The sequence below is a fragment of the Trichosurus vulpecula genome, unplaced genomic scaffold (assembly GCF_011100635.1).
Source record: "Trichosurus vulpecula isolate mTriVul1 unplaced genomic scaffold, mTriVul1.pri scaffold_67_arrow_ctg1, whole genome shotgun sequence".
Taxonomy (NCBI): Eukaryota; Metazoa; Chordata; class Mammalia; order Diprotodontia; family Phalangeridae; genus Trichosurus; species Trichosurus vulpecula.
This window is the reverse complement of record NW_023494550.1, coordinates 1-62,594: the sequence shown is the minus strand read 5'-3', so window position 1 is coordinate 62,594 and position 62,594 is coordinate 1. Positions and strand designations below refer to the sequence as shown.

The following is a 62,594-nucleotide window of genomic DNA, read 5'->3' as shown; positions in this document are numbered from 1 at the left end:
CCTTGGAGGGGGGTAGGCAAGGTAATTGGGGTTAAGTGACTGGCCCAAAGTCACACAGTTAGAAAATACATCAAGTGTCTGAGGCCGAATTTGAACTCGGGTCCTTCTGACGCTCTACTCACTATGCCACCTAGGTGCCCCTAGGTGCCCCTATAGTAGATTAACTCCATTCTTGTTTGTTTGTTTGTTTTTTGGAGGGGGAAGGCAGGGCAACTGGGGCTAAGTGAGTGTGTCAAGTGTCTGAGCCTGGATTTGAACTCAGGTCCTTCTGACTCCAGGGTGGGTGCTCTACTCACTACGCCCCCTAGTTGCCCCTAGTTTGTTTCACCTTTTTGACACCTGTCCAATATGCTCCCTTTTCTCTTCTGACGCTAGCACCCTACTGGACCTGGCCCCTGGGGAGGGGGGAGAGGGGTCTGCCTGCCTGCCTCAGTCTCTCTCCGCTGCAGCCACCAAAGTGATCTTCCTAAGGCACATGGCTGATCAGTTCACACACACACATCCCCACACTCAATAAATTCCAGAAGCCTCCTATTGTCCCTAGGATCAAATATGAACTTCTCTGTTTGGCATCAAAGCCTCCCTCCTTTCCATCCTTCTTATACCTTAATCTCCATCACATACTGGCCCCTGGCTGTGCCACGGACAGGACCCTCTGACTCTGCTCTGGGCAGTTTGCTATCTCTCCCTCCTGTCGTCTTGGCTTTCCTGGATTCCTTTATGTCCAATGAAAATCCCACCTTCTAACTTGAAGTCTGAGCTCTCCCCAGTGCCTCTTCATTCCAGGGCCTTCCTTTTCTTCTTCATTTCCTATGTATCCAGTATAGGGCTTCTTTGTACATATCTGTTTGCCTGTTTTCTCCCTCATTACACTGTGAACTCCACGCAGGCAAGGACTGTCTTTTGCTTCCTTTTGTATCCCCAACATTTAGCACTGTGTCTGGCACATAGTAGGCCTTTAATAAAAATTTATTATCTTACTGATTCAACCTCCAGTAACCCTGGTGAGGTTGGTGCCAGTTATTATCCCCATTTCCCAGATGATGAAACTGAGGCTCAAAGTAATTTTTAAGAGGCTTTCCTAGGGTCACACAGCTAGGTGTCAGAGGGAGAGCTCTGAACCAAGGTTTTCTTGATTCTGAGTTCAAGGCTCTCTATCCACCATGCCACACAGCATGATGAAAAAAAGCTTAATTTATATTTTGAGATACTAAGACCAGGGTTGTGGAAATTAACAAGCAATCTTTGTGAAGAATAATTCACTAGATACATGTCAAACTAGCACTTAAGACGCTGAGACAGAGAAAACACACCAGAGGCCATCTAATAACCTAATTTTACAAATAAGGAAACATTCCCAGACAGATCAAGTGACTTGTGCCAGGTTATGAAGGTTCCTGGAGAGAGAGAGAATAGGGATCAACTCAAGTCAAGAAGCATTTATTACATACGTACTATGTGCCAGGCACTGAATTAAGCCCTAGGGACACAAAGAAAGGCAAAACCATCTCCTGCCCTCAAAGAACTTAAAATCAAATGGGGAGAAAACAGACGAACAAGTAGATAAAAAGAAGATAGAGACAAACTGTATTGGAGATCATCTCAGAAGGAGGGCAGCAGCATTGAGAGGGACTGGGAAGGCCTTCTTGTAGAAGGTGGGAATTTGGCTGGGACATGAAGGAAGCCAGGGAAGGCTGGCAGAGATGAGGAGGGACAGCGGTCCAGGCCTGGGAACAAACAGTGAGAAGGCACACGGCTGGAGATGGAGTTTCTTGTATGTAGAACACTTAGGAGCCCAATGTAGCTGATCATCGATTGTGTTTGGGCAGGGGGGAGGGGAGAGTAAAGTGTATGAAGACAGAAAAGGTAGAAAAGGGCCCTATTAGAAAGGGATTCGATCTTTGAACAGAGGATTTTCCATTTGATCCTAGAGGTGATAGGGAGCCACTGCAGATTAATCAGTAGTGGAGTGACATGGTCAGACTTGTTCTTTAGCAGGTGAGTGAAGAATGTCCAGGAATGGAGAAGTGGGGCCAGAAACTTGAAGCAGGGAAACCAACCAGCAGAGTATTGCAACAGTCTGAGCATGACGGTATCTAATGGTCCAAGGTACGTAGTCCAGAATTTTCCATATTGTAATAAGCCAGCAGACTTCCAATCCAGCCATTTCCTACTCCTTTCCTCCTATTTTCCACTAGTCTGGTAAGCAGTACTCCCAGTTCCTATCCTCAAGCCCCCTACAATGTCCTGAGGGCACTGACCTCTCTACCCCACAAGCCATGGCTCACTCTCACTTGGATCTCTCATCTTTACAGTATTATTACAGTATCACCAGAGCCCCTCCTTCCTTGAAAACCTCAGGGACTAAAGTTACAAGATGGAAAAAACACAAGAGATATCAGAGTCTCTTGGAGGGTCTTGCCCTGAAATAATCAACAAATCCCTCTAGGCATCACAAAGGCCAATTGGGACAGAATTTGGGCAGCACATTCTATCCATCCTCATGGCCTCCCCACCTCTCATACAGACCCTGACTGAAGAGGTTATTGTAAATGATGATTGTTGGGGAACCACAGGTTTATAGTGGTGCTTGAGACCCCAAAATACCTACACGCAGCGTCCTGCCAAAAGAATTCGACTCAAGCCTTCTCAGCCAAGGGAAAAGAGAAAGTTTATTAGGGATTCACCATAATGGGCTGTCTTAAGAAATCCCCCCCTTGAAGATGGCGGCTGGAAAGCAGGGACTAGCATGACCTCCCTGCCGAGTCCCTCCAAAAACCTATAAAAAATGGCTCTGAACCAATTCTAGAACGGCAGAACCCACACAACAGCAGAGCGAAGCAGGGCTCCAGCCCAGGACAGCCTTGATGGTCTCCGGGTGAGGTCTATCCCACACAGAGCTGGGAGCACAGGGGAGCCGTGGGGAGCCGAGCCCAGCTGAGCCCAGCCTGAGCATCTCGGACCAACCAGACCAGGAGCCGGGGAGAATCAGTGAGCTGCGGCAGTTACGAGACTTCTCAACCCACAAACACCAAAGACTGTGGAGAAGGTTAGTGGGAAAAGCTGCGGGAGTGGAAGGAGTTCGCGGTTAGGCTTCCAGCCCCGGGGGCAGCGGAGGTGGGGCAGCTACAGCTGTTGTTACTTCCAGCTCCAGGCCCACCTGGTGGGAGGAATTAGAGCAGGAGTGCACAGCCTGCTGAAGATCTAAGCCCAGTCTGGGTTGGGGGTTCTTGGGGAAGGAGCAGTGCTGGTGTGGCAGAGCTGGCACCTCCCCCCCAAACGTGGAACATAGAACTCTTTAGTCTACAAGCAGTCATACCTCGCTGAAAAACTCAAGGGTCAAGTTAGTTGGTTGGGAATATGGCCAGGCAGCGAAAACGTGCCCAGATTCAGTCTCAGACTTTGGATTCTTTCTTTGGTGACAAAGAAGGCCAAAACATACAACCAAAAGAAGTCAACAAAGTCAAAGAGCCTACAACAAAAGCCTCCAAGAAAAACATGAACTGGTCCCAGGCCATGGAAGAGCTCAAAAAGGATTTGGAAAAGCAAGTTAGAGAAGTAGAGGAAAAATTGGGAAGAGAATTGAGAAGGATGCGAGAAAACCATGAAAAACAAGTCAATGACTTGCTAAAGGAGACCCAAAAAAATACTGAAAAATACACTGAAGAAAACAGCACCTTAAAAATAGACTAACTCAAATGGCAAAAGAGCTCCAAAAAGCCAACGAGGAGAAGAATGCCTTGAAAGGCAGAATTAGCCAAATGGAAAAGGAGGTCCAAAACACCACTGAAGAAAATACTACTTTAAAAATTAGATTGGAGCAAGTGGAAGCTAGTGACTTCATGAGAAATCAAGATATTATAAAACAGAACCAAAGGAATGAAAAAATGGAAGATAATGTGAAATATCTCCTTGGAAAAACCACTGACCTGGAGAATAGATCCAGGAGAGAGAATTTAAAAATTATTGGACTACATGAAAGCCATGATCAAAAAAAGAGTCTAGATATCATCTTTCAAGAAATTATCAAGGAGAACTGCCCTGATATTCTAGAGCCACAGGGCAAAATAGAAATTGAAAGAATCCATCGATCGCCTCCTCAAATAGATCCCAAAAAGAAATCTCCTAGGAATATTGTTGCCAAATTCCAGAGCTCCCAGATCAAGGAGAAAATATTGCAAGCAGCCAGAAAGAAACAATTTGAGTATTGTGGAAATCCAATCAGAATAACCCAAGATCTGGCAGCTGCTACATTAAGAGATCAAAGGGCTTGGAATACGATATTCCGGAGGTCAATGGAGCTAGGATTAAAACCTAGAATCACCTACCCAGCAAAACTGAGTATCATGTTCCAAGGCAAAATATGGATTTTTAATAAAATAGAGGACTTTCAAGCTTTCTCAGTGAAAAGATCAGAGCTGAATAGAAAATTTGACTTTGCAACACAAGAATCAAGAGAAGCATGAAAAGGTAATCAAGAAAAAGAACAAGAAAAAGAAATTGCAAGGGACTTACTAAAGTTGAGCTGTTTTGTTTACATTCCTACATGGAAAGATGATGTGTATGATTCATGAGACCTCAGTGTTAGGGTAGCTGAAGGGAATTTGCATGTATGTATGTATGTACATATATATGTATATGTGAGTGTGTATGTATGTATGTGTGTATGTATATATATGTATATATATATATATATATATATATACAGAGAGAGAGAGAGAGAGAGAGAGAGAGAGAGAGAGCGAGCACAGGGTGAGTTGACAATGAAGGGAAGATATCTAAAAGAAATAAAATCAAATTAAGGGATGAGAGAGGAACATATTGAGAGAGGGAGATAGGGAGAGATAGAATGGGGTGGATTATCTCGCATAAAGGTGGCAAGAGGAAGCAGTTCTGTGGGAGGACGGGAGAGGGCAGGTGAGGGGGGAATGAGCGAACCTTGCTCTCATCAGATTGGGCCTGAGGAGGGAATACCATACATACCCAATTGGGTATCTTACCCCACAGGAAAGAAGAGGGAAGAAGATTAAAAAAAGGGGGGGATGATGGAGGGGAGGGCAGATGGGGGTGGAGGTAATCAAAAACAAACACTTTCAAAAGGGGACAGGGTCAAGGGAGAAAATTCAATAAAGGGGGATGGGTTGGGAAGCAGCAAAATATAGTTAGTCTTTCACAACATGAGTATTGTAGAAGGGTTATACATAATGATGCACATGTGGCCTATGTTGAATTGCTTGACTTCTTGGGGAGGGTGGGTGGGAAGAGAGGAGGAGGGAGAATTTGGAACTTAAAGTTTTTAAAAACAGACGTTCAAAAACAAAAAAAAAAGTTTTTGCATGCAACTAGAAAATAAGATACACAGGCAATGGGGAGTAGAAATTTAGCTTGCTCTACAAGAGGGGAAGGGAAAAGGGGATGGGAGGGGAGTGGGGTGACAGAAGGGAGAGCTGACTGGGGAACAGGGCAACCAGAATATACACCATCTCGGAGTGGGGGGGGAGGGTAGAAATGGGGAGAAAATTTGTAATTCAAACTCTTGTGAAAACCAATGCTGAAAACTAAATATGTTAAATAAATAAATTAAATTAATTAAAAAAAATTAAAAAAAAAAAAGAAATCCCCCGCTTTGTGACGCCTGTTTTCACAAGCGGGGGCCAGATTCAACCTACTGAATTAGATTGAATCTGATCACCTTCATGGAGGCAAGATGGAGATTATATACACAAAGATTGTAGGAGGGATTGAGGGGTGGTCTGGGGTGACTAGAGGAGGGGTTTAGGGTGGGTCTTGAGGGGAAGTCTAAGCAGGATAAGGTGGGGTCAGAGTCTAGGAACCTAGAGAATGGAATTAAGGATGGGAAGTAGCTGAAGGCATGGATACTGATATATCAAGGGTGGGGAAGTAGCTGGACAATAAGGGGTGAGGCTAGGTAGAGATTTGGGCCTAATGATAATGTGAGGCTTGTGGCCTTAGGGGAAGGCCAGATCCAGTTGGAAGATTCAAGGACAGTTCAAGGGGGCTCCCAAAGACTGTATTCCAGATTCAAGGGGGTTCCCAGGGACTGTGCCCTCATCATGACCATCTGTCATCTGGGCCATCCCAGACTTGGCCTCCTGACTTGGTCTCCCACTACAGGGCCTGCCCTCTCCAACTCAGCCTTGCCCAACAGTCACCAAGATAATAATGCTCCTTCCTCACCTCTGTGACCAGTCCTCTCTCCTGCTCAAATACCTTCAGTCTATTTCATCCTGATGGGCTGGCGAGCCAGCCTCCTGAGCCTGGCATTGAAGGCTCTCCACCAACTGCACCCAAGCTGTCCTGCTATAGCCTGAGGCCTTGTCCTCCCTGTGTTTCCAGGTGCTCCTCTTCAACCAAACCACCATAAGAGACTCCAGGTATAAGGAATGTCATTTGTGTACAAATAAATCCACAAATTTAAAACAGTCTACGATTTTCTTTAAACATATTTCATTACGAAAAGGCTCTCAAATCATGAAATGCGTTTTTGGCTCCAAGAAAATCTGCTCACCAGCCTCGTCCTCTTCGTCCAGGAGCAAAGGGGATTTCTATGGAGCCTCTTTTAAGAGCTAAATGGAACCCAGAGCAGCAGCTTAGCTTTAGGAGAACACTGGCTCATCACTGACATTATCAGCATCAGCACCCAATTTCTTGGGCATCTAATGTGTGCCTGCTACTGTCACAGGCTCCCCAGAAACATATAGCCCCCATTACTGAGCATCCTTCCTGCAGTGCTTAACTCTACAGTCTGCAAAGGGCATATGATGCTCACAATGACCCCATGAGGTCCTGGGGGCACTTAAGCCATTGGAGTAAGTACCCAAAAAGCAGCACAGCTGGCCCTAGAACGCAGGTGGTTCTGATGCCCCAACATCTGTCCTTTCTACTAGCTCTATGTTGAGATTGCAATTACTGAGGTCAGTCTCTCGTAACAAGCTGTGGCCGTCACCGACATCTCTTTCAAAAGTCGGGACAGGTTTCCAGGTGAACAAGAGGTTAGCTGAGCAGGGCAGCCAGTATCATTGGAATGGAAGGTCATTCTTCATCATGTCCTCAACACTGATTACTAGCAGATCTCAGCCCTCAACATGATCTGACAGAAAAGAAACAATGTGGGAGGCAGCAGCCATTATAACAATGTGCTTGTTGTGCCCCCAATGGACTTCTCCTCCCATATAACCTTCCCCTGGTGAACCTAAAATCAAATGGAATTCCTGATTAAAGAATATTGGCTTACCCATAATCTGTCTCTGTCTCTGTGTCTCTCTCTGTCTCTGTCTCTCTGTCTCTCTCTCTCTCTCTCTCACACACACACACACACACACACACACACACACACACACACCCTCTCTAGTTTTCTTGCCTCTATCATTCAATTTTAAGATCAAAGTGTCTAGAGGAAGTTGGAATGGGATTGTGGCTTTAAAGTACTGGTGACCTCAAGCAGCCATATCCCTGGGTCTTTCCAAAAGACCTTTTGTACGGCCCCCTGATTTCTGGCAGTGTAGCCATGGGGCTTCTCTTTCTATGGCTTCCATGTCTGGGCCCTGTATCCTCCTGTGGCAGCAAGGCACAGGGATAGTTGTAGCTTCTTTACCTGGGATTCTGGCTCCTGTTTCCTAGCAAAATCCATCCCTTGTTTATGGAACCTCCTTGTACACAGAAGCCCAAGCTGTGTCCCTGCACTGTCCCCTGTAACCATAGAAACGAGCCCTCTGGCTTTGGGGTGGGGGAGAGGTTCCACAAGCTGAATGAAATCTAACAATTTAAAAACCTTATTTGGAGAAAGAATCCATAGGCTTCTCCACCAGGCTGCCCAAGGGGTCTGCATTTCCAAAGAGATATGGAAGCCCTCCTGAGAATTACTGACTGTCAGAATTGGAAGGACCTCAGGGGCCATCCTGCACAACCTGTAGCCTCTCCTTCTGCCCCTAAACCACAAAGCAAGATAAGTTAAAACAGAAAAATTTATAAAAGTGTGAAAAAGGACCCAAAAGAATGACATGGGGGTGCCTGGACCCTGCACAAAACTAGCTCCAACAGGACTTTAGGCGTGCTGATTTTTTCAGTAAAACTCAGCTGAGTGGGGGGCGGGGGACTCAGGGAGCCATGGGAGGTTTGAGGACAGATGAAAAGGTTTCCAAGAGCTGCTGCGGTGTCACACTCCTTCCAAACTGCCCCAGAGCCCCTCGAGGCCAGGGACTCTCCTTTTGAAGCTTTGCCTCCCAATGCCTACTGTGGCATAGCGCATACTATGGCATGGCAGGTGCTCAGGAGCCATGATACCACAGCCAAGAAGAGACCACTAGGCCTGGGGCACTGCTGGGCTGGAAGGTAACCCCAAAAGCATCCCAGTAAGCCATACATATTTGCGTTTCTTTGCCACAAATACTTTATCTTGTCCAAAGTAGGATATGCATAACCAAAGTCTCAAAGCCCATTGCTATTGGACTCTCATCATTGGTGGAGATTGAAGCCTTGCACCTGCATTAGGGGTGGGAAGGAGTGGGAGAGATTGGGGGAGAGGAGAGCTTCAATTGTCCCTTTGGGCACTGCTGTGCATGGCACTTTGGGCTCGCACACTTGAGAGAAGATGTGACGATACTGACCAGGTCAGGTCACTGGAGAAAATCCTCTGGGAAGAAGCTGTCGTGAGAGCAGCTGGCAGTCTCCATCATGTCCCTAACCCCAGCTTGCTAAACCAGAGACTTTGGGGGACTTTCCCCTGAGGCGAGATCTAGGATCTCCCCCCCCACCCTCTCTCTCTCTTTCTCTCTCTTTCCTCTCTGTCTCTCTCTTCTCCCTCCCTCCCTCTCTCTTTCTCTCTTCTCCCTCTGTGTCTTTCTCTCTCTTTCTAGCTCTCTGTCTTCTCCCTCTCTCTCCCTCCCCCCTTTCGTTTCACTCTCTCTCCCCCACTTCTCTCTCTTTGTCTCTCTCTTCTGCCCCCCCCCTCCCTCCCTCCCTCTCTCTCCCTCTCCCTCTCTCTCTCTTGAGCTGAGTTACTTCACTCCCAATAGGAGAGCTCTTCCTCTGTATTGTCTGGTATATATTCTCCTAAGCATACTTTCTCTGATTTCTCTTTTGCTACACTTGGACAAGTGCAATTCTTTGCTACCTGATATGTGTATTCATTGTCCAGCTGGTGTTTAATGGGAAGGGAGTCAAGCCTTGGATGTAAAGCTTGGGTTTCTGTCCTGCTTGCCCTAATAAAGAGAAAGCAAGCAGAAGTTAGCTTAAACCTGAAAATCACATCCCCGAGACAAACGATATTTAGGGGAGCAGATAGATGTAATTCAAGCCTGGTGCTTGACTCCAACATCCCACTTTCCTTCCTACCAGAAAATAAAGTTTCCCTTGGAGAAGAGGGGGGACACAGGAGCCTTAAATGTGTGTTTTGCCTCCCTTAGAGCTATACCCCAACATCCCCTGCTCCATGTGGGGAGATGCCCTCTCTCTGCATATAGATCAGACTGCTACCATTTGGCCATGTAGTTGGTAACAGTAGAATTCCCCAAGAATAAAAGAAGGACAAAGACTGAAAATCCATGGGTTTTTGCCAACAGCAAATGGACAGCAAAGAAATAATAATGAAGAGATACATACTTCCCAGGTGCAGGAACGGAGAATCCTTAAAGAGCAACATTTTATGTCAAGGCTGAGAGCGACGAGGGATTTTGAAATGCTTTGTGGTATCTTGCTGATAAAAGAGCACAGTTTCATCCTTGAAATTCCCAGTGAGAAACAGAATTCTACAAAGTAAAAGCTTTGGCCAGTGTGATTACTCTAACTAAGTGACTCAACTGTGGGCAAGTCCCCAGCCTTGGGTTATCTGAACCTCTCATTTTATACCAAGCCCTTCCCAAGGTTCTACTGGGTAAGCAGAGGACCTGTAAATAGTGAACTGCCTAGATGTGTGGGTGTCTGTGTGTGTACTATGTGTGTGCAGGTGTTTGCATGGAGGATTGGAGGAGAACTGGGTAAAGATGCAAGGAGATGAGCACCATTTATCTCAAAGCCAGCATATACAATGACAACAGTGCATTCTGCAAACCCCAAACCAAACCAGAATTACCACAGTAATCCCGGCATTTCCAATACAATCACACGAGGACATTTAGAGTATGAGAAGGCTATGCTTTGGTCCATCCACTCTCTCCAAGCCCTTGAAATGTTTCCTGGCATCGGGGATATTGATCAGGGTGGCGAAGACATGATGGGGGAAAGAAAACAGATGTGAACAGCAAGAAGAAAAAAACTGGCTGACCAGTATTTTCAGTGTTTATTGGAGAGTTTATTGACTGACTGACTAAGCAGCAGCTGTTTGGGAGGTACACTGAACTTTAAAGACAAGGGCGCTGCTAATGACAAAGATGGCTCTGTCCCCAACCAGCCAAGGAAGCTCCAGATATAGGAACCCAGATACAACTAAAAGTATTATACAGGAGAATTATATTACATTATGCAGTAGAATGTTAAATAGAGTATACTGTATATATATACATATATATATAATATAGACAAAACATTATAAATATTACAGATTATATGTATAGTATACTACATTCTACTATTTTCTTTCTAGGGGTAGAGAACACTATTCCAACATGGCCCGGAGTCAGGAAGACTCATCTTCCTAATTTCAGACCTGGCCTCAGACATTTACTAGCTGTGTGGGCAAGTCACTTCACCTTGTTTACCTCAGTTTCCTCATCTGTGAGATGAACTGGAGAAGGACATGGCAAACCACTCCAGTAGCTTTGCCAAGAACAACTCCAAATGGGTCATGAGGAGTCAGACACAACCAAAACGAGTGAACAGCGACTTTCTTCTTTGCCAATATTTCATTCCAAAAAGGCTTTCAAATCACGAAACATGTTTTTGTCTCAAAGCAATACTGTTCAACAGGCTTATCCTCTTGGTCTAGAACAAAGAGGATTTCTATGGAGGCCTCTTTAAAGAGCTAAATATAATAAGCCAGAGCAGCATTTCAGCTTTAGAACACTGTCATCATCACTATCGCTATCGATATCATCATTCAATTTCTTGGGCATCCAATGTGTCCTAGGCTCCCTAGAAACGTATGCCCCCCGTTGATGAGGATGGTGATGATATTGGCTGGCTTTTGTGCAGTGCTTAACTCTACAAAGAGCCTTTCCCCTCTCTTATCCCATTTGATGTTCACAATGACCCCATGAGGTCCAGAGGACACTTGGGCCCATAGGAGTATGGGCCCCCCCCCAAAATGACACAGCTGGGACTAGAACCCAGGTGTTCTGATGCCCCACCACCTGTCCTTTCTCCTAGCTCTGTCTTCAGATTGCAATGACTGAGGCCAGAGTCTCAGGACACTCACCTTTAATAAGGAAGCCGTGGTCATGACTGACATCTCTTCCTAAAGTTGAGGTCAGCTCAGCAGGGCAGACAGTGTCATTGGAATGGAGGGTCCTTCTTCATCATGTCTTCAACACTGATTAGTAGTAGGGGATCTTAGATCTCCAAATGATCTGCAAGGAAAGAAAATATGGATGTGGGCTGAAACAATGGAGAGGCAGTAGGCATAATAATAACACCTTGTTCCCTGAATAGATTTCTTCTCCTATACAATTTTCCTGCCCTCCTGACCCTAAAAATCAAATGGGACTTTTGAGGAAGGGATGCTGAATTGTCCACAATGTCACTCACACACACACACACACACACACACAGAGAGAGAGAGAGAGAGAGAGAGAGAGAGAGAGAGAGAGACTGCTAGCTTTGCTACATCAATTATTTGATTTTTAAAATACATTTTAGTTTTTTCTCCAATTACATGTTAAAAAAAATTTAACATTCTTTTTTTTTTAAGTTTTGAGCTCCAAATTCTATTCCTTTCTCCCTCCACTTGTCCATCCCTGAGACAGCAAGCAATCTGATATAGGTTATAAATGAGCAATCAAATCATTTGATTTTAAGATCAAAGTTGCTAGAGGAAGATGAAAACTAGTTGTCAGCAATAACCACAAGCAGCCATATCACTGCATCTTTCCAAGTCTTTTCCCTTGGGATTCCTCATTCCTGGCACTTTGGCCAGGAGGCTTCTCTTTCCATGGCTGACACTTTTGGGCCTTATATCCGCCTGTGGCAGCAGGACGCAGGGACAGTTGTGGCTTCTGGACCTAGGATCCTGGCTCTCACTTCTCAGCAAAAGCCATCCCTTGTTCATGGAATTTCTTGGCACGCAGAAACACGAACTGTATGGATGCCCTATCTCTTAAAACTATGGAAACATGCTGTCTTGCTTCTGGGGGGAAAGGTTCCATTGGCTGAATGAAACCTAAGCTAGCCTTATTCTGAGAAGGGGCCCATAGGCTCCCCCACCAGGTTGGCTGGGGGCCCATGACGCAAAAGAGATGCAGAACCTCTGCCTTTGAATCACTGACTGTTAGAGCTGGAGGAACCTGAAGAGTTATGTTATGTGCCCTGTTGCTCTCCCTTCTCCCAAACCATGAAGGAAGAAGGGTTAACACAGATAGGCAAAGTGTGAAAGAAGACCTAGAAGAATGACATGGGGATGTGTGGGCCCTGCACAGGATGAGTCCCAAGGGGGGTTTAGGTATGAGGATATTTTTTTTTCAATAAAATATGAGCCAAGGTTCTTAGCTGAGTGGGGGGGCGGGGGACTCAGGGAGCCATGGGAGGTTTGAGGACAGATGAAAAGGTTTCCAAGAGCTGCTGCGGTGTCACACTCCTTCCAAACTGCCCCAGAGCCCCTCGAGGCCAGGGACTCTCCTTTTGAAGCTTTGCCTCCCAATGCCTACTGTGGCATAGCGCATACTATGGCATGGCAGGTGCTCAGGAGCCATGATACCACAGCCAAGAAGAGACCACTAGGCCTGGGGGCACTGCTGGGCTGGAAGGTAACCCCAAAAGCATCCCAGTAAGCCATACACATTTGTGTTTCTTTGCCACAAATACTTTATCTTGTCCAAAGTAGGATATACATAACCAAAGTCTCAAAGCCCATTGCTATTGGACTCTCATCATTGGTGGAGATTGAAGCCTTGCACCTGCATTAGAGGTGGGAAGGAGTGGGAGAGATTGGGGGAGAGGAGAGCTTCAATTGTCCCTTTGGGCACTGCTGTGCATGGCACTTTGGGCTCGCACACTTGAGAGAAGATGTGGACGATACTGCCCAGGTCAGGTCACTGGAGAAAATCCTCTGGGAAGAAGCTGTCGTGAGAGCAGCTGGCAGTCTCCATCATGTCCCTAACCCCAGCTTGCTACACCAGAGACTTTGGGGAACTTCACTTGGGGTGAGATCTAGGACTCTCTTTCTCTCCCCCTCTCTTTCTCTCTCTGTGTTTCTCTCTGTCTCTATCTTCTCCTTCTCCGTGTGTGTGTGTGTCTCTCTCTGTGTCTCTTTCTCTCTCTATGTCCCTCTCTTTGTCTCTCTGTCTCTGTCTCTCTTCTCCCTCTCTCTCTCTCTTCTCGCTCTATCTCTTTCTCTTTCTAGCTCTTTCCCTCCCTCATCTCTGTCTCTCTTTTCTCTGTTTCTCTCTCTTCTCCCTCTCTGTGTCTCTTTCTCTCTCTTTCTAGCTCTGTCTCTCTTCTCTCTCTTCCTCCCTCCCTCTCTCTCTCTCTTCTCGCTCTATCTCTTTCTCTTTCTAGCTCTTTCCCTCCCTCATCTCTGTCTCTCTTTTCTCTGTTTCTCTCTCTTCTCCCTCTCTGTGTCTCTTTCTTTCTAGCTCTGTCTCTCTTCTCTCTCTTCCTCCCTCTCTCTCTCCCTCCCTCCTTCTCTTTCTCTCTTCCTCCCTCCTTCCCTTCCTCTCTTTCTCCCTCTCCCTCTCCCTCTCTCTCTCTTGAGCTGAGTTACCTCACTCCCAACAGGAGGGCTCTTCCTCTGTATTGTCTGGTATATTCTCCTAAGCATACTTTCTCTGATTTCTCTTTTGCTACACTTGGACAAATGCAATTCTTTGCTACCTGATATGTGTATTCATTGTCCAACTGGTGTTTAATGGGGAGTCAAGCCTTGGATGTAAAGCCTGGGTTTCTGTCCTGCTTGCCCTAATAAAGAGAAAGCAAGCAAAAGTTAGCTTAAACCTGAAAATCGCATCCCCGAGACAAATGACATTTAGGGGAGCAGACAGATGTAATCCCAGTGAAGGTCAAACCCTGAGAGATGGACAAGAAACAGATAACAAAGAAACAAATAGTAACCACCTGCAGGGGTGCAGTCAGCCTGACAAGTGACATGTCATTCCAGGGCTGAGAACAAGGAGGGATTTAGAAAGGCTTTGTAGCATTTTGCTGATAAAAAAAAGCTGAATTTCATCCTTGAAATTACAGTGAGAAACAATACTCCAAGTAAAGGCTTTGGCCAGCGTGACTGCTGCAACTAAGTTATTCCATTATGTACAGGTGCCTTAGGGCAGCTGAATGGCACTGCAGTGCCCAGAGTGCCAGGTCTAGAGTCAGGAAGACTCATCTTCCTGTGTTCAAATCTGGCCTCAGACACTTCCTAGCTGTATGACCCTGGGCAAGTCACTTCACCCTGCTTGCCTCAGTTTCTTCATCTGTAAAGTGAGATGGAGAAGGAAATGGCAAACCAATACAGTATCTTTGCCAAGAAAGCCTCAAATGCAGTCACAAAGGGTCCGACACAACTGAAAAAATGACTCAACAAGTCCCCTGGCCTTGTGTTCTATGAACCCCTCATTTTATGCAAAGCCCTTATCAATTTTCTACCAGAGGACCTGTAAATAGTATCCTGCATAGATGTATGTGTGTCTATGGGGGACTTTATTATGTATGGAGCTAAATGTCTGTCAACATTTGGGTGTGCAGGTACAAACGTATGTAGGGGGGAAGAATACAAGGGGGCCGTTATAGAGAGGATGGGAAGACCACAGGGCAAAAACCTAGAGGTCATGAGCAGCATTTATCTCAAAGCCGAATATACAAGATCACATTCTCAAAATCCCAAACCAAACCAGGTCACACGAGGACATTTAGAGCGTGAGAAGGCTATGCTTTGGTCCATCCACTCTCTCCAAGCCCTTGAAATGTTTCCTGGCATCGGGGATATTGATCAGGGTGGCGAAGACGTGATGGGGGAAAGAAAACAGATGTGAACAGTAATGATAAAAAAACCTGGTCAGAAAGCTGACTGATATTTTCTGTTTATTGGAGATGCTTACTGACTGACCAACTGCCCACCAGCAGCTGTCTTCTGAAGATACGCTGAACTTTAAAGACAAGGGCATGGCTAGTGACAAAGAGCATGCTCTGTCCCCAACCAGCTAAACAGGCTCCAGACTTGGGAAACATTATCGGGCCAAATCCAGCCACGGATTACACACCAATTCCAATTTTGACAAATATTTCATTGAGAAAAAATAGCAAATGATGAAACATGTTTTTGCCTCCAAGCAGACTCGTTCTCTTGGTCCAGGGACAAAGGGCATTTCCATGGAGCCTCTTTAAAGAGCTAAGTAGAAGCCAGAAAAGCAGTTTACCTTTAGGAGAACACTGGCTCATTGCTGCCACTATCAACATCATCAGCCAGTTTCTGGGGCATCTAACGTGTGCCTGTTACTGTCACAGGCTCCCCAGAAACTCATGGCCTCATTAATGAGGACAGTGATGATACCACCTGGCCCTCCTGCAGTGCTTAACTCCACAAAGAGCTTTCCCATCTTTTATCCCATTTGGTGCTCACGATGACCCCACGAGGTCCAGAGCACACTTGGGCCCACTGGAGTATGTACCCAAAGAGTGGCACAGCTGGGACTAGAACCCAGGTGCTCTGATGCTCCATCATCCATCCTTTCTACTAGCTCTGTCTTCAGATTGCAATGCCTGAGGCTAACCTGAGAGTCTCAGGGCAAGCTCAGGGAGCTGTGGTCATCACTGACTTCTCTTCCAAACCAGGTGAAAATTAGACCAGATCAACATGGTAGACAGTATCACTGGAATGTAGGGCCATTCTTCATCATGTTCTCATCACTGATTACTAGCAGGAGATCTCAGCCCTCAAAATGATCCAAAAGAAAAGAAAATATGGATCTGGTGTGAAACAATGGGGTGGGCGGGGTTGGGGGGAGGCAGCAGCCATGATAATAATGGCCATGTTGTTCCCTGGACAGATTTCTACTCCCGAACAACTTTCCTCCTTCTGAACCTAAAAATTAAATGGAACTCCCAATGAAGAGACACTGGATTGTCCATGTTAGTGTCACACACACACACACACACACACACACACTCCTTCTGGCTTTGTCCAATCAATCATTCAATTTTGAGATCAAATTATCTAGAGGAAAATGGAAAGGGATCATTAGTCTAAAGTTGTGAAAGCCTCACACAGCCATATCCCTACATCTTTCCAGAAGACCTTCCCCATGGGACCCTCATTCTCTGCAGTTTGGTCAGGGGGCTTTTCCCTCCATGGCTCACATTTCTGGACCTCATACCCATGAGGAGGAGGAAGGGCTAGCTGGAGCTTCTCTACCTGGGATTCTGGCTCCTGCTTCCCAGCCAAATCCATTCCTTGTTTATAGAACTTCTTTGTAGACGCAAGCCCAAGCTCTGTGGCTCTCTTGTCTCCTGTAACCATGGAAACAAGCTCTCATGCTTCCCTGGAAAGTGGTTCGATAAGCTGAATGACATCAAATAATTGAAAAGCCTTATTCTGAGGTGCTCATAGACGTCTCCAACAGGCCACCCAAGGGGCCCAGGACACAAAAGACGTGTAGAAACCGAGACTCAGAATTCATGTTCGTCAAAGATAGAGAGATCTTAAGGGCTATCTTACACAAACTACTGCCTCCCCTTCTCCCCCCAAACCACTAATGAAGATAGTATAGAACAGACAAATATGCAAAGGGAGACAGGAAACCCAAATGAATGACATGGACACCTTGGGCTGTGCTGAAGACCAGCTCCAACAGGGCTTTAGATGTGGTCATTGAGGAATATTGCCCAGGGGGTCCACATACTAAACAGGCCAGAAGTGGGAGGCAGAGGGGCATGCTGGCTGTCCTTCCAAACAGTCAGCTCAGGCAGCCATATACACATTTCAAGGCTTGCTCTTGCTCAGAGGTCCTAACTCCTGTTTGGGAACTGCCTTCAGAGCCCATTTACATCCTCACCAGAAACCTCTTGGGATTCCTTTGTTCACCCAGCCTGTTTAGAGCCCAAAGTAGTACCAGTCAAGCATTCAACAATCAACTTAGGTGGCAGCTACATCGTTTGGGACTTGAGTATTTCTCGGCTATTTCCAAAAATCAAATCCTTCGTCAAAGGACAGTGGGGATGTCCCATTGTGTGGCCAAGGTTGTAATGGCACTCCCCAGGAAGCAGGAGGCTTCCCAGGATGACGAACATGGCGGCTAGAGCAGTTCCATGTGGCAGTTCTGGTCTCAGTGTTGCTTTGGTTTTTACGTCACATTAGAATCTCATCCTCATACTGATTTCTGTCCCCTCTCCACCAGACTTGGTGCCTCAAAGGCCAAGTACCATCTTCTTCGGGAAGAATGCCTGCTCTCTCAAAAAGGCAATTTGGAAGCCTTTCCCAGCCATGTTAAGTGTTTGAAATGAACATAAAAAAGAGGGAATTTGATGAGAAAGAATAAAATTAATTTACCAATACTAGCTGATGTATGTGTGTGTGTGTATGTGTGTGCATGTGTGTATGTGCATGTGTGTGCGTGTGCATGTGTATGTGTGTGTATGTGCGTGTGCGTGTGTAAAGTGATTTTAGGTTTGCAGAGTGCCTTCCATACACTATCTTATGCTCCTCACAGTGGTCTGGTGTGGTAAATGCTACCATTATCCCCATTTTCCAGCCGAAGAGACTGAGGTTCAGAGAGTTTCAGAGATATTCCCAGGGCCATACACCTAGAAAGGGTCAAACACAGGGCTCCAAAGCAAGGTTTTCAGGATACCAAGTTCTGGGCTCTCTAACCATTGTGCCATTTAGTATAATGAAAGAAAGCTTAATTTCCATACTGAGAATGGCTTGTGGCGATTACAAACTGTGGGGGAAGAAAACATACAACAACTATGAACAAAGAAGATCTTGGCAGGCCAAAGTGGAGAACATCACAGGAGGAAGGCAGTAGCATTGAGGGGGCCTGGGAAGGGCTTCTTTCAGAAGGTGGGATTTTAGCAGGGACTGGAAGGAAGCCAGAGAAGCAGGAGGCAGTGGGGAGGAGGCAGAGCATCCCAGGCATGCGGGTGAGCCTGGGAAAATGTCCAGAGGCGGGAGATGGAGTTTCTTGCACAAGGAACACACTGGGGGCGAGTGTAGCTAGATCCTGGATTACATGGAGTGGAAGAAAGGGATAGGGAAGGGAGGAAGGAGCCAAGTTAGGAAGGGCTTTGAATGTTGAACCTGGAGGGGATATGGAGCCCCCGGATATTCTCCATTAGGGAAGTGACAAGGTGAGACCTGACCTAGGAGAAGAGAACTTTGGGAGGTGAGTAGATGATGAATGGGAGTGAGGGGAAAGTCTTGAGACAAGTATACCAAGCAGCAGGCCTTTGCAATAATCTGAACATGATGGCATTCAGTGGTACCAGGTACATGGTCCTGGGTTTTCTACATTGTAACCAGACCCCACACTATCAAGACAGCCATTTCCCACACCTTTGCCACTCTCCCTATTTCCTACTGGTCTGGTAAGCAGTGCCCCCAGTCCCTATCTATCCCCAAGCCCCCTACAATGTCCTAAGGGCACCGACCTCTCCACCCCACAAGCCATGGCTCACTTTCCCCTAGGTCTCCAATCTTTACAGTATTATTACAGTATCACCAGAGACCCTCCTTCCTTGGAAACCTCACAGATGCAGGGCAGAAAAAAAGGCAGGAGAGGAGGCATGGGAGTCTGTTGGAGGGTCTTGGCCTGAAATGATCAACAAATTCCTTTCAACAAATACCAACAGACAAGGAGCAATTTGGAGAGGATGTGGGCAGCACATTCTACCCATCCTCATGGCCTCCCCACCTCTCATACAGACCCTGATCACCTGTCATCTGGGCCATCCCAGACTTGGCCTCCTGACTTGGTCTCCCAGACTACAGGGCCTGCCCTCTCCAACTCAGCCTTGCCCAACAGTCACCAAGATAATAACGCTCCTTCCTCATCTCTGTGACCAGTCCTCTCTCCTGCTCAAATACCTTCAGTCTATTTCATCCTGATGGGCTGGCGAGTCAGTCTCCTGTGCCTGGCATTGAAGGCTCTCCACCAACTGCACCCAAGCTGTCCTGCTACAGCCTGAGGCCTTGTCCTCTCTGTGTTTCCAGGTGCTCCTCTTCACCCTCCTCTGGTCTCTCTCCTCCTCTGTGCCTTTGTGTATACTCTCTATCTCCCAGGATGGGAATACACGTCTGCCTCGCCACAACCTGCTCAAACCTCCCTTCTCCTAGGCCCAAGTCAGGCATCACCTCCAAGAAGTTTTCCCCGATTTCCTCTAATCTGAACCTCCTCAAATCTTCCCCGAGCACTTTGGATCTCTCCTTGACCTTACCATATTCTTTCTTGTAACCTCCTTATTTGTGTATGTGCCTTATCCCCCCTCCCAAGGGGTCTGAGAGCCTACAACAAGTCAAGGGCTCAGTCACTTTTAGCTCAATGGATGGTCCTAAAAGGCCATAATGCCACAGTTAAGACCACATCACTAGGTCTGGGGCAAATCTGGGTTTACCTCCATGCCTTTCATTGGCACCCAACTTCAAATTACCCCACAAAGGAATATCAGAAGGCCAGGGACATTTGTATTTCTTGGCAATCAGTACTTTCTTTTTTCCAGGGCTGAATATGGATCATAGAAGATTGTTACCCATTGGCCATGGGATGGGTAATAGGGGAATTACCTAGGAATGAAACAGGGACAGATTGGGAAAGATCATCGGTTATCACCAGTGACAGAAGGGTAAGAGAAAATGAAGAGAGAAGCACTTGCAAGCCGGAGAAACTGGGGATCCCTAACAGGCACCATTTTATCCAAGACTGAGAACAAGGAGGGATTTCGAAATGCTTTGTACCATCTTGCTGATAAGAGAGCAGAATTCCATCCTTGAAATTCCCAACAAGAGAAGAACCCAAAGTCAAGGCCTTGGCCTGCATCACTAAGTCATTATATTATGTATAAATGCCCTGCCCTTGGCTGCTATGAGCCCCAATTTGGCCCCAAGCCCTTCTTAATGTTCTAATCCATATCCCAATGCCATGTGAATAAACAGTGTCCTGCATATGAGCATGTTGGGAGGAGGAGGGGACACTATGATATGTGCTGGTGTCTGCAGGTCCAAGTGTGTGCCTGGTACACGTGTGCCTGTGGGTCATCTGCATGTCTTAGAGGATGGGTGGGTAGCATAGGATGAGAATATAGAGGTGTACCTAAGGCATGAGCTGTGTCCATGTCCACTTGTCTGTAACCAAGGAAACGAGCTGTGCTGCTTCCCAGGGAAAAGGTTTCATGATTTAAATGAAATCTTATAATTGAAAAGCCTTATTTTGAGAAGGGGCCCATAGGCTTATCCAGCAGGCTGCTCAAAAGGCTCCTGGCACAAAAGAGCCATGGAATGCCTGCCTTGGAATCCCTGTGGGTCTGAGCCGGAGGGGCCTTAGGGATCATCATACACAACCTCTTGTCTGAGAGGGTGGGGCCTCAGGGAACACTTTACACAACATTGTGCCTTTGTTCATCGCAGCCCCCAAATCGCTAAGGAAAATGGAGCGACACTGACAAATAAGCAAAAGTCGGGAAAACAACCTGAATGAGTGAAATAGAGACGCACAGGCCTTGCTAATGATTACCTCCAAGGGGTCTTTAGACTTGACTGTTCAGGAATATTGGCCTTGATGGCCATGTCCCAAATAGGTGAAAAGTGGGACACAGAAGGGGACACACTTTCTGTCCTTCAAACTCAGCTTCAGGCAGCCATATGCATATTTCAAGGCTTGTTCTTCCTCAGATGAGTCCTAGACTCTGGAATTGCCTTTAGAGCCCATGTACATCTACCTCAGAAACTTCCTTTGGATCACTTTATTCTCTCAGACTCTTTGGGCCCCTAAGGAGTATCTATCAACCCGATGACAATCAACTTAGGGGCCACGTATGTTGTTCGGGGCTTGAGTGACTTTCAGCCATTTCCAAAAATAAAATCCTTCCTCATAGGACAGTGGGGATATCCCATTGTGCACCCAAGGATCCGAAGACAATCCCTGAGGAAGCAGGAGGCTTCCCAAGGTGAATGACATGGTGGCTAGAACACTTCCATGTGGCAGTTCTGGTCTCAATGTCTCTTTGGTTTTTATGTCACATTATAATCATATACACAGGCAGCTAAGTGGCGCTGCAGTGGATAGAGTGTCAGGCCTGGCATCAGGAAGACCTGAGCTCAAATCTGCCCAGAGATACTTACAAGCTATGTGACCCTGGGCAAGTCATTTAACCCCGTCTGACTCAGTTTCCCCATCTATAAAAGGAGCTAGAGAAGGAAATGGCAAGCCAAAAGATGCCCAAATAAAGCCACGAGGAGTCAGAGACGATTGAAACAACTAAAAAACAACAACAACAATCCTATCTTCATACTGGCCTGGCGCTTCTCTGCCAGACTCGGTGCCTCCTCTCTCCAACAAGAACAAAGGAAGCCATCCCCAATCACATCAAGTGTGGGACATGGACATTAAACATATCTATTCGGATCAGAGGGAATTCGTTTAATAATAACCTGATTGCCTTTGGTGATTTCAGGTTTGCCAAGTGCCTTACACACTTTGCCTCATGCCACTCACAGAAGGACTGGGAAGTACGTGCCAGTATTATCCCCACTTTCCAGAAGAGGAAGCTGAGGTTCCGATAGGTTGTGAGACATTCCCAGGCTCACCACACTAGGACATGTCAAATGTAGGTCTTTGGACCAAGGTCATCATGATTTCAAGTTCTGTGCTCTCTGTCCATGGTGCCGCACACATTAATGAAAGAAAATCCAACGTACACATTGAGAACCTGAGACTTGTGGAAATGCATAAACCATCTTGCTAACTCATGGTTACATGCCAAAGTGGCACTGAAGAGGCCAAAGGTGAGAACACACACCAGGACCATCTAATCACCTCCTTTCATAGACAAGGAAACTGAGACCCAGAGAGATAAAGTGACTTGGCAAATGTCATGAAGCTTTCTCACAGGGAGACTGTCTTGACTCCAAGCTACTTCCATCACAGCTAAATGAGGGTCAAGTCAATCCAAAGCATCATTCATTAAACACCTACTGTGTGCCAGGCACTGTGCTAAGCCCTGAGGACACAAAGAAAGGCTTCAAAAGGACCTGTTCTCAAGGAGCTTACAATCTTCCAGGGAAGAAAAGATGCGGACAACTCTGTTAAAACAGAATGTGGTGGAGAGGATTCTGGGATGGTGGAGTAGGTCAGAAAATTCCAAGCTTTCCAGATTTCCCCCACAAACAAGACAAAATAGCCCCTGCAGGCAAATGTAGAGAGGTAAAAATAAACAAGAGTTGAGGCAGAACAGTGGTTCTTTGGGGACAACCAGAGACCAATGGAAGAAAAGTCACAAGACTGACACAAGACTGACATTTGCCCCCTGTGAAGACCCTCCAGGTCTATTCTACTGAAACAGCAATTGGTGAGCCCTGGGGTTAACTGGGTTGGGAGATAGCCTTGGCCCCAGCATCTGAGTGGGGAAAGATTGAGGGAACCTCTGCTGAAAAGGGATGCCAGAACCAGCTGTGCTGCCCAGATGTGGCCCTGGATGAGAAGGAACCAGCACATGCCTGGTGAGTGCAGAAGCAGTCAAGTAGGGATGTCTCTGGCTGACTCCACTTATAGGAGGGTGGAGTTCTAGGTTTTGGTTCCAGGCCAGAGAGGAAAACTAAAGGAAGACCTGAGACCAGAGGCACCAGACTCCATATCCCAGGACTACAGGTGATTACAATAAATTGCTATAATTTTTTTAAATGAGCAGGCAAAGGAGAAAAAGCCCAACCACAGAAAGTTACTATGGGAATAGAGAAGACCAGAGTTCATCTTCAGAGGAGGATACTGAAGCAAAAAAACCCTCTCCTACCCCAAGAAGTAATGTCGAATGGTCACCTGCCCAAAAAGAATTCCTAGAAGAACTGAAAAAAAGACTTTAAAAATCAAATCAGAGAGACTGAAGAAATTTTTATTTTACAAAAGAATAATCCAAGAAAAACAAGAAGATTATGAAAAGAAAGTTAACCAACTGGAAAAAGTGATCCAGAAAAGTGTTTTTTGGAGATTTAGATTCTTAAGGAAGAAAATGATTCCCTGAAAATTAGAATTGGGCAAGGGGAATCCAGTGAAGTTACATGAGACCAAGAAATAACAAACAAAATATAAAGAATGAAAAAAGAGAAGAGAATGTGAAACATCTCATAAGAAAAACAAATGATCTGGAGAACAGATCAAGAAGAGAAAACATTAAAATAATTGGACTATCTGAAAACTACAATTAAAAAACTTGAACAATAATACAAGAAATTATTTTTAAAAATTGTCTTGAAGTTTTAGAATAAGAGGGGAAAGTAGAAATAGAAAAAAATACACCTATTACCACCTGAAAGAGATCCTATGAGGAGAATCTATAGGAATATCATGGCTGAATTACAAAACCCCTAGCTCAAGGAAAAAAATTTTTAAAAATTCAAAAAATTAAAAATTAAAAAAATTCAAATATAGCAGAGCCACAATTAGAATCACACAAGACCTGGCAGTGGCTACACTAAAAGATCACAGGTCTTGGAACACAATACATAGAACAGCAAAAGAACTGGGGTTGTGGCCGAAAATATGCCCAGCAAAGTTAAACATAATCTTGAATGAAAACAATGGACATCCAATGAATTGCCAGACTTTCAGGATTTTATTGCAAAAAGGCCTGAACTTAATAGAAAATTTGCCACACAAGATTCAAGAGATATATAAGGTAAACCTCAAAGACTAATTACAAGGGACTCAATAAGGGCAGACTGTTTACTTTTTACATGAGAAAATGTTAACTGTATGTCTGAGATTGTAACTAGTAATTGGGGAGTTCGAAAGAAGGATTGGGGTAGAGCTGAGTATGATGTGATTCTAAAAAGTAATATCATCTAGGAAAAGCAGAAAAGGGTAATTATCTTATACAAATGAGGTGCGACAGGAAGAACTGACACAGGAATTAGATGGGGGAGGAGGGCTGGTAGTGCTGGCAGCCTACTCTGATCCGGGATGGGCTAAAGAGGGAACAATACATCTATATCTAGAAGGGCATAAAAGTCGTCTAAATTCACAATGAAATAAAAGGTTAAGGGGATAGGGAGAGGGGATGGATTTTTAGAGGGAACCCTACTCACATTAGATCTGGGTTAAAGAGAGAACGATATATACATTTTAGAAGCAAATAAAAGTCTTCTAAATTTACAAAGAAATAAAAGGGTGAGGCAATATGACGGGGGGAATAGAAGGGTGTCTAGATTAATGGGAATGAGATAAAAAGGGAATAACATATATATTTGGAAGGCTATAAAAGTCTTCTAAATTCAGATAGAAATAAGAGGGTAAGGGGAAAGGGGAGGGAGAGGATAAGGGAGGGATCCTTGGTGGGGCACATTAAGTAATAGGAGGGCAAGGCAGTGGGTAGAAATAAAGTAGAGGAGTCAGGAGGGATAGGAAGTAAGAGAGTCACAAACAATATAAAGGTCAGGAGTAGAATTTATTAGGGAAAAACCAGGGGTAGCAATCATGATCTCAGACAAAGTTAAAGCTAAAATAGACTCGATCAAAAGAGAAAAATAGGGAAACTATACTACATGTCAGCCATATTAACCAATATTGCTTTAGACTATTTAAAATAACTAGACAGTATAAAGTTGGAGTATTGCTGTGGTGTAGGAAATGACGAGTCAGTGGACTTAGAAAAATAGGGAAAGACTTGGATTTATCAAGGAAGACATTATCCATCCTCAGAGAAACAGAAGACAAGTATAGCACAGTCTTACCTGGATGCATATGAATGTACATATGTATATTATTACAGATATCTATGTATTTGTATGCATATGTAAGTGTATATATGTATGTCTATACATGGATATGTGTATATGTGTATGGATATGAGTGTGTGTGTATGTGTGTGTCTGAGCTTAACTGCATGGAGTCTTCTTGGGGGAGGGAGGGGAAGAAGGGGGAAAAAAGAACAAAGTAAAGAGCGTACAACAAAGAACAAAACCAAACCTACAAGGAAGTAAAGAAGAGGTGGACAGCTCTCAATACAATGTGTAGTACTTATTATACAGGCTTTCTGCAAATGGAAATTTAATGCTTTATATTTTGAATTCTCTCTTATGTTCTGCTCTGTACATGGCAATATTTTTTTCCTTTTCTTATTTCATATGTAAGTTTTAGTATTTAAGTTTGTTTCTTTTTTCCTTATTTTTATTTAAGTTTAAAATAAAAATTCTGGCAAAAAAGCAAAAACAAAGAACAGAGAGAAATTGGAGAAAATCTCAGAAGGGAGGCGGTAGCTTTAAGGGGGCCTGGTAAGGCTTCTCTCAGAAGGTGGCGTTATGGTTGGGACTGCAAGGAAGCCAGGGAAGCAGGAGGAAGAGCATTCTGAGCAGGCGACGCAGCCAGTGAAAGTGTCCAGAGCTGGGAGAGGAAAAATCTTGTGGTTTTTGCAATAGTCCAGTGGGGAGGGGATCCAGTGGCCCAGGGTGCGTGGTCCAGGGTTGTCAGCTTTATGATCACTCTTCCAGTCCAGGCATTTCCTACTCCTCCTATTTCCCACTGCTCTGGTAAGCAGACAATTCTGTCCCTGTGAGCCTCTTCCTTCAGTGTCCTGAGGGCACTGACCTCTCTACTCCACAAGCCATGGCTCACTCTCCCCTGGGTCTCCAATCTTTGCAGTATCATTCCACTGTCACCAGAACCCCTCCTTCCTTGACTGCTTCAGGGACTAAAGTTACAAGATAGAAAAAACACAAGAGATATCAGAGTCTCTTGGAGGGTCTTGCCCTGAAATGATCAACAAATCCCTCTAGGCATCACAAAGGCCAATTGGGACAGAATTTGGGCAGCATATTCTATCTGAAGAGGTGAAAGGTGGAAAGGTGCTCGACACCCCAAAATATTGATGCACCGGGTCCTGCCGAAAGAATTCGACTCAAGCCTTCTTAGCCAAAGAAAAAGACAAAGTTTATTAGGGACCAGCTACACTGGCCAGATCCTCCAGCAGCCCTACCATACGCTAGACTCCTAAAGAATCTGAGCACCTTGTGAAGGCCGGATGGGCTTTAAATACATAAAAGATTGTGGGAAGAATGAGAGGTTGTCTGGGGTGACTGGTGGGGGGCTTTTGGGATGGTCCTGAGGGGAAGTCTAAGGAAGATAAGGTGGACCCAGAGTCCAGGATCCAAGATAGTGAGATATCAAGGTTGGGAAGTAACTGAAGGCATGCATATCTAAAGTAACAATAGAGGGAGAGATCTAGGCCTAATAAGAATCAAGCAGGGAAGAGTCAAGGAGAATTCCTAAAGAAAAATGGGCTTTTTTTAGGGGTTAGGAAGAAAAGGTCTCTGGGCCTGTACCCCATCATTTCCATCCTCATGCCCTCCCCCCATATAGACCCTGACCACCTGTCATCTGGGCCATCCCAGACTTGGCCTCCTGACTTGGTCTCCCAGACTACAGGGCCTGCCCTCTCCAACTCAGCCTTGCCCAACAGTCACCAAGATAATAACGCTCCTTCCTCACTTCTGTGACCAGTCCTCTCTCCTGCTCAAATACCTTCAGTCTATTTCATCCTGATGGGATGGCGAGTCAGTCTCCTGAGCCTGGCATTGAAGGCTCTCCACCAGCTGCACCCAAGCTGTCCTGCTACAGCCTGATTCCCTGCTCTTCTCTTTCCTGTGCCCCTAGGCGTTCCTCCTCAACTCTCCCTCTGTGCATTTGTGTAATCTCTTTGTTCCCCAGAATGGGAATACATAACTACCTCATTACCACTTGCTAAATCTCCCTTCTGTTAAAAGGTACTGTAGATAATGAAGTAATATCAATACTAAACCTATATGTAACAAATGCTATAGCATCCAAATTTTTAAAGGAAAAGCTAACTAAATTACAGATAGAAATAGATAGCAAAAACTATAATAGCGGGAAACTTCAACCTTCCCCTCTCAGAACCAGATAAATCTAATGAAAAAATAAATAAGAAAGAAGTCAAGGAGATGAATAGAATCTTGGATAAACTATCTATGATAGACTGAGAGAACTGAATGGGAATAAAAAGGAATATACCTTTTTCTCAGCTATACATAGTACCTTTATAAAAACTGACCATATATTAGGGCAGGGCTTTCCAAAATGTGGCCTGTGATTTATGCAGCCCACTTACAAGCACAGAAATTTACATAAATGCTTTAGTAAATGAAGCTGAGCTACAGGCACAGCTCTCACTAAAATGGTAAATCAAAATATATTGTCTATTGTTTCAATAAAAACCTAAGGTTGGACAGCCCTGTATTAGGGTATTAAAACTTATTCTCTTAAATGCAGAATAGCACAAATATTAAATGTATTCTTTTTTTTTTTACCATAATGGAATGAAAATTATATTAAATAAGGAACCATGGAAATACAGATTAAAAATTAGTTGGAAACCAAATAATCTAATCTTAAAGAATGAGTAGGTTTAAGGAATTAGTCATATAAACAATAAATAATTTTATTAAAGACAATGAAAATAATGAGCCAACATACCAAAACCTAAGGGATACAGCAAAAACATTACTCAGAGAAAAATTTATATCTCTAAATGCTTATATCAGTAAAATAGAAAAAGAGAAGATCAATGAATTGGGTATAAAATTTTAAAAAAAACTAGAAAAAGTACAAATTAAAAATTCCCAATTAAGCACCAAATTAGAAATCCTAAAAATTAAAGGTGAGATTAATGAAACTGAATGTAAGAAAACCACTGAATTAATAAATAAAACTAGCAGTTGGTTTTAAAAAAAAACCTAATAAAATAGATAAATCATTGGTTATTATGATTTTAAAAAAGAGAGAAGAAAGCCAAATCACTAGTATCAAAAATTAAAAGGTGAATTTGAATATACCACTAATGAAGATGAAATCAAAGCAATTAGGAGTTATTTTGCCCAATTATATGCCAATAAATTTGATCATTTAAATGAAATATAAGAACATGTATAGAAAATATGAACTGCTTAGGTTAACAGAAGAGGAAATAGAACACCTAAATAAACCAATTTTAGGAAAAGAAATTGAACAGGCAATAAATAAGCTTGAGAAAAAAGCATCAGGACCAGATGCATTTACAAGTGAATTCTATCAAACATTTAAAGACCAATTAATTCCAATATTAAATAAATTGTTTGGAATGATAAACAAACAAGGAGTCCTACCAAATTTTATGAAACAAATATGGTGCCGATACCTAACCAGAAAGCGCAAAACCAGAGAAAGAAAATTATAGCCCAATTTCACTAGTGAATATTAATGCAAAATCCTAAATAAAATAGAAGGTAGGAGACTACAACAATATATCACAAAGATTATACATTGTGACCAAGTAGGATTTATACCAGGAATGCAAAGATGGTTTGACAAAAGGAAAACTATTAACATTACTGATTATATCAATAATAAAAGTAACAAAAATCATATGATTAGATCAATAGATGCAGAAAAAGCTTTTCACAAAATACAACACTAATTCCTATTAAAAACAATTGAAATCACATGTATAAATGGGTTTTTTTCTTAAAATGATAAGAAGCATCTACCTAAAACCATCAGCAAGCATTATATGTAGTAGAGATGAGTTAGAAACCTTAAGATCAGGTATGAAACAAGGATGTCCATTATTACCAATATTATTTGATATTGTATTAGAAATATTAGCAATAGCAATACAAGAAGAAAAAGAAACTGAAGGAGTCAGAATGGGTAATGCCAAACCAGAATCACAGCAATTATCCTGGCACTTCCAGAATGGTCACATGAGAACATTTAGAGCAGGAGAAGGCTGTGATCTAGTGCACCCAGTCAGTTCTACTGATCCACCCTTCTATTTCTTAATTAAATTATCAGAAAAATGATTTTATTGAGCTAGAAAACATAATAACAAAATTCATTTGGAAGAACAAAAGCTCAAGAATATCAAAGAAATTAATGAAAAAAAAATAGAAAGGAAGGAAGTCTAGTAGCACCAGATCTTAAACTATATAATAAGACAGTAATTATCAAAACTACCTGGTTATGGTTAAGAAACAGAAAGGTGGATCAGTGGAAGAGAGTAGACATACAATATACAGTGTTTAACGTTGTGTTTGACAAATACAAAGATCTAAGCTTGGGGGACAAGAATTCACTATGTGATAAAAAAAATCGTTGGGAAAACTGGAAGGCAATCTGGCAGTAACTAGGTATAGACCAATATCTTGTACCATTTACCAAGATAAAGTCAAAATGATGGGGGGCGGAGCCAAGATAGCTGTGTGAAAATAGTGTCTTACCAGAGCTCTCTCACAAGGTCTGTCAGATACCTCTAAAAAAGTGAATCTGAGCAGACTTGAGTTAGAAGCCACTAGTAGACTGAGTGGGGCAATTTTCCAAGCTAGGAGAGTCCGCAAGGTTGACAGAACAGATCTGTAGACTGGGAGAGCGCCCTGTGCGCAGAGCTGCACCACACCACACCAAAGCAGAAGCAGCTGTGGAAACCACCCAGCAATTCAGGCTGGGAAAAAGCTGGGTGCACAAAACTGGCAGAGATCCCCAGGCCTCCCAGAACAGGATGGGAGTCTGTTGAAGTGGCAGGAGGCAGCAGCGCAGCGCCTTTGGCCGTGAGACATCTACTCCTGAGGCTTGTAGCCCAAAGGTTTGAAACTCACCTTCTTGAACTTCTGGGAGACATAATGGCCAGGTAAACAGCTCTCATCCCTCCCTCCCTGACCCAGAGAATACCTCGGGAAAAACCATGGAATAGAGGAGCCAGAAGTGGGGCTTAAGTATCCAAATAGCAGGAGTTCCTGAGTCCCAAAAGGGTGGAGCCAGCAAGGATCAACACCAGGAACCCAGACATGCCTTTGCATAGCCAGGGGAAGTGGCCAACACCAGCACAGACAATGGCTGAGACCACCAGTGCTGCAGAGCAGCCCGAGGTGAAGAGAAGACTTCTGGCAGCCAGATGACCCCTCCCCCACACCTCAGAAAACTGGAGGCCACAGCACACAAAGCCAATAACTAGGCTTACAAGTCCCAGAACAAGAAACCTGGCACAGAGCTCCTTGAGCCCGAAAAGCAGAAATCCACTTTAAAGCCAGGAAAAAGCAAACCAACATGAAGAAGCACACGAAAAAACCAAGGACCACTGATTCTTTTTATGGAGACAGGGAAGATCAAAATACCAATTTGGAAGAGGACAGCATTGATACTATATCCACATCTGATGCCTCAAAAGGGAATGTGAACTGGTCTCAAGCCCAAAAAGCACTTCTGGAAGAGCTAAAGGAGGATTTGAAAAACCAGATTAGGGAGATAAAAGAAAAAATGGAAAAAATCACTGATGAGATCAAATTTTTAAAAAGCAAAATTGGCGAAATGGCTAAGGAGATTCAGAATCTAAATAGAGAAAATGATACCCTGAAAGGTAAAACCAACCAATTGTAAAAGTAGACTCAAAAGCAAAATGAAGACGGCAATGCATTAAAAATTAGAATTCAGCAAGTGGAAGTTAATGACTCTATGAGGCATCAAGAAGTAGTCCAGCAAAATGCAAAGAATGAAAAAATAGAAGAAAACATGAAATATCTGATTGGAAAAACAACTGACCTGGGAAAATAGATACAGGAGAGACAATTTAAGAATTATTGGTCTACCAGAAAGCCACGATGAAAAAAAGAGCCTGGACAGTATCTTCCAAGAAATTATCAAGGAAAATTGCCCTGAGGTCCTAGAACTAGAGGGGAAAATAGTCATCAAAAGAATCCACTGATTACCCCCTGAAAGAGATACCAAATTGAAAACTCCAAGAAATATTATAACAAAATTTCAGAATTATCAAGTCAAGGAGAAAACACTGCAAGCAGCCAGAAAGAAATAATTCAAATATTGTGGAACTACAGTCAGGATCATGCAGAATCTTTCAGCTTCTACATTACAGGACAGGAGAAATTGGAATATGCTATTCTGAAAGGCAAAGGAGCTTAGACTACAACCAAGGATCAACTACCCAGCAAAATTGAGCATAATTTTTCAGGCAAGGAGATGGACATTCAATGAAATAAGGGAAATCCAGACCTTCCTGATGAAAAGGCCAGAACTCAATGAAAAATTTGATCTTCAAATACAAAACTCAAGAGAGACATAAAAAGGTAAATGGCGGAAAAATCCCCACAAACCTTGTTAATCAATAAGGGCAAATTGTTTACATCCTTATATAGGATTATATTTTTTTATATATGTTTCATATATATATATATATATATATATATATATATATATATATATATATATACACACACACATATATATGTCAATCTTGAGAATAGTACAGTTATTATGACAGCTGAAAGGGATACACATAGACTGTGGGTGTCACTATAAAATAACTGATATAATGATAAAAAACATAATTAAGAGATGTAAAGGGAGGGTTCTGGGAGAAGAGGTACGGAGGTAGTAGAAAAGGGTAAATTACATTACATGAAGAGGCACAAAAACATATTATAGTAGAGGAAAAGAAGGGAGGGAGAAGAGTAGTATATGAGCTTTACTCTCATCAGATTTGGTTCAAGAGAATAACATACTCTGATGAGTATAGAAATCAAACTTGTCCTACAGGCAGTAGGAGGGGAAAGGGGAATGAAAAGTGGGGGTTGTCAGAAGGGAGGGAAGAAGTAGCAAAGGGAAAAGGGTAAGATAAGGGAGGGGAATCAAGAGGGAGGGTAAATTGAGGAAGGCAGTGGTCAAAAGCAAAACTCTTTTGAGGAGTGGAAGGGAAAAGGGAGAAATAAAAGCATAAATGGGGGGGATAGGATGGAGAAAAAGACACAGATAGTAATCATAACTGTGAATATGAATGGGATGAACTCTCCCATAAAACGGAAGCAGAGAGCAGAATGGATTAAAAACCATAATCCTGGTGGGCCGCGCAGGCCAACCAGACCAGGAGCCGGGCGGAACAGGCCCTAGCAGCCTGAATCAGTGAGCTGTGGCAGTTACCAGACTTCTCAACCCACAAACACCGAAGACAACAGAGAAGGTTGGTGGGAAAAGCTGCGGGGACAGAGCGAAAAGAGTTCACAGTTCAGCCACTGCACGCGCGATACAGAACTACAGCTGTAGTTGCTTCTGGCCCCAGGCCCACCTGGTGGGAGGAATTAAGTGGTGGATCAGAGCAGGAGTGCAGAGCCTGCTGAAGATCTGAGTCCAGTCTGGGTTGGCGGTCCTTGGGGAAGGAGGAGTGCTGGTGTGGCAGAGCTGGCTGTACAGAAATAGCTCTGAAAACAACAGCGCATCCCCTCAAGCTTGGAACAAAGTACTCTTTACTCTACAAGCAGTCATACCCTGATGAAAAACTCAAGGGTCAAGTAAGTTGGCTGGGAACATGGCCAGGCAGCAAAAACGGAGCCAGATTCAGAATCAGACTTTGAAATCTTTTTTTGGTGACAAAGAAGGCCAAAACATACAGCCAGAAGAAGTCAACAAAGTCAAAGAGCCTACAACAAAAGCCTCCAAGAAAAACATGGACTGGTCTCAGGCCATGGAAGAGCTCAAAAAGGATTTGGAAAAGCAAGTTAGAGAAGTAGAGGAAAAATTGGGAAGAGAAATGAGAAGGATGTGAGAAAACCATGAAAAACAAGTCAATGACTTGCTAAAGGAAACCCCAAAAAATACAGAAAAAAATACTGAAGAAAACAACACCTTAAAAAATAGACTAACTTAAATGGCAAAAGAGCTCCAAAAAGCCAATGAGGAGAAGAATGCCTTGAAGGGCAGAATTACCCAAATGGAAAAGGAGGTCCAAAAGACCACTGAAGAAAATACTACCTTCAAAATTAGATTGTAGCAAGTAGAAACTAGTGACTTTATGAGAAATCAAGATATTACAAAACAGAACCAAAGGAATGAAAAAGTGGAAGACAATGTGAAATATCTCCTTGGAAAAACCACTGACCTGGAAAATAGATCCAGGAGAGATAATTTAAAAATCATTGGACTACCTGAAGGCCATGATCAAAAAAAGAGCCTAGACATCATCTTTCAAGAAATTATCAAGGAGAACTTCCCTGATATTCTAGAACCAGAGGGTAAAATAGAAATTGAAAGAATCCACAGATCACCTCTTCAAATAGATCCCCCCCAAAAACTCCTAGGAATATTGCTGCCAAATTCCAGAGCTCCCAGATCAGGGAGAAAATACTGCAAGCAGCCAGAAAGAAACAATTTGAATATTGTGGGAAAACAATCAAGATAACACAGGATCTAGCAGCTTCCACATTAAGGGATCAAAGGGCTTGGAATATGATATTCCGGAGGTCAATGGAGCTAGTATTAAAACCAAGAATCACCTACCCAGTAAAACTGAGTATCATGCTCCAAGGCAAAATATGGATTTTCAATAAAATAGAGGACTTTCAAGCTTTCTCAGTGAAAAGACCAGAGCTGAATAGAAAATGTGACTTTCAAACACAAGAATCAAGAGAAGCATGAAAAGGTAAACAAGAGAAAGAAATCACAAGGGACTTACTAAAGTTGAACTGTTTTGTTTACATTCCTACATGGAAAGGTGGTGTGTGTAATTCATGAGACCTCAGTATTAGGGGTAGCTGAAGGGAATATGTATGTGTATATATATATATATATATATATACATGCGTGTGTGTGTGTGTGTGCGCGCGCGCACGTGCGTGTGTGTGTGTATATATGTGTACGTGTGTATGTATGTATATATGTATGTGTATATATATGTACATATAGACAGAGGGCACAGGGTGAGCTGAATATTAAGGGATGATATCTAAAAGAAATAAAATCAAATTAAGGGATGAGAGAGGAATATATTGAGAGAGGGAGAAAGGGAGAGATAGAATGGGGTAAATAATCTCGCATGAAAGTGGCATGAAAAAGCAGTTCTGTAGGAAGGGAAGAGGAGGCAGGTGAGGGGGAATGAGTGAATCTTACTCTCGTCGGATTTGACCTGAGGAGGGAATACCATACACACTAAACTGGGTATCTTACCCCACAGGAAAGAAAAAGGAAGAAGATAAAAAAGGGGGGATGAAAGAAGGTAGGGCGGATAGGGGGAGGAGGTAATCAAAAACAAACATTTTCCAAAAGGGACAGGGTCAAGGGAGAAAATTCAGTAAAGGGGGATAGGTTAGGAAGGAACAAAATATAGTTAGTCTTTCACAACGTGAGTATTGTGGAAGGGTTTTACAAAATGAAATGCATGTGGCCTATGTTGAATTGCTTGCCTTCTTAGGGAGGGTGGGTGGGCCGGGAAGAGGGGAGAGAATTTGGAACTCAAAGCTTTAAAAACAGATGTACAAAAACAAAAAAAAATTTTTTTGCATGCAACTAGGAAATAAGATACGCAGGCAATGGGGCATAGAAATTTATCTTGCCCTACAAGAAAGGAAGGGAAAAGGGGATGGGAGGGGAGTGGGGTGACAGAAGGGAGGGCTCACTGGGGAACGGGGCAACCAGAATATACGCCATCTTGGAGTGGGGGTTGGGTAGAAATGGGGAGAAAATTTGAAATTCAAACTCTTGTGAAAATCAATGCTGAAAACTAAATATATTAAATAAATTAAATTTAAAAATTTTAAAAAAGAAAAAAAAGATTAAAAAAAACCACAATCCTACAATATGTTGTTTACAGGAAACACATTTGAAACAGGGTGATACACACAGGGTAAAAGTAAAAGGTTGGAGTAGAATATATTGTGATTCAGCTAAAGTAAAAAAAAGCAGGAGTAGAAATCCTAATCTCAGACAAAGCAAAAGCAAAGATAGATTTAATTAAAAGAGATAAAGAAGGACATTATATCCTGCTAAAAGGCACCATAAACAATGAAGCAATATTATTATTTAACATATATGCACCAAGTGGTATAGCATGCAAATTCTTAGAAGAGAAGTTAAGGGAGTTACAGGAAGAAATAGATAGCAAAACCATACTTACTAGTGGGGGACCTTAACTTCCCCCTCTCTGAACTTGATAAATCTGACCTCAAAATAAACAAGAAAGAAGTTAAGGAGGTGAGTAGAATTTTAGAAAAGGCAGATATGATAGACCTCTGGAGAAAACTGAATGGGGATAAAAAGGAATATACTTTTTTCTCAGTGGTACATGGCACATACTCAAAAACTGACCATGTACTAGGGCATAAAAACCTAAGAATTCAGGGCAGAAAGGCAGAAGTAGTCAAAGCATCCTTTTCAGACCATGATGCAATAAAAATTATTTGTAATAAAGGACCATGGAGAGATAACCTAAAAATTAATTGGAAACTAAATAATCTAATCCTAAAGAATGAGTGGGCCAAAGAACAAATCATAGAAACAATTAATAACTTCATTCAAGAGAATGACAATAATGAGACAACATACCAAAACTTATGGGATGCAGCAAAAGCAGTTCTTAGGGGAAGTTTTATATCTCTAAATGCTTACATGAATAAAATACATAAAAAGGAGATCAATGAATTGGGTATGCAACTGAAAAAGCTAGAAAAAGAACAAATTGAAAATCCCCAATTAAATACCAAGTTAGAGATACTGAAAATCAAAGGAGAGATTAATAAAATTGAAATCAAGAGAACTATTGAACTAATAAATAAAACCAAGAGCTGGTTTTATGAAAAAAAAAACAATAAAATTGATAAACCCTTGGTCTATGTGATTTAAAAAAGAAAGAAAACCAAATTACCAGTATCAAAAATGAAAAGGGTAAACTCACCTCCAATGAAGAGGAAATTAAAACAATAATTAGGAATTCTTTTGCCCAATTGTATGCCCATAAATTTGACAACCTTAGGGATATGGATGAATATCTACAAAAATATAAATTGCCCAGGATAACAGATGAGGAACCAAAATACCTAAATTGCCCAATCTCAGAAAAAGAAACTCAGGAAGCCATCAATGAACTCTCTAGGAAAAAATCTCCAGGGCCAGATGGTTTTACATGTGAATTCTATCAAACATTTAAAGAACAATTAATTCCCATACTGTATAGACTATTTGGGAAAATAGGTGAAGAAGGAGTCCTACCAAATTCTTTTTATGAGACAAATATAGTACTAATACCTAAACCAGCAAGAGTCAAAAGAGAGAAAGAAAATTATAGACCAATTTCCCTAATGAATATTGATGCAAAATTTTTAAATAAAATATTAGCAAAAAGATTGCAGCAACTTATCAGGAGAATAATACACTATGACCAGGTAGGATTTATTCCAGGAATGCAAGACTGGTTCAATATTAGGAAAACTATCAGCATAACTGATCATATCAACAACAAAACTAGCAGAAACCACATGATCATCTCAATAGATGCAGAAAAAGCCTTTGACAAAATACAACACCCATTCCTATTAAAAAACACTAGAAAGCATAGGAATAAATGGAGCCTTCTTTAAACTTATAAATAGCATCTACCTAAAACCATGAGCAAGCATTATATGTAATGGGGATGAGCTAGATGCATTCCCCATAAGATCAGGGGTGAAACAAGGATGTCTATTATCACCCCTATTATTCAATTTGGTACTAGAAATGTTAGCTGTAGCAATAAGAGAAGACAAAGAAACTGAAGGAATTAGAATAGGCAAAGAAGAAACTAAATTATCACTTTTGCAGATGATATGATGATTTACTTAGAGAATCCTAGAGAATCAAGTAAAAAACTACTTGAACTAATAAAAAACTTTAGTAAAGTTGCAGGATATAAAGTAAACCCACATAAATCCTCAGCATTCCTATACATTACTAACAAAGCCCAACAGCAAGAGACAGAAAGAAAAATTCCATTTAAAGTTACTGTAGACACTATAAAATATTTGGGAGTCTATCTGCCAAGACAAACCCAGGGCCTATATAAACGTAATTATGAAACACTTCTCACATAAATAAAGTCAGATCTAAATAAATGGAAAAATATCAGTTGCTCGTGGTTAGGCTGAGCTAATACAATAAAAATGACAATTTTACCTATTCAGTTATTCAGTGCCATTCCAATTGAACTACCAAAAAATTATTTTACAGAGCTGGATAAAATAATAATAAAATTCATCTGGAAGAACAAAAGATCCAGAATATCAAGGGAATTAATGAAAAGAAATGCTAGGGAAGGTGGCCTAGCCATACCAGATATCAAACTGTACTATAAAGCAGCAGTCATCAAAACTACCTGGTACTGGCTAAGAAACAGAGTGGTGGATCAGTGGAATAGGTTGGGTACACAAGACACAGTAGTCAACGACCACAGCAATCTACTCTTTGACAAACCCGAAGAATCCAGCTTCTGGGCTAAGAATTCACTATTCCACAAAAATTGTTGGGAAAATTGGAAAATGGTAGGGCAGAAACTGGGCATAGACCAATATCTTATACCATATACCAAAATAAAGTCAAAATGAGTCCACAATTTAGGAATAAAGGCTGATACTATAAGCAATTTGGGACAGCATGGAATAGTTTACATTTCAGATTTATGGGAAAGGGAAGAATTCATGACCCAACAAGAGATAGAGAACATTACAAAATACAAAGTGGATAATTTTGATTATGTTAAATTGAAAAGTTTTTGTACAAAAAAGGCAATGCAACAAAGATTAAGAGAGGGGCAGAAAATTGGGAGAAAATCTTTACAACCAGTGTTTCTGATAAAGGCCTCATCTCTAGAATATACAGGGAACTGAGCCAAATTTATAGGAATAAAAGCCATTCCCCAATTGAGAAATGGTCAAAGGATATGAACAGGCAGTTTTCAGAGGAAGAAATTAAAGATATCTATAGGCATATGAAAAAATGCTCTAAATCACTATTGATTAGAGAAATGCAAATCAAAACAACTCTTAGGTACCACATCTCTCCTGTCAGATTGGCTAACATGACAAAACAGGAAAATGATGAATGCCGGAGAAGATGTGGGAAAATTGGAACATTAATACATTGTTGGTGGGGTTGTGAACAGATCCAGCCATTCTGGAGAGCAATTTGGAAGTACGCCCAAAGGGCTATAAAAATGTGCATACCCTTTGACCCAGCAATACCACTTCTAGGGCTATATCCCAAAGAGATCACACAAGTTGGAAAGGGAGTGTGTTGGTAAGCAAAATGGGCTCTTAGCACTCAATTCAACCAAGTGCCCTTGAAGAGTTTGGCTTTTGTTTCCTTTAATTAATTCAGTGTATTTCATTGAGTCTTACTAGGTGCTAAGCCCCAGGCCCAAACCCCTATTAGGTGCTAAGCCTATGTGGGTGTGAATTCCCAAGGTACTAAGGGGAGGTGCTAACTCAAGAGCCAATCATAGGAGCCTAAGTTCTGGTCATTCAGATGACGTTTGATGACGTCTGAAATGCTATAAGAAGAGAAGACAGAGCCATTTGCACAGGGCTCTCACTCTTGGTGGTGCACACTGATGCGGAGACTCCGGGCAGCTGTAACTAAGAGCCCTCCAGCTCGTAAACCTGGATGTTGGGACTTTGTTAAACTCTGGTAACTATGTATTGGGATTTGAATCAGACAAGGTCTGTCTGTCGATGTTTGTACTTTCTTTGTATTTTGCTCTGAAGTTCAGGGTGCTGGCTTTTTCCCCTGAACTAAATGAGTAATATTTGTACGCTGGATTAAAATGTTGCTTTCCTTAGTAAAGCAGATGAAAAGAACCTGGGCTTTTGCAGCATGCTGGCAGCATTCTTGTTGTTGGGCTTGTGTTGGTCTTTCACCCCCACAACAGCTGCTAGCCAGATTATTGAAACAGGGATCTATATGTACAAAAATATTTATAGCAGCTCTTTTTGTGGTGGCAAAGAATTGGAATTCAAGGGGATGCTCATCCATAGGGGAATGGCTAAACAAGTTGTGGTATATGAATGTAATGGAATACTATTACGCTATAAGAAATGGGGAAGATACAGACTTCATAATAACCTGGAAAGACCTACATGATATGATGCTGAGTGAGAGAAGCAGAACCAGGAGAATATTGTACACAACCACAGACATATTGATTCTGTGATGACTACCTTTGATAGACTTCGCTCTTCTCATCAATACAAGGCTCAAAGACAGCTCCAAAGGACTCATGATGGAAAGAGCTATCTGCATCCAGAGAAAGAACTGTGGAGTCTGAATGCAGATTGAGGCAAACTATTTGCTCTCTTTTTTTCCTCCTCTTTTTTGGTTTTGTTTCTTCTCTCTCATGACTCATTCCATTGGTCATAATTCTTCTTTGCAACTTGAGTATTGTGTAAATAAGTTTAATGCAAAGGTTTATATAGAATCTATATCAGACTGCATGCCATTTTGGGGGGAAGGTGAGGGGGAAGGGCAGAAAATTTGAAACTGAAGAACTTGTAGAACTGAGTGTTATAAACTAAAAATAAAAAATCTAATTAAAAAATAAAATAAAAATTTTAAAAACTGGATATATGATCTAGACATAAAGGGAGATATCATAAGAAATTTAGAAGAACCATAACATATTAACTGTCATATTTATGGGTAGGATAATTTATGAATAAAGAGTAGAGATCATTGGGAGATGTAAAATGGATAATTTTGATCACACTAAATTAAATTTTCCAAGTAGAACCAATAGTCCAATAGTAGCCAAGATTAGAAGAAGAGCAGAAAATTGGGGACATTTTTTGATAGAAAGTTTGTTGAACAAAGGTCTCACATCTGCAATGTATAGGGAACTTTATCAAATTCATAAGAATATGAGTCATTCTCCAATTGACAAATTGCCGAAGGATAAGAACAGGCAGCTTTGGGATTAAGAAATCAAATACACACACACACACACACACACACACACACACACACACACACACACATATATATACATATATATACAGATATATATGTATATGTATGTATAATCATTATTGAATAGAGAAATACAAATTAAAACAACTCATACCTATCAGACTGGCTAAAATGATAGAAGGGGAAAATGAGAAATGTTGGAGGGGATGTGGAAAAATTGGGCCATTAATACAGTGTTGGTGAAACTGTGAACTGATCTGACCTTTTTGGAGAGCAATCTGGAATTATGCCCAAAGAGTTATAAAACTGCAAATACCCTCTGACCCAGCAATACCAAGGTGAGTGGGGAAATAGGAGAAGAACTTTTATGTTCTAAAAGATTTTTAGCAATGCTCTTTGTGGTGGCAAAGAACTGGAAACTGAGGGGATGCCCATCAATTGGGGAATTGCTAAGCAAGGTGTGGTATGTGATTATGATAGAATACTACGGTGCTGTAAGAAATGAGGAACAGGCTGATTTTAGAAAACCATGGAAAGACTCACATGAAATAACGCAAAATCAAACAAGCAGAACCAAGAGAACATTATATACTGTAACAGCAATTTTGTTCAAAGGATAACTGTGAATGACTAAGCCATTCTGAGTATTACAAATATTCAAATCAATTACAAAGGACCTATGAAGGAAGATGTGATCCACCCCCAGAGAAAGAACTGACACATAGAATATAGCTTGGAACTTAAAATATAAAAATAATAAGAAATAAATTTTAGAAAGAAAATTTCCCTTCCTTTTAGGACCAGCTGAGGGGTTGCCTCCAAAATGTCTTGGCTCTAATCTGAACCTGTTCTCTCCTCCTCAAAGTCTCCCTGGAGCACTCTGGATCCCTCCTTCACCCTAGCACATTCTTTCTGGTATTTTCCTTATTGGTGTATGTGTCTTACCCGACCTCCAATATTCTCTGACAGCCCCTTGAGAGCAGGGACTTTCCTTTTGAAGCTCTGTGCCTAGTGCCTACAGTGCCTAGCCCTGCCACAAGGGAGGTTCTCAGTGTTGTTTGAATGGATGGTCCTAAAATGCTAAAAGGAGACCACTAAGCCAGGGGTCCTTCTGGGTTTACCTCCTTGCCTTTCACAGGCACCAAGTTTCAAGCTATCCCACAGCAGAATACCAGAAGGTCAGGGACACTGGTGTTTCTTTGACATCAGTACTTTGTTTCCTTCAGCGTTGACTACAGATATAACCCACCATGGAGTGGGTGATAGAGGAATTCCCCAGGAATAAAAAAGGGACAGATTCATGAAGACTGATAGACATTTGCCAATGGCGAAGGGACAAGAAACAAATAATAAAGAGATAAGCACTTGCAAGCTGGAGGAACAAGGGATCCCTAACAAGCAACATTTTATCCAGGACTGAGAATAAGGAGTGATTTCAAAATGCTTTGTAGCATCTTGCTGATAAGAGAGCAGAATTCCATCCTTGAAATTCCCAACCAGAGGGAGAAGAACCGAAAGTCGAGGCCTTGGCCTGCATCGTAAGGCATTATATTATGTATAAATGCCCTGCCCTTGGCTGCTAGCACCCCCTCACTATGACACAAAGCCCTTCCTCAGGTTCCACTGAGTATCTGGATGACCTGTAAATAGTGTGTGGCCTAAGTGTGCATGTGCGTGTGCTTGTGTGGGTCTGCTGCTGCATGTGTGTACAGATGTACATTTGTCCATGAGGGAGGCATGTATTTTGGAGGGTAAAGGGAAGAGCACAGGGAAAGGATAGACAGGTGATGCTGGGCAGCATTTATCTCAAAGCCAGCATATACAATGACAACAGTGCATTCTGCAAACCCCAAACCAAACCAGAATTACCACAGTAATCCCGGCATTTCCAATACAATCACACGAGGACATTTAGAGCATGAGAAGGCTATGCTTTGGTCCATCCACTCTCTCCAAGCCCTTGAAATGTTTCCTGGCATCGGGGATATTGATCAGGGTGGCGAAGACATGATGGGGGAAAGAAAACAGATGTGAACAGCAAGAAGAAAAAAACTGGCTGACCAGTATTTTCAGTGTTTATTGGAGAGTTTATTGACTGACTGACTAAGCAGCAGCTGTTTGGGAGGTACACTGAACTTTAAAGACAAGGGCGCTGCTAATGACAAAGATGGCTCTGTCCCCAACCAGCCAAGGAAGCTCCAGATATAGGAACCCAGATACAACTAAAAGTATTATACAGGAGAATTATATTACATTATGCAGTAGAATGTTAAATAGAGTATACTGTATATATATACATATATATAATATAGACAAAACATTATAAATATTACAGATTATATGTATAGTATACTACATTCTACTATTTTCTTTCTAGGGGTAGAGAACACTATTCCAACATGGCCCGGAGTCAGGAAGACTCATCTTCCTAATTTCAGACCTGGCCTCAGACATTTACTAGCTGTGTGGGCAAGTCACTTCACCTTGTTTACCTCAGTTTCCTCATCTGTGAGATGAACTGGAGAAGGACATGGCAAACCACTCCAGTAGCTTTGCCAAGAACAACTCCAAATGGGTCATGAGGAGTCAGACACAACCAAAACGAGTGAACAGCGACTTTCTTCTTTGCCAATATTTCATTCCAAAAAGGCTTTCAAATCACGAAACATGTTTTTGTCTCAAAGCAATACTGTTCAACAGGCTTATCCTCTTGGTCTAGAACAAAGAGGATTTCTATGGAGGCCTCTTTAAAGAGCTAAATATAATAAGCCAGAGCAGCATTTCAGCTTTAGAACACTGTCATCATCACTATCGCTATCGATATCATCATTCAATTTCTTGGGCATCCAATGTGTCCTAGGCTCCCTAGAAACGTATGCCCCCCGTTGATGAGGATGGTGATGATATTGGCTGGCTTTTGTGCAGTGCTTAACTCTACAAAGAGCCTTTCCCCTCTCTTATCCCATTTGATGTTCACAATGACCCCATGAGGTCCAGAGGACACTTGGGCCCATAGGAGTATGGGCCCCCCCCCAAAATGACACAGCTGGGACTAGAACCCAGGTGTTCTGATGCCCCACCACCTGTCCTTTCTCCTAGCTCTGTCTTCAGATTGCAATGACTGAGGCCAGAGTCTCAGGACACTCACCTTTAATAAGGAAGCCGTGGTCATGACTGACATCTCTTCCTAAAGTTGAGGTCAGCTCAGCAGGGCAGACAGTGTCATTGGAATGGAGGGTCCTTCTTCATCATGTCTTCAACACTGATTAGTAGTAGGGGATCTTAGATCTCCAAATGATCTGCAAGGAAAGAAAATATGGATGTGGGCTGAAACAATGGAGAGGCAGTAGGCATAATAATAACACCTTGTTCCCTGAATAGATTTCTTCTCCTATACAATTTTCCTGCCCTCCTGACCCTAAAAATCAAATGGGACTTTTGAGGAAGGGATGCTGAATTGTCCACAATGTCACTCACACACACACACACACACACAGAGAGAGAGAGAGAGAGAGAGACTGCTAGCTTTGCTACATCAATTATTTGATTTTTAAAATACATTTTAGTTTTTTCTCCAATTACATGTTAAAAAAAATTTAACATTCTTTTTTTTTTAAGTTTTGAGCTCCAAATTCTATTCCTTTCTCCCTCCACTTGTCCATCCCTGAGACAGCAAGCAATCTGATATAGGTTATAAATGAGCAATCAAATCATTTGATTTTAAGATCAAAGTTGCTAGAGGAAGATGAAAACTAGTTGTCAGCAATAACCACAAGCAGCCATATCACTGCATCTTTCCAAGTCTTTTCCCTTGGGATTCCTCATTCCTGGCACTTTGGCCAGGAGGCTTCTCTTTCCATGGCTGACACTTTTGGGCCTTATATCCGCCTGTGGCAGCAGGACGCAGGGACAGTTGTGGCTTCTGGACCTAGGATCCTGGCTCTCACTTCTCAGCAAAAGCCATCCCTTGTTCATGGAATTTCTTGGCACGCAGAAACACGAACTGTATGGATGCCCTATCTCTTAAAACTATGGAAACATGCTGTCTTGCTTCTGGGGGGAAAGGTTCCATTGGCTGAATGAAACCTAAGCTAGCCTTATTCTGAGAAGGGGCCCATAGGCTCCCCCACCAGGTTGGCTGGGGGCCCATGACGCAAAAGAGATGCAGAACCTCTGCCTTTGAATCACTGACTGTTAGAGCTGGAGGAACCTGAAGAGTTATGTTATGTGCCCTGTTGCTCTCCCTTCTCCCAAACCATGAAGGAAGAAGGGTTAACACAGATAGGCAAAGTGTGAAAGAAGACCTAGAAGAATGACATGGGGATGTGTGGGCCCTGCACAGGATGAGTCCCAAGGGGGGTTTAGGTATGAGGATATTTTTTTTTCAATAAAATATGAGCCAAGGTTCTTAGCTGAGTGGGGGGGGCGGGGGACTCAGGGAGCCATGGGAGGTTTGAGGACAGATGAAAAGGTTTCCAAGAGCTGCTGCGGTGTCACACTCCTTCCAAACTGCCCCAGAGCCCCTCGAGGCCAGGGACTCTCCTTTTGAAGCTTTGCCTCCCAATGCCTACTGTGGCATAGCGCATACTATGGCATGGCAGGTGCTCAGGAGCCATGATACCACAGCCAAGAGGAGACCACTAGGCCTGGGGCACTGCTGGGCTGGAAGGTAACCCCAAAAGCATCCCAGTAAGCCATACACATTTGTGTTTCTTTGCCACAAATACTTTATCTTGTCCAAAGTAGGATATACATAACCAAAGTCTCAAAGCCCATTGCTATTGGACTCTCATCATTGGTGGAGATTGAAGCCTTGCACCTGCATTAGGGGTGGGAAGGAGTGGGAGAGATTGGGGGAGAGGAGAGCTTCAATTGTCCCTTTGGGCACTGCTGTGCATGGCACTTTGGGCTCGCACACTTGAGAGAAGATGTGGACGATACTGCCCAGGTCAGGTCACTGGAGAAAATCCTCTGGGAAGAAGCTGTCGTGAGAGCAGCTGGCAGTCTCCATCATGTCCCTAACCCCAGCTTGCTACACCAGAGACTTTGGGGAACTTCACTTGGGGTGAGATCTAGGACTCTCTTTCTCTCCCCCTCTCTTTCTCTCTCTGTGTTTCTCTCTGTCTCTATCTTCTCCTTCTCCGTGTGTGTGTGTGTCTCTCTCTGTGTCTCTTTCTCTCTCCGTCTCTCTGTCTGTCTGTCTCTCTGTCTCTGTCTCTCTTCTCCCTCTCTCTCTCTCTTCTCGCTCTATCTCTTTCTCTTTCTAGCTCTTTCCCTCCCTCATCTCTGTCTCTCTTTTCTCTGTTTCTCTCTCTTCTCCCTCTCTGTGTCTCTTTCTCTCTCTTTCTAGCTCTGTCTCTCTTCTCTCTCTTCCTCCCTCCCTCTCTCTCTCTCTTCTCGCTCTATCTCTTTCTCTTTCTAGCTCTTTCCCTCCCTCATCTCTGTCTCTCTTTTCTCTGTTTCTCTCTCTTCTCCCTCTCTGTGTCTCTTTCTCTCTCTTTCTAGCTCTGTCTCTCTTCTCTCTCTTCCTCCCTCTCTCTCTCCCTCCCTCCTTCTCTTTCTCTCTTCCTCCCTCCTTCCCTTCCTCTCTTTCTCCCTCTCCCTCTCCCTCTCTCTCTCTTGAGCTGAGTTACCTCACTCCCAACAGGAGGGCTCTTCCTCTGTATTGTCTGGTATATTCTCCTAAGCATACTTTCTCTGATTTCTCTTTTGCTACACTTGGACAAATGCAATTCTTTGCTACCTGATATGTGTATTCATTGTCCAACTGGTGTTTAATGGGGAGTCAAGCCTTGGATGTAAAGCCTGGGTTTCTGTCCTGCTTGCCCTAATAAAGAGAAAGCAAGCAAAAGTTAGCTTAAACCTGAAAATCGCATCCCCGAGACAAATGACATTTAGGGGAGCAGACAGATGTAATCCCAGTGAAGGTCAAACCCTGAGAGATGGACAAGAAACAGATAACAAAGAAACAAATAGTAACCACCTGCAGGGGTGCAGTCAGCCTGACAAGTGACATGTCATTCCAGGGCTGAGAACAAGGAGGGATTTAGAAAGGCTTTGTAGCATTTTGCTGATAAAAAAAAGCTGAATTTCATCCTTGAAATTACAGTGAGAAACAATACTCCAAAGTAAAGGCTTTGGCCAGCGTGACTGCTGCAACTAAGTTATTCCATTATGTACAGGTGCCTTAGGGCAGCTGAATGGCACTGCAGTGCCCAGAGTGCCAGGTCTAGAGTCAGGAAGACTCATCTTCCTGTGTTCAAATCTGGCCTCAGACACTTCCTAGCTGTATGACCCTGGGCAAGTCACTTCACCCTGCTTGCCTCAGTTTCTTCATCTGTAAAGTGAGATGGAGAAGGAAATGGCAAACCAATCCAGTATCTTTGCCAAGAAAGCCTCAAATGCAGTCACAAAGGGTCCGACACAACTGAAAAAATGACTCAACAAGTCCCCTGGCCTTGTGTTCTATGAACCCCTCATTTTATGCAAAGCCCTTATCAATTTTCTACCAGAGGACCTGTAAATAGTATCCTGCATAGATGTATGTGTGTCTATGGGGGACTTTATTATGTATGGAGCTAAATGTCTGTCAACATTTGGGTGTGCAGGTACAAACGTATGTAGGGGGGAAGAATACAAGGGGGCCGTTATAGAGAGGATGGGAAGACCACAGGGCAAAAACCTAGAGGTCATGAGCAGCATTTATCTCAAAGCCGAATATACAAGATCACATTCTCAAAATCCCAAACCAAACCAGGTCACACGAGGACATTTAGAGCGTGAGAAGGCTATGCTTTGGTCCATCCACTCTCTCCAAGCCCTTGAAATGTTTCCTGGCATCGGGGATATTGATCAGGGTGGCGAAGACGTGATGGGGGAAAGAAAACAGATGTGAACAGTAATGATAAAAAAACCTGGTCAGAAAGCTGACTGATATTTTCTGTTTATTGGAGATGCTTACTGACTGACCAACTGCCCACCAGCAGCTGTCTTCTGAAGATACGCTGAACTTTAAAGACAAGGGCATGGCTAGTGACAAAGAGCATGCTCTGTCCCCAACCAGCTAAACAGGCTCCAGACTTGGGAAACATTATCGGGCCAAATCCAGCCACGGATTACACACCAATTCCAATTTTGACAAATATTTCATTGAGAAAAAATGGCAAATGATGAAACATGTTTTTGCCTCCAAGCAGACTCGTTCTCTTGGTCCAGGGACAAAGGGCATTTCCATGGAGCCTCTTTAAAGAGCTAAGTTGAAGCCAGAAAAGCAGTTTACCTTTAGGAGAACACTGGCTCATTGCTGCCACTATCAACATCATCAGCCAGTTTCTGGGGCATCTAACATGTGCCTGTTACTGTCACAGGCTCCCCAGAAACTCATGGCCTCATTAATGAGGACAGTGATGATACCACCTGGCCCTCCTGCAGTGCTTAACTCCACAAAGAGCTTTCCCATCTTTTATCCCATTTGGTGCTCACGATGACCCCACGAGGTCCAGAGCACACTTGGGCCCACTGGAGTATGTACCCAAAGAGTGGCACAGCTGGGACTAGAACCCAGGTGCTCTGATGCTCCATCATCCATCCTTTCTACTAGCTCTGTCTTCAGATTGCAATGCCTGAGGCTAACCTGAGAGTCTCAGGGCAAGCTCAGGGAGCTGTGGTCATCACTGACTTCTCTTCTAAACCAGGTGAAAATTAGACCAGATCAACATGGTAGACAGTATCACTGGAATGTAGGGCCATTCTTCATCATGTTCTCATCACTGATTACTAGCAGGAGATCTCAGCCCTCAAAATGATCCAAAAGAAAAGAAAATATGGATCTGGTGTGAAACAATGGGGATACTGAGGTTGCAGCCACGATAGCAATGCCTGTGTTGTCTCCTGTATAGATTTCTACTTCCAAACAACTGTGTCATGAACCTAAAAATAGAATGGAACTCCCAATGAAGAGATACTGGATTGCCCATAATGTTAGTCACACACACACACACACACACACACACACACACACAATCTTTAGCTTTGTGTGGTCAGTTATTCCATTTTAAGATAAAAGTTGCTGGAGAAAGATGAAAAGGGATTGTTGCTCTAAAATAGCCTCCAACAGCCACACCTCTGTGTCTTTCCAAAAGACTTTCCTTCATTTACTGTAGTTTGGCCAGGGGGCTGGGTCTCATATCCATCAGCAGCAGCAGGAGGAAGGGATAGTTGGAGCTTCACTACCTGGGATTCTGGCTCCTGCTTCCCAGTAAAATCCATCTCTTGTTTATGGAAGCTCTTTGTACACAGAAACTTGGAAGCAGGATTGTCCTGTCTCCTGTAACCATGGAAACATGCTCTAGCTTCCGGGAGAAACCATTCCACATGCTGAATGAAATCGAATAAATGAAAACCTTTATTCGGAAAAGGGGCTATAGGCTTCTCTACCCTAGGGGCCCCGACACAAAAGATAATGGATCCTCTGCCTTAGAATCAATGCCTGTTAGAGCCAGAAGGATCTCAAGGGGCATCTTGCACAACCTGTTGCCTCCTCTCCTCCCCAAAGCACTAAGGAAGATGGGTTAAAATGGAGAAATAAGCCAAGTGTGAAAGATGACCCAAATGAATGACACGGGGATGGATGCATGGGCCCTGCATTCAACCCACCAGGGCTTTAGGCTTGGCTGTTGGGGAATGTTGTCTACGAGGTCCGTGTCTTAAACAATCCAGAATCAGGACAAAGAGGGGAGTGCTATCTGTCCTCAGGCAGTCATATTTGTATTTCAAGCCTTATTCTTGCTCTTTGGGAACTGCCTTTAGAGCCCATTTACATCCTCACCTTTGGATTACTTTATTCTCCCAGTTTGTTTGGACCCCTAAATAGTATCTATCGATCAATGAATGAACATTTAGGTGCCAGGTATGTCGTTTGGGACTTGAATGTCTTTCAGCTATTTCCCAAAACAAAGGCAGTGGGGATATCCCATTGTGCACCCAAGGATCCGAAGACAACCCCCGAGGAAGCAGGAGGCTTCCCAAGGTGACCGACGTGGTGGCTAGAACAGTTCCATGTAGCACTTCTGGTCTCAGTGTTTCTTTGAATTTTGGGGTCTCATTATGATCATGTCCTCATACTGATTTGTCTCCTTTGCACCAGATTTGGCGCCTCAGAAGGTCAGGTAGCATCTTCTCTGGGAACAATGCCTACTCTCTCCTAAAGGCTTTTGGGAAGGATTTCTCTGCCAACAGACTATTCCATGTCAATTTTCCATAGGGGAATAAAGTTCGTTTAGTAATTCTTTGTTCAGTCATTTTTCAGTCATGTCCGACTCTTCACAACCCCATTTGGGGTTTTCTTGACAAATATATTGGTGTGGTTGCCATTTCCTTCCCCAGCTTATTTTTAAAGAAGAGGAAAGCAAGGCAAACAGTGTGAAGTGACTTGCCCAGGATCACACAGCTAGTAAATGTCAGAAGCCAGATCTGAACTCAGGAAGATGAGTCTTCCTGATTCCAGGCCCAGCTGTCTACCCACTGTACCATTTAATAATACTAGCAGTCATGTTTAGGATTTCAGGTTTGCACATGGCCCCTCAGAGTGGCCCTGGGAGATAGAAGCCATTATTATCTCAATTTTCCACATGAAGAAACTGAGGTACAGAGAGTGTGAGAACTCCCCAGGAATAAAAGAGGGATGTACTAGTAAAAATCCTAGGTTTTTGCCAATGACTAAAGGATAAGGAACAATGAAGAGATAAGCACTTGCAAGCTGGAGGAACTAGGGATCCCTACCAAGCAACATTTTATCTATGATTGAGAACAAGGAGCGATTTCAAAATGCTTCATAGCTTCTTGCTGATAAAAGAGCAGAATTCAATCCTTGAAATTCCCAATCGGAGGTAGAAGAACCCAAAGTCAAGGCCTTGGCCTGCATCACTAAGTTGTCATATATATTATGTGCCAACTGCCTGCCCCTTTGGCATTATGCCCTTCTTAAAGTTCTAATCCCTATCTCACTGCCATGTAAATAGTGTCTTGAGTATGGGCATGTGTGTGGGGGAGAAGTAGCACTTGATGATTTGTGCTGGTAGGAAGATGTGGTCTGTGTCTCTTTTAAAGGAGGACAGGGGTGGGAGGAGGCCCAGGGTAAGAATACAGATGTGATGAGCTGCACTCATCTCAAAGCCTGAACACATAACAGCATTACTAGATCCTCAAAAAGCAACCTGATCACACAATGGGAATTCCAGTGTTTTTTAGACTGTCACAAGACCAAAAGCAGGTTTTGAGGTCCATCCACTCTCTCCAACCCCTTGAAACCTTTCCTGGCATCGGGGATATTGATCAGTGTGGCTACACACATGAGGGAAAAGGAAAGAAAGTAGATGTGAACAAGAGTAAGAAAAAAACTGGTTGGGAATTCAAAGGGCATTCTCTATGTTTACTGGTTGGGAGAGTGGTGGCTGGCAGGGGATCTTGGCTTTCAAATTAATCTGAATGCTTCAAAGACAAAAAATATGTATATGGATTGAAACAATGGCGGGGGGGGGGCGGTCAGCAGCCATAATGATACTCTTTTTGTCTACCCAATGAATTTCTCCTCCCTTACAACTTTCCTCCTCCTGAACCTAAAAATAGAATGGATTGTTGATTAAGATACCAGATTGTCCCCATCAGTCACCCTCACAGAACCTCTAGTCTAGAGGTCTAGAGGAAGTAGGAAAGAAATTGTCAGTCTAAAGTAGTGAGAACCTCGAACAGCCACATCCCTACATCTTTCCAAAAGACCCCTGATTTCTTGCACTTTGGCCAAGGGATCTTTCTTTCCATAGCTCACACTTCTGGACTTTAAATCCGTATCTGTCTGTGGCAGGAGGATGATGGGACAGTTGTAGCTTTTTGTTGGTTTTTTTGTTTTGTAGAGGCCATCAAAGTTAAGTGACTTGCCTGGGGTCACACAGCTAGTAGGTATCTGAGGCTGGATTTCAACTCAGGTCCTCCTGACTCCAGGGCTGGTGCTCTATCCACTGTGCCACCTAGCTGCCCCATTTGTAGCTTTTTTACCTGGGATTTTTAGCAAAATCCATCCCTTGTTTGTGGAACCTCTTCATACACAGAAACATAGGAACAGCCTCTCCTGTCTGCTGTAACCATGGAAATGTGCTCTCTCACTTCCGGGAGAAACTGTTCCATCGGCTGAATGAAAGCTAATCAACTGCAAAGCCTTACTCTGAGAAGGGGCCACAGGCTTCTCTACTAGGCTGCCCAGTGGCCCATGACACAAAAGAGGTGTGGAAGGTCTGCCTTCGAATCACTGTCAGAGCTGGAGGACCCTTAAGGATCATCTTACACAGTCTGCTGTCCCCACTTTCCCCAAAATCACTAAGGAAGATGGGCTGAGACAGACAAATAAGCAAAAGGATGAAAGGGGACCCAAAAGAATGACATGGGGGTGCCCGGGCCCTGCATAAAATTAGCTCCAGCAGGACTTTAGGCATGCTGATTTTTTCAGTAAAATATGAGGCAAGGTTCTCAGCTGAGTGGGGAGGCCCAAGGGAGCCATGGGAGGTTTGAGGACAGATGAAAAGGTTTCCAAGAGCTGTTGCGGTGTCACACCCCTTCTTCCAAACTGTCCCAGAGCATCTCGAGGCCAGGGCCTCTCCTTTTGAAGCTTTGCCTCCCAATGCCTACTGTGGCTAGCCCTGTGACATGGCAGGTGTTCAGGAGCCATGATACCAGAGCCAAGAGGAGACCATCAGGCCTGAGGCACTGCTGGGCTGGAAGGTAATCCCAAAAGCGATCCCAGAAAGCCGTAAACATTTGCGTTTGGTTGCCATAAGTACTTTATTTTGTCCAATGATTAATACAGATAACATAAGACTGATACAAATTTGCCATTGGGTGGGTGACATAGGGATTCTCCAGGAATCAAATGGGGATAGACTCGTGAAGATCCAGAGGTTTTCGCCAGTGGCGAAAAGGACAAAAATGATATAGTGAAAAGATAAACACTTGCAAGCTTCAGGGAGCTAGGAATCCCTAAGGAGTTACATTTTCTTTTATAACTGAGAACAAGGAGGGATTTCGAAATGCTTTGTAGCATCTTGCCGATAAGAGAGCAGAATTCCATCCTTGTCATTCATAATCAGAGGCAGAATATCCCAAAGTAAAGGCTTGGCATGCATGACTATCAGAACTAGGTGAATATACGATGTGCAAGTCCCCTTCCCTTGTGCCCCACGACCCCCTCCCTTTACATGAAGCCCTTTTCCAGGCTCTCTTGGGTCTCCTGATGATCTGGAAGTAAATAGTGTTCTGCATATGTGAATGTGTGTCTGTGTGGGACTGTCTTGTGGGTATGGGTATCTGTGGATATATGCATGTGTATGGAGGGAGGTATGTATATGTTTGTGTTTCATTTGGAAGAGGGGGGAGCACAGGCGAAGAATATAGAGGTGACAAGCTGCATTTATCTCAAAGCCTGAATACATAATAGCAATACTCAATTTTCCAAACTCCAGACCAAACCAAGAACACAATGGAGTTCCGCTGGGTCCCAAAGGGTCACATGACCATATTTAGCGCATGAGAAGGCTGTGCTTTGGTCCATCCACTCTCTCCAACTTCTCAAAATGTTTCCTGGCATTGCGGATATTGATCAGGGTGGCGGCAGACGCTATGGGGGGAAAGAGAAGAACACAAATAAGGCATGAAGAGTGGGCCTGCTGACCAGACTGCCAATGTCCATCCTCTGCGCTTAGAGGGCCTTGTAGTGGGCCTTGCAGCAAAGAAGCCCCTCCTGAGGGCTGGTCTGTTTGATTTGTACCCTTGTGTTCTCAGGGGCGGCCACAACACCAAAGAAGGGACCAGTCTGTTGGACTGAAGTGAAAGCATTTTAGTGGCAAGAGAGACAACAGAAACACCCCCCAAAATAGCCTCCAAAAGAAAAATTGAGGAACTGCTCAAAATCTTTTCTAAATGATCCAGAGTTTGTTTAGTCTCTGTTGTGTGAGTCAGTCTGCAGACTGTAATAGGAGAGCAAGAGCAAGGCTAGAAGCGCATACTATGACACTGGTTAATAGCCAAGAAGAGAAATCCATCCAAAGGGAAACTGAGCCTAAAAACTTTCCTGGGCACAAAAGAACAATCTGCATTCTTAGATCCAAGCAAAACGCATGCTCGAGATAGAAAGGGCTCACTCTTTAAAATGGGCAGCAGATGAAGCAGCACTGTCAAGTATTCTAAGGCAGTCCTTCTTGAATTTGATCAGCGCTAAGCAGCTCCAGGTGCCAGGCCCTGGTCTCACAGAACTTCTGAGGAGCAAAGCTGGCCGATGATATCCAAGTTGTCTGCTGAGGAGGAGGGAACAAGGGCCACCGCAGGCACCTGTTGCAGCTAGGAGCTAGCTGACACTGGGGTGTAGCCTTGAAGAAGCTAGGGATCCGCCACAGTTGAGGGAGGAAGGAGGTATATCCCAGGCCTGGGCCCAGGCCATAGACTAGCATGTCAACAGAGCAGCAAGCCACGTGGCTGGTACAGAGTAAACAGTCCCTGATTTCAAGATCTTCATTCTACTGGAGGAGGACGACCTGGAACTCTAACAGGGGAATTGGAAGACATAGCGTCTCACCATCACTCATTTCCCTAAGGCTGGTGTCCTCCTTCAGGCTTTCCTATTTGGCTGGGGGACTGTCTGCCAATCACCCAGCGCCTTATATTCATAACCTGAGCAGCACCTTTGGCTTGTTCCTCCTTTAGCACTTTAATCTAGCTGGTTTCCAAGTCCTGTGCATTGAGCTCAGAAGGCAGGGGTTTTAACTCCCCTAACTTCTGGTTTCCTTAGGACCCAGCAAAGTCTTTTGCACAAGGCAGACACTTAATGTCTCCTATTGGATCTAGAAGCCACCTTGTTTAAACACTAAAATACATTCAAATGTACATGTGCAAGTGATCGGACACATGCCAAGCCACTTTCTGCATGTGTCTAAGTGAGGAAAGCTACATAGAGGCTTCAGGGCTGCCACTGGGCCCAAATGATACAGAAGACTGAGAGAAATGTCCTTTCTTCCAAGTTGCAAGGCAAGAGGGGGAAGACCCCGAAGGCTTCACACATTTCCTTTCCTGAGCAAACAGATTAGGGCAGAGTGAGTCCCTCATTCCACATCCAGAATGGGATTGGAAAGCTAGGGAGATGGGGCCTTTTTTTAAAAACAGGCATGGATGAGCAGAGTAGCCAATCGGCAGGGATTGTTGAAGGTATGCTTTATCGATTGTGTGAAGGGAGGCCCCACATAAGCCTGAGCAGGCCGAGGAGAGTTTGTAACGGGACTCAACAAATCTGCAATAAAGGGCCCTAGACCCCACACAGACTCATTGACAAACCTCCCTCTCCTGGGAGAAGGCAAGAGTGCAGGACGGGTTTCTGCACATTCACATGGTCATCAAATAAGTATCAACTGAATTCAACTGAAATGAAGGAAAACTGTTCTAGGCACTAACAGGGAGCCTGGCTCTTAGATCTTGGCAGCCTAAGGTAGGAGAAGGGCCCAGGAGATCAAAGAATTTGCACCAGAGCCAGTTACTACTCTGAATCCAGCAGCTGGAGCTGGGTGCCAACATGTTCTCATCCTATAGCACAAACTGAGAATATGACACCTTTTGCTTGGCCGAGAGGATGGGCAAGACCATGGCATGGACAAAGAAGCCAGCAAAGCCACCTGGCACTTCAGTATTCCAAGATCAGTGCCTCCATTTACTAGTCACGAGGCTTAAAGCATGGCATTTTGTTTCTACCTTCTTATAAGGTCTACATTATTTGGAATCTGTTTTGTGGATTGTCTTATGTTCTAGTGACTGAGAGTCTTGAGTTGTTTGTTTGATTTTCTTAACTTACGTATCGATGGATCAGACATGACAACCATCACGTAGGTGTTGGAAGTAAAGATGTCAATGAAAGCAGCAAAGTTAGAGTTCCGGACTTCCATGCTCTGAAAGGAGGCTGCCAGCTTGCTGGAGAGGAAAGGAGGAAAGCTATTTAGAAACAAAACCAGAGAACCACATCTTTTCTACTTATTTCCTTGGACACATGGATACTTAATGAAGCATTGCAGTTCAGGGCTATTCCACCTTCTAAAGCAAATGATCAAATGACTTCCAGGTCATGTATGCAACAAAATGGCAGACTAGACATTTTCTCCAATTCCCACAACCTCTTAAACATTTCCAAAACAGAAATGATGCACCAAAGATGAAGAAACTTCAGCTATTTCCATGGGCTAGGACACTCAGAATCCAAAAGAAGATTAAAAAAAAAAAACCCAAGCCTAAGAAGTATGCTCCCTGAACCTGAGTGTACTCAGTAGCCCTCCCCCAGCTCCAACGCTATTGGCAGCAAGGTGATACTAGCAGAGGCAAGGACATAACACAAGCTAACATCAAAACCCATCCCTACATCCCAGCCTCCCGTCCCTTATTCCAGTGCCATAAAGACCATGGCTGTGGAAGTTTACTCAGGCCTCAGTAGTCAGCTTGGCCAAAGTCCTTCAGGAACAAAAGCCTGCTAGGGGCTGCAACCCAGAAGAACTGGTGCTGGCAAAAGAAGGCTCTAAACTGCCAGTGCTGGGACAGAGTACGAAGGACAGGTCACGAGGACAGGACACTTTGCAAGGAGAGTGAGAATGTGAGTGTGTGTGTGTGTGTAGTGGGATGCAGTAATCCACCAAGCCTAGGGAAAGAGTCCAACATCCAGCTGGGTACAGTTCTGACCACCCAGAAGTCAATTGGGGCAGAGACCCAGGCTGGTGAACCATGAAATGTCCAGCGTGGGAGGAAGCTGACAGTTTGAGAGCCAGTCTCCAAGGAAACCACCATCAGAAGGGAGGGAATCAGGAAGTGAGTAATAAGGAAAATGGGATGTGGGGGCGGGGTGGGGAGGAGACAGAAAGGACCAAACAAGAAAACTCAAAGACCTTAAACATAAACAGATAAATCAAGAGGAAAAACTGTTAGCAAAAGAAGGCATCCATGAACAAATACTGCAAAACAAAGGAAAATGATCCAACACTTGATGTGGAATGTAAGAACCTAGAACCACAACACGCTATTCCTAAGTGGTTCAGAAGAGAAGTGAGAATTAAAAGAGCAGAGTTTATGTCCTGCACAACAAAAAGAATGAGCAGAATAGAAAAACTGCAATGTGCAACGGCGAGCCTCAGCAAGGAAATAAGAGAGAACAAGAGTTTGGGAATCGAAACACACAGAAGTGAAGGACAAACTAAAAGCAAAACCCAAGAACATTCAAAGGGAAAACCAGCAACAAAATGCAAATTGAAGGAGAGTAATTAGGTCAATACCCCACGAGGTTCCAGAACACCTTAGGAAAAATCAGTTAACCTGATTTGTTTTGCCCAAGCAAAATGTCCTATAGCCATAAGATTCCCATATTATCTTTTGACTGTCCTAATTAAAGAAAGGGTCTCATTTCTTTCCAAACCAATTGCCAACAATTTTCACTTTCTTGTTCTTTTCTTCAAGTTAGTGGCTCAACATGCCAGTCTTGGCACACTGCTGTTATCCATGGTTGCCCAAATGGAAAACAAAGTCCCCTTCTTTCTGCTCTCCTGGTGGCTTGGAAAGAAGATTTCCACCAAAATGATTTCTTCTCCATCTTTAATAATGTGATTCTGGTATTCACTGTCCTCTCTCCTCACAATGCTAATTTCATGGACTGATTAAGCACTGACTTTGTGAAAACCAAAGACACCAAGAATAATGCCTATAACTCATTAACAACTCAAGGTGAGCACCACATAGGAGAAGGCCAGCATGGGCCACGTCCAGGAGGAAAACCACTCTCTATGTCTCCCACTAGACTGCAAGGCTGAACCTGGACATAAAAAAGGGCCTGCACCCTTCACCAAACTCCTACCAGGGTTCCTCTGCTCAGACGTTTTCAAGTTCAGATTTCTGAGTCTACTAATTACCTACTAAGCTTTATACATCAGTGAATCAACAAGAACCTCATGTTCCATGCATGGTACACAAAAAAGAACATGGAGGGTGGAAACAGAAAAAACTGGGCTGAGGTTCTGGCTCCATCTGTTACTGTGTGACCTTGGCCTCAAGAGGTGAGACTTGCCCATGCTGCTGCACCAACACCTGAACCCAGATCTTTTGATTCCAGACCCACTGATTTTTCTTCTATGCCACATTCTACCAAAGCCAAAGCCAGCACAGGATGCACTTGGGTGAGCCCAAAGTTACATCAGCAGGGGCTGTGAATTGAACATGAGTACAGACTTGGGCGGGGGGGGGGGGGGGGGGGGGGGAGGGGGAGGGGGGAGATGATAGCTAGGTGGTTCAGTGGATAGAGCTCCAGGCCTAGAATCAGGAAGACTCATCTTCCCAAGTTCAAATCTGGTTTCTGACACTTCCTAGCTGTGTGACTCTGGGCAAGTCGCTTCACCCTGTTTGCCTTAGTTTCCTCATCTGTAAAATGAGCCAGACAAGGAAATGGCAAACCACTTTAGTATTTCTGCCGAGAAAACCCCAAATGGAGTCAGGAAGAGTCAGAAATGACCAAAATGAATGAATAACACAAACAAAAATCCTACCCTGGAGCCCCATACTGACTGCTCTCTACAAACTCAGAATTCCCATTGCAGGACTAAAAACAATGCAGGCCTCGTTCAAATTAGTAGTTAAGCAAAGTGTTGTGTCTCTATAGGCCCATATCAAGCCATGAGTGGAGATGGTGGACAGTCATGGCCTTATTTACTAGGGAAAGCATAAATGTGGTCATGAGACAGACAGATGGACGGAGAGATGGACTGACAGATGGACTGACAGATGGACGGAGAGATAGACAGATGGCTAGATAGGCAAACCACCAGGGGTTCTCACCTGCAGCTCAGCTTGAACTGCTTGATAATGTTGCTGATCTTCTCAAACCTGTGGACATCACGCTGTTCTTTACACTGGTAATGGGAAATGACCTGTGGAAAAAGAGAAGCAGCCACCAGTAAGTACAAAGGACCTGACTAATGATGCCATGTAAGGTAAGCCTCCTCCTCTACAAACGTCTGGGTGATGGGAAATCTTTCCCTTAAATCTTACCCTACATGCATAACATCAGACAGATACAACCTTGAGGCCATGCTTGGTTTTCTGAATATCACCCTGAAGTGCAACTGCAGTCAAACTTCTCTCGGGGTACAACCATTATGCAAGATATAGAGAGAACAGCTTAGAATTCTGTACATGCCCCTAAGAGAGGGATAAGCCTCAAACTTCTCTTCAGTTGGGATTACTGGCTAATGGGTGGGAGAGAAAATGGGGACATGGATCAGTGAACAATCCTAAGGATTCCTTGGTGAATTAAGAAATATGTTTCTGATAGATCTGAGCCCCTGAAACATAATGTGGAATGACTTAGTTTATCTGCTTCTACAGATTAGCTATGGAAAATGTCTTCCATGATCATCAAAGTATCCTTGACTTATTAATGACTGGCTCCCCATAGGCAACTGTTGCCTACTATAGACAAAGACCCACCTCTCCTGAATAAAACCTGACCCCTTGGCACAGATGATCCAGTTCCCTGCTATTAGCTGCTACCCATAGAAGACCCAGGCACCCCACCCCCCACCCCCCACCAACTGGGACTCCTGTCCCAGAAATTCTGAGAGTTAGAAGTAATGATGGTTTCTAGGCTACATTATAGGTTAAATAAACAGCCTTTGGTGGGCTAGTCTGGGAGGTGAACCCATTTTAATGTCTATTCTAAATGACCAACTGATAAAACCTCCCCACGCTTCCATTTGGGGACTGCTTGTAATTTACACAAGGCCTAGAATCAGGAATTTCAAGCTGGAAAGGGCCCTAGAAATGTCATTTAATCAATACCACTCATTTTCCAGAAGGGAAATCAAGGCCCGGACAGGCTCCAGGACTTGCTTCAGGTCATATGAGAAGGAATGGCAGAGATCACATTTGAATCTACATTTACAGACCCAAAGCAGATTGAGCGGCTACACATCCCTAAAATACACAGAATCTCTACCCTTGGGGAACATGTAACTGGCTAGCAGAGGCAAAAAGGAAATTGGGCTATTATTGCCATAAAAGCCCAAGAATGAAGGCCAGAGTGACAAAAGTCAGCAGGGAGGAATGTGCCTCCCATTGTGCTGGGCAGGGTTTCCTGGGAAAGGTGGAAATCCCAGAGCTGTGCCCCTGATGAAGAGCAAGGAGTAGGGAGAGGGGAGGAATAAAGGGAATGCCCAAAGCCCTCCTTCTGGCCCCCTCTGCTTTGGGGGGAGGGAAGGGAGCGAGAAGCGCATGGCAATGTCCTTTCAAAACCCAACATTGTCTCTGCCAAGCACCCAAGCTGCTGGGAACCCCCATTCCCCCATAATTAAAAACACGCATTCCCCAATCATTTCTATTCAAGGCTGAAAACTAGGAATAAGACAAACCAGAAGCAGCCAGGCTAAAGCATTAGACTTGGAGCCAGAAAAGAACTAGGTTCATGTCTCTCTTGACCCTGGCTGTGTGATTCCAGGGAAGGCATTCAGCCTGCTGCTGAGGCTCTAATTCTGTTTTGAGTCAGAAGAGACCTCAGAGGCCATACCTAGTCCAATCTCCCCATCCTACAGATGAGAAAAGTGAGGCTTAACCAACTTGCCTAGACTCACACAGCCAGTAAGTGGCAGAGGGGAGATTTGAACACAGTTCTCTCTGACTCCAGGACCAAAGAGAAATTCACGGCCCATTGCCGTTAATCATGGCTTTGAACTTGGGCACTGAAGAGCCTTCAGTTAACAATCATTTGATATTGATTTTTATTGACAAGGAGCAGAAGGAGAGCTAAAGGCAAGGTTGAAGATTTCTCCTGCATGTCAGGGGATCTGAGCTCGTTAACAGGAAGATACTTCAAAGCCAACAAACTTCAGTACATTCAGTGCCAGTCACTCAGTAGGCAGACAGCCTTGGTGAAGTCAAGTTACCAAAGCCAGATGGACTCCAGCCTTACATACTGAAAGAACTGGCTGATGTGACCCATGAGCAAAAGCAGGAAGAACCAGAAGGTACTAGATCATGAGAGAAGGGCAAAGGCTGAGATATTTCCAGACAGAAGAGAAAGCCTGATACCACAGGACAGTGAGTATTGCGATTCCTGGACCAATCCTAGAATGGATTATTGAACACTGGTCAATAAATGCCTAAAAAAGGAAGTGGTGATCACAAAAAGCCAGCTTGGCTCCAGCCAAAACAGCTAAGAATGGACTAAGCTTACTTTTTTTTTCAGACAGGGTACTAAAATGGTATGAGACACAGTGGATAGAGGGCAAGCCTTAAAGTCAGCAGACCTGAGACCAAGTCCAATTTCTGCCACATCCTAGCCACCTAAGCCAGAGTGCCCCAGGCAACTCCATAAGCCTATAAAGTAGGCTCCAGATTGGATTGGATTGGATCTCCAGTGGTGGGGAAAAGGTCCACAAAAAGGTGGGGCTTTTAGCAATGGCCCAAAGTCTCCAGAGATTGACAATAGTACAATTGAGTTGGCTAAGAACACACTGGAGGGCCAGCTGCAAAAAAAGAGTCATTAATGGCTCAATGATTTAATTCTAACCTTTTTTTCCAAAGTATTTCACAAGATTCCATTTAAAACAGAGTTAAGTCCAAAGGAAAAGAAAATAACTAAGAATTCATCATTGTGTTTAAAGTGTGAGTTTGAAACAATTAATGAAAATCTACTTCTAAGAAGCTTTGGGCATTTTTTGGTTATAGCCAGATTGAAAGATAGTCACGTCTACCTACTGAGAGACAGAGGAGAGAATGTATGACTCAAGGAGAGTTCTTGTTGAGAAGCAGCAGCTCCTGACAACTGCTGGTATTTCCCCGAAACTGGCCCTGTGACCTAGAGGCAAAGTTGGCATCATCACTCAGAGCAGACTAATGTGCCTGCTGGCTACATGGGTTTTTAGTAGCGGATTCTCAGTCTGATCTCCCAGAAAGGGCTAGAAACTCAAATACTTTCTTTTGCTGGTGCTGGGGAAAGTCTCAGAACTAAGGACATTCAACGTTAAGCCCTCAGTGGAATCTCCAACCTAAGGCCATGATGACTTCAGCACCCAGATTCAGTGTGGGGGTGGGGAGGCAGCCATCTGGTCACAGCTGTTAAAGAGGGAGCTCAGGCCACCTCTAGCCTCACCTTCAGCCAAAAAAACCACCAAAAAGGCTGGCTGCCTTTCGGTTTGTTACATATGTAGTTCAATTCAATAAACACTGAGTGAACGCCTACTGTGTGCTAGGTGCCATGCTAAATGCTGGGGGGAAAGGGGGGGTGGTACAGAAAGAGGCAAAAGACAGTCCTTGCTCTCAAGGGGATGGGGAAGCAAGGGCCAGGCCAGAGATGCCAGGCAGAGGGCTTGTTTGCTCAAGCTCCAATCCAGGCGATGCCATCCCTAGTTGTGGGGTTGGAGAGAAAGGGCATTCGGCTCTTCAGCCACACATCCTTGGGCCTACCAAGGTGCTGCTGGCTATCAGAGCAAGTCACCTGCTCATTGCAGGGGGAGCTTAGGGAAACCGAGGGGAAGGGATGAAATCCTAGTCAGGGTCACGAAATCTCAGAGGTATCTACCCTAAACAAGAATCTTGGGTCTCTACTCAAAGTCCTGCAGTGATGCCCATGTCCCAAGCACCCAAGAGAGCTCATTTCACTTTAGAAAGGCCTACCCTGTATGTGGAGTCAAAATCTTTCAACTCCCACCCACTGCTGCTGGCACTGCCTTCTAGGAAGAGAGTGTGGTTTTGGTTCCACATGAGTGCTCTTCAATTACCTGAAGGCCTCTGGCATGTTCCTGCCCACTCCTAGGACAAGGAGTTCAGCCTGGGTTCACAGATTCTCCTACCACCCACCTTTTCAAGCAATGGAGCAATTGATAATTGAGTCAAAGAAACTTAGGGAGAAGCTCACTTCACAGTCTACCTACTTTTTACACTGCCAACTTTGCCAAAATGATCCCATCTGCAAAATGAAAAAACCAAGTATACTATATATATATATATGTATATATATGTATATACACCTCTAAATATCTAACATTACTCACTGCTAAAGAAATGTTCAGACAGAGAATTTCATTCCAGTCATCTGCTAGACTGTGTCCCGAACGGCCCCAGGCCCCTCAGCTGGCAGGCACCTGCTGCCCAAGTAGTATAAAATGGTACCCATATGCCCAATGCCAACATTTCTCACCAGAAAAGTAGCTCTTTCAAAGAGAAGCACCTCATCCGCTTCAATAATCTGAGCGAAATTTCTCAGGTTCATTTCCAGCTGCTGAACGTTGGGGATGAGCTGATAGACGATGCTGGACCAAGCCTGCCAGAGGAGAGGAGAAGCAGCAAATGTGAGGTCCTAGCTCTGTCCTTTCAATTAGAGGCTTCAGGAAACCCAAGGCTGCTTTAGGGGGGACGTTTATTTGCAAAGGGATGACCACCACCAGACACAAAGTTTTGCAAATAGTTTTGTTGCAGAAACCCAGAGGG

At 43.6% G+C, this 62,594-nt stretch overlaps 1 protein-coding gene across 1 annotated transcript; it reads right to left on the bottom strand.

Annotated features, from left to right (window-relative positions):
* Positions 1 to 51,871: 51,871 nt before the first annotated feature.
* Positions 51,872 to 62,427, bottom strand: LOC118833374 (ras-related GTP-binding protein A; the record flags this gene model as incomplete). Its single annotated transcript, XM_036740731.1, is given in 4 exon segments — positions 51,872 to 52,722; positions 54,940 to 55,055; positions 57,948 to 58,039; positions 62,305 to 62,427. Coding segments are annotated over 4 exon segments (429 nt in total), but the record flags the coding sequence as incomplete, so codon positions are not given.
* Between the last annotated feature and the right edge of the window lie 167 nt (positions 62,428 to 62,594).